The sequence below is a fragment of the Babylonia areolata genome, chromosome 5, assembly GCF_041734735.1.
Source record: "Babylonia areolata isolate BAREFJ2019XMU chromosome 5, ASM4173473v1, whole genome shotgun sequence".
Classification (NCBI taxonomy): Eukaryota; Metazoa; Mollusca; class Gastropoda; order Neogastropoda; family Buccinidae; genus Babylonia; species Babylonia areolata.
In genome coordinates this window covers 39356019-39428107 of record NC_134880.1, presented here as the reverse complement: position 1 = coordinate 39428107, position 72089 = coordinate 39356019, and the positions used below count along the sequence as shown (strand labels likewise).

General features: G+C 39.4%; 3 protein-coding genes across 3 annotated transcripts in view; all 3 read left to right on the top strand.

The window, feature by feature from the left end:
• The window catches only part of LOC143282462 (vacuolar protein sorting-associated protein 33B-like), a 33686-nt gene extending 27448 nt beyond the window's left edge, over nucleotides 1-6238 (top strand). The window contains exons 15-19 of the mRNA XM_076588107.1: nucleotides 1-84; nucleotides 1605-1706; nucleotides 2195-2297; nucleotides 4723-4839; nucleotides 5506-6238. The exon at nucleotides 1-84 is cut by the window's left edge and continues 57 nt beyond it. Of these exons, the coding sequence (XP_076444222.1) occupies nucleotides 1-84; nucleotides 1605-1706; nucleotides 2195-2297; nucleotides 4723-4839; nucleotides 5506-5588 (489 nt within the window). The 3' untranslated portion in view covers nucleotides 5589-6238. The remainder of the gene's footprint in view (nucleotides 85-1604; nucleotides 1707-2194; nucleotides 2298-4722; nucleotides 4840-5505) is intronic.
• Nucleotides 6239-19883: 13645 nt separating this feature from the next.
• LOC143282055 (proton-coupled zinc antiporter SLC30A5-like) lies at nucleotides 19884-43442 on the top strand. The gene is made up of 16 exons (XM_076587496.1): nucleotides 19884-20210; nucleotides 21384-21506; nucleotides 22334-22400; nucleotides 23178-23263; nucleotides 24052-24136; nucleotides 25326-25416; nucleotides 26651-26727; nucleotides 28557-28727; nucleotides 29873-30161; nucleotides 31310-31515; nucleotides 32833-32990; nucleotides 33619-33748; nucleotides 34816-35137; nucleotides 37543-37769; nucleotides 38346-38474; nucleotides 42064-43442. The coding sequence occupies exons 1-16, from the start codon at nucleotides 20155-20157 to the stop codon at nucleotides 42229-42231; spliced, it is 2385 nt and encodes a 794-aa protein (XP_076443611.1). The 5' UTR covers nucleotides 19884-20154; the 3' UTR covers nucleotides 42232-43442.
• Nucleotides 43443-57058: 13616 nt separating this feature from the next.
• LOC143282054 (translocon-associated protein subunit beta-like) lies at nucleotides 57059-65230 on the top strand. Its single transcript, XM_076587495.1, has 6 exons — nucleotides 57059-57117; nucleotides 59813-59982; nucleotides 60628-60726; nucleotides 62015-62126; nucleotides 62835-62912; nucleotides 63812-65230. The coding sequence occupies exons 2-6, from the start codon at nucleotides 59813-59815 to the stop codon at nucleotides 63923-63925; spliced, it is 573 nt and encodes a 190-aa protein (XP_076443610.1). The 5' UTR covers nucleotides 57059-57117; the 3' UTR covers nucleotides 63926-65230.
• The last annotated feature ends 6859 nt before the right edge of the window (nucleotides 65231-72089 follow it).

The following is a 72089-nucleotide window of genomic DNA, read 5'->3' as shown; positions in this document are numbered from 1 at the left end:
GTGGAGCAGGAGGCCAGTTCCAAAGTGGCGGCTGTCAAACTTCGCCGCTCCCAGTTCAAACAGCTCTCCACCAAGCTCAGCCTGGTAGGTGTGACAGTGGCCTAGCGGTAATTGTGCTCGACTAGGAAGTGAGCATCCGCAGGTTTGAGTCCAATATACGGACCATGATTTTTTTTTATTCCTACCTTCCCCCCTCCTCTCCTCTTACATCCCTGTTTTCTCAATCCGTACATTGCTTCAGGAGTTAATTTTCTTTACCAGTCTTCCATCCTTCATTTGATTTGTGTTTGGCAGTCTGCTCAAATTTTAGCATTGAAAATGTTGGTTGGCAGTCATTGATCAAATTTTAGCATTGAAAATGTAGATTGGCAGTCTTTGTCTAATTTTTAGCATTGAAGATGTTGGTTGGCAGTTTTTGTTTGAATTTTAGCATTGAAAATGTTGGTTGGCTTGTCTTTGTTCAAATTTTAGCATTGAAAATGTTGATTGGCAGTCTTTGTTTCATTTTTTGCACTGAAAATGTTGCTTGGCAGTCTTTGTTAAAATTTCAGCATTGAAAATGTTGCTTGGCAGTCTTTGTTTCGATTTTAGCATTGAAAATGTTGAAGAATCTGAGGTACATGGTGGAGGACGTTTTCATGGACAGCAACATTGACAAGGAAGTGTATGATTTGGATCATAGCCCAAATTACAGTAATTGTGATGCAAAGCATGACTAAACTTCTTCTTCTTCTTCCTCTGTGTTCGTGGGCTGCAATCCCCACGTTCACTTGTATGCACACGAGTGGGCTTTTACGTGTATGACCGTTTTTATCCCGCCATGTAGGCAGCCATACTCCGTTTTCGGGGTTGTGCATGCTGGGTATGTTCTTGTTTCCATAACCCACCGAACGCTGACGTAGATTACAGGATCTTTAACGTGCGTATTTGATCTTCTGCTTGCATATACACACGAAGGGGGTTCAGGCACTAGCAGGTCTGCACATATGTTGACCTGGGAGATCATAAAAATCTCCACCCTTCACCCACCAGACGCTGTCACCGTGATTCGAACCCGGGACCCTCAGATTGACAGTCCAACGCTTTAACCACTCGGCTATTGCGCCCGTCACATGACTAAACTAAACCTTAATCTGTCTCCTGTCACCTTGCCCAGTTTTAGGCCAGCCTGCTGACAAATAAAATCACAGTGCTGCTATTTGTCTCACAGCCCGTTTTCAAAACAGCCTAGAAAGTTATAGACAGCCTCAGGCCAGGAGTGCTCCTGACCTGAACAGGTTAACACTCAGTGATCTCAAAGTGTTGCACCATGGTCAACCTTCACAGGTGTGAATCTGGTGTGTTCTGTTTTCACTTTTGTGTTATTTATTTGGTTATGAGTCTTGGTTGGTGCATAGGCACCACACTCAAACAGGAAAGAGGGATAATGAAGACAGGTAAGTGAGAGAGGAAAAAGAGGTTGGAGAATTATCCAGCCAGTTAGCCGTCTCAGGTACTTCTAGTTTTTTCTTTTTTTAACCGATTTGTTTGATGATTAATATTATTCATTTATGATCGTTTTACTTCCTGCTTGGTTCAGGTGTGGCTTTTCTTTATGATGTCAGATCCCCAAGTCAGGAGAAGACGTCAACTTGAAAAATCCCACTGACATATCTTACGTGTTTGGCGGAGCCTACTCCCCTCTCACTGTCAAGATTGTGGAATATGTAAGTATCAGTTACCATCTTTTACATGGTCTGAGAATTGAGCAGTTGTTTCTTTTCTTTGTTTGTTTGTTGTTTTTTTCTGATACAAGCCTGAATCAGATTTCAGAAGCACTTACGTGGAGGACTTTTGTCTTTAACAAAACATAGATTGGGTTTTAGAGACAAAAATGTTGTGTGGGTTGGGGGTGAAATTTGAAAATAGATCAAATGCTTTTGATGGACACTATTTTGTCAATGATGGTGTTTTGTTAGTTTGTTTGGCGTTGTTTTCTTGGTTTTATTTTTGTTCTATTTCATGAAAACAGTTCATATATATGTGGTAGTTTTAAAACATCATCATTTGTTCTTGTTGTTGTTGTTTGGTGCATGCTGACAAGCACACACACATGTGTACATGTACATACACATGCATGCATTCATTAACTCGCGTCATGCAACATAAACATTTTCAGGAGAACATACATTTCATACATTGATTGTTGTTGCAGATTTTGCAGCATGACACACAGCAGTCCTTTGACGACATAGGCAAGATGATACCTGGCGGAATCGGGGCTGATGTCAAGTACAGGGCTGCCATCAAAGGAGCAGGTATACTGTCTGCCTGCAGTATGGAGTACAGACCATGTGTTCTGTACATGTTTTGGATGAGAAAAAGTCTTGGGAATTCTTTGTGTGACTGTCGCAGTGTAAAGTTTTGACTCGTGTTAGGAGTTTCTCCTGGAAGATTCCTGGAACATACGGATTCCGAACTAAAGTTATCAACATCCTGAAGGACATGTACTCCAACAACCACTGCTGTGTACATCACATTCCGCAGCAACATCAAAAAGGAGATCTCCACCAGAATCGGTCCCACAGCACAGACCTTCAGTGGACTGCAGAACATCTGGAAATCATCAGTCATGCAGCCAAATCAAATGTTCGCTCAGTCTTCCTATACACCTCAGAAACATGGAGGACAAACAAGAAAATTGAAAGCTGGCTTAGAGGCTTGAAGAACGGTTCTTCTTTGAATCATTAGAATTCACTGGGAACAACATGTGGCCAACAAATGAAGAGAGCAGATGCAGTCATCAGCAACATTGTGGATGAGGTGAAACAGAGGCCTTGGGGGTGGCTGGGCAAGGCCCTGGCAATGAATACAATCGTGCATCCTTACAGTGCCCTCAGATGGGCACTGCAAGGGAAAAGAACCAGAGGCAGACCATGAGGCACATGGAGAAGAAACACGAAAATGGAAATGAAAACAGCAAGGCAAGACTTGGAACAAAATCAGCCGGCTTGCTCAAGACAGAAATTACTGGAGAAGATTTGTCAGTGCATTTTTGCTCCAGCCAGAACAAAGTTTATGAATCCATTGACCACTGGGGAGTTTACACCCTTGGCAGGCTTCCGTGCCATCCTGATGTAGAAAAAATGCAGAAAGTAAACTGTTTTTCCTCCAGATAATGTGTGGACACATCCGGAAGTACTGTAGAAGCTGGTTCCCTTTCCTTGCAGTTTATGCATATGTAGGGCTGTGAAAACCATTTTAATGGGATGAATTTGCTTGGCACAGGTGTCAGTTAGCTGAGTAAGTAAGGGGTTGTCTTAATGTAAAGTTTAGACAAGTGTTAAGAGTTGTCTCGTAGTAAAGTTTTGACAGGCGTAGTATAATGTTCAGTCTAACTGGAGTGCTGCATAATCAGTAGAAATGTGTAATTATGTGTATATTGATATATGTGTACACACACACGCACACATGCACACACGCACATATATATATATAAATATATATATATATGTATATGTATAGTCATTCAGATAAGATGATAAACCGAGGTCCCGTGTGCAGCATGCACGCAAAATAACCCACGGCAACAAAAGGCTTGTCCCTGGCAAAATTCTGTAGAAAAATCCACTTCGATTGGAAAAACAAATAATACTGCACGCAGGAAAAAAAATTTAAAAAGGGTGGCGCTCTCAGTGTAGCGACGTGCACTCCCTAGGGAGAGCATCCCAAATTTCACACAGAGAAATCTGTTGTGACAAAAACAGAGAAATTCAATCAGCCGCCGTGGCGAAGTGGTTAGCGTCGCGGACTGACGGCTGGGAGGACGCGGGTTCAAATCCCAGCGGAGGTGGGCTTTTCAGCCTGTGGCCGGCTCCTACCCAGAGTTGAGTGTGCTGTGGGCTTAAATGGGGAGACTGGGACCACACAGTCGAGTGTCACCCACTTCAAGGATGCGTCTTTGGGTGTGTTGCTCTAATTACCTGACCAACACTGCAAGTGTCTGTATCTCTCGGGCCTGGTTAACGCCGGGATATCATTATGACAGGAAGCGTAGAGTACAGCCTTGTCACGCAGTCCCAAACCAAAATGGACCTCCATAGCAACATCATCATCATCATCGTCATCCTCCTCCATCATCATCAATATAAACAAGATAGTCTCAAAGTCTGTGGCCTTTCATGCCCTGCTCTCATGGTGACTTCAGTTTTGATACCCCTCCACTTCCGTGCTTGGGGTGAGTCCTGTCAATGTCGTCAGTGTCGGCAGATTTAGGGGGGCTGTTGTTTGAGGGACGTGGTGGTGGTCTCCACTCTGGGAGGGACGCTCACTCAGTCTGGCTCCGCGACTAAGCCATTATTGTCGTTATTAGGGGGCTTAGTAGGTGGTGTCCTAAGTACGTTAAATCAGAACAGGCACCACTGAACACCACCGAAGTGACTCAGCAGCAGTGCAGGGTCTCCTCTGGTGTGTGGCCTCCTCGCGACCTAACATCGAGTGTCCCCTGTGGACTGCCGACGCTGGAACTGCGACGGACGAACCCGGGTGTGGCTGTGTATGGGGGAATCTAAATGAGCGGCGTGGAAGTAATGCCACTGAAACGGTGCAAATGATGGGGCAGCAAAAAAACAAACAAACAAAAAAACAACAAAAAACAGAGAAATTTAAATGCAAATATGCATGATTATGTTTATATGGGAGGCCGGGTTTGTGTCTACAGAAATGTGACGGTTTTGTTTTCAGCGAAAACCTCATATTATCCGGCTACCAACAACTCCATGAAGACTGTGCTGGTGTGTTTTCTGGGTGGCTGCACATTTTCCGAGGTGGCTGCCTTACGCATGCTGGCACGGAGAGACAGTGAGATTTTTTTTTTTGTTGCTGATTGGTTTTCATAAGATAAAGTGAGGTATTGATTCCAGAATCAGTTTTTGGATATCAGTACTGCTAAACATGTTGAATTGATGAACTGAATTTCTTTACGGAAAACATTTATGTAAACGCTGTTGAGGAAAGCTTTAAACTTTCAATAAAATGATTAAAGATGTCTTTTAAGACATTTGTATCGCTAATACCATGGTGAAAACCATTATTCTGTACAGAGTTACAGCAGACAGATTGGTCATTTAAAACCGACAAGTTGGGTATTTACAATGTCAGCACACTAAAAAAAATCTGTGTGACAGTTTTCAGTTTCAGTAGCTCAAGGAGGCATTACTGCGTTCGGACAAATCCATATACGCTACACAACATCTGCCAAGCAGATGCCTGACCAGCAGCGTAACCCAACGTGCTTAGTCAAGCCTTGAGGACAGTGAGTGCACACTGGAGTTGTGACCCATGAATGCAGAAGGAAAAGTAGGCAATGTTGTTTTTATTCTTTCATGAATTTTTAAAGTAATTTTTTATGTATGAAATATTGATAGCAAAAAAAATATCAGCTAGAAAACCCAACCGATTTCATACAGATCATTACCAATCATTGCTGTGAACTGCTTTAAGAATGTGTCATTGTCCTTTCCCCAGACCTGCAGATCATCGTTGCCACGACAGCCTTGGTGACAGGCCACTCCCTTCTGGACCAGTTGTGTGAGAAGAAATCTGTGTGAAGGGCCCTTCACTGTGGTTTGCCGAGGTTCTTCCCAGCATCACCAGTACTTGTGACCAGACACTTAAACAGGATTCCTTCCTTCCTAACAATCCCTGAAGACCGCTGCTGCTCCAGCGTCAGAGTTCTTGCTGCATTCGGTTGTTGTGACTGTGACTGTGACTGCAGACAGTGGTGGCTTAATTAAACCAAGCTTTTCTGCTTCAGCCAAATTCACAACGTCATGAGTTCCATCTCAACATCTAGCTCACCACCCAGTTTAAGAAGAAAGGAATCCAAACAAACAAAACTAACCAAAATTGCAAACATATCGACATCCGCACTACACACCAAGCGATCGTTCAGTCTGAAAACTGAAGCAAGCTCTTCATCTGTGGTTGATGGTTTTTAGACTGGAGGAGATGAAAAAGATGACAGAGGATGCTATATACTGTGATAACATTTTGAATAGTGTCCAAGTCTGCGTGACTGAGCAACAAGTGGGATTCCTTGTTAGCTTGACATACGATTCATGTTTTTTTGGGGGTTTTTTGGAAAAAGCCCCAAACTTTCCAGATGCATTGTATTGGTGAAGACCATAAAGAGACTTGGGATGCTAATTGTTACTTTGTGTGTGCATGCTTGATTGTGTGTGTGTGTTAGGGAGGTGGTGCAGGGGGTGTGTGGGGGGGGGGGGCATGAATATGTGTCTGGTATGCATGTGTTATGAATGTGAAAATGCATGTTCGTTTACTCAAATATAATTCAAGCACTTTCGCTGGTTCATGACTTTCTTACACTTTGTTATTGAAATGTGAATTTGATTCATGATTTGTATGAATGACTGTACACACTGTGTAAAAAAAAAAAATTTTTAAAGTAAGGAAAAAAAGGCAATAGCTTCTTCCTGTCGCTTCTTCAGCCTGTGATGTGTGTGCAAACACATGCTCATATTCATTTATGTGTACTTGTGAAAGAGAGTGTGACTGACTTGCCATGTACATGAATAAAATCTTCATTATCATTATTTCTTTTCCATTCCAGTTTGGCAAATTGTGACTGATGTATTATTTACCAGTGTATAGTAAGTAACTGAATTATTAAATCATTCTACTACTTTAACCTTACTGTGGTTTGCAATCCTGAGAGATGAATATGCAATTATATATATATAGAGAGAGAGAGAGAGAGAGAGAGTCTGAAGTCTGAATGGTTTATTGTTTAGGCCTTCCTGCACGTGACAACAGGGGGGGGGGAGGGCTTCTGTGTTAACATCCATTATAAAGAACAGCGCCAATATATGTAAAGCAAACAAAGGGTAGAAAGAGAGAAAGGACAAACAGAGTAAGACAGACAGACAGAGAGAGAGAGAGGGACAGAAAGAAGAAGAAAAAGACAAAAGATAGATGGGCAGATTGGTATGTAATCATGCGTCATTAACCAAAGATAGACTTGTTAGAGAGAGAGAGAGCAAGAGAGATGCTGAAAAGACAACAGTTTTTATGTATGTATGTGTGTCAATAAGAAAAGAACATCTGTTTGGTTTGTGGTTACAGAGTGGACATGCTATAATGTTCTAATACAAATCAGTTTAAATAAATGTTCTAATATTGATCAGTTGAAACAAATGAATCTGCTGAATTTTGTTGCTTATGACTTATGGTATTATAGACTGTGATTATCCAGTCATCAGTGATGAGCGTAAAGAATCTAAAGTTACTTGTGTATGTAATAAGGTTGTGACTGGAGCATTCAACATTAACATATAGAGAAGAAAATTCCCCAAAGTGTAGGGCACACACACACACACACACACACACACACACACACACACAAGGAAAAAGCAGTGATTGTTCTTGGAAATCAACTCGCCCATTGTCGTTGATTCCACCTTTTATTTCATCGTATTGTTAGCTAAGCAATACTTGTACCAATGCATATTAAACAAACCTGTGCCTGTTCTGAAAGGTTTTGATAATAAACTGAAATACAAACATACAATCAAAGAATATGTAGCCCCCCAAAAAAAACTTGTTCATAATTATTTTATCACAAGATGGTTTCCATATAAAGTCCTGTTTATGAATACAAAGTAAAATGAGGAATGAATTAATTGCATGTTGTACAATTACAACATAGATTTACATTTTACATATCAGTAAAAGATTATATATTGTCCAACACTAACGTAAAAGGCAACCCCCAATTCATCAAGCATATCAAATTCTGGCATGTACGTACATGTTTATGGGAACTGATGCAAATTTGAGCATCTTAACTTGGAACTTGATATATTGGAAACTACAACACAGAAATGCATGAATAAGATTTCAGCAAGTGAAGGACCCCAAATACTTCAGGTGTGAAAGATTTATGTTTCAGGAACTTGCAAAACAGATAAAACAGAATATTTCAAATTAAAAAAAAAGAAAGAAAAGAGCTCAACTAACCACCATATACAGCTAACTTGAGCTGCATGAGATATCAGCAAGGGTGCTAAATATACCTTCATGACTGTCTTGCGCCCAAATTACCGTCATTGCAAAATAAATCAACGACAAAATGAAACAACATGTAACATTTTTCTGTATGCACGCACATAGATGCACCAAGACGTGAGCTGTTATATGGATAAACGAAGAGTAAAAAAAAACACCCAAAAACAAACAAAAAAAACACAAAAACCAAAGAGACAAACAGCAAGACTACTTGACTTGTTAATATCATCTGTCATGTAATACCTTGTACAAACAGTCAAAGACGCACAAACATGCTTACATGCAAACATGAACACCCTGCCCAATTTACCAACAACCAACGTGCCCAAGTTAGCATCAGTGATTCTTATTCTGTGTTTCGACACATCACAAAAACATGGCGTTAAACAACTGGAATTCCTAGATTGATAAAAGGCTGCTTGCTTTGTGGGTAACAAACATTCTTCATTAATTTCAGTAATGCAACAAAGGCTTCAACAATTCTGAGGACTCAATTTTATATAAGAGTTCCTGCAAGGTTCAGTCTTGGAAACTCGTAAATGTTTATTTTGTAACCAATGATAGCTCAAGAAACTAGATGAAGCCAACAGGAAAATGACCATGCCAACCAAGGAAAACAAAGAAAATGATGAATGATGACGAAGGTTACATCAACATCTCCAAAACAGGACACTTCTCTTGTGCTATGTGTATTAAACTTTTTACACCACCATGTTGGCAGCCACACTCCGTTTTCAGGGGTGTGCATGCTGGGTATATTTTTGTGTCCATGACCCACAGAATGGTGAGTGGATGACAGGATCTTTAGTGCAACATGCATATTTTTTGGGAAAAAAAAAGATCTTCAGCATGTATATAACATAATGATAATAATAATAATGGATACTTATATAGCACACTATCCAGAACTCTGCTCTAGGTGCTTTACAAAAAAACGCTTTGTTAACATAAAACATTACATCTATGTTACATACACACACCAAAATATGACTACACACACACACACACACACACACACACACTGCATACATACATTTTAACAATACACGTGTATCTAACAGCTACCCTAACACATACACACACATAGGCAGGCACAAACTTACATAAAGGCACGCACACACAATACACATTCATATACATGCATGTAGTTATGTACACATACATATGTATACATACATAGTCAGGCACAGCTAACACAAAGGAAGTGCATAATATATACACACTATACATTAATATATCATTATATAATATTAAAATAGTACATTATACACTCCAAGGGGATGAAGGCATATAATAACACTGTAACAGGTGAACACATAATCATATTGACCTGGAAGATATCAAATACTCATGCTAAAGATGCCATTATCAAAAATAAATTACTGTTAATATTTATAATTTGTATGAAAAAATCTCACAGATAATCCCATAATACCTGTATTCTGTCTGCACACTAGATAGTGATTTATGTTGCTGCCAATTAACATTTGTAAATAGTGCAATGAAAATAGCACCACATTTAGTAGATAATGGCTGCAGTCACCAGTATTTGTTTCACTTGGAGAAAATAAATTGAAAATCAGACTTAGCTGCAGTAAACTTAAAATGTGTACGTCTCACACTGGGGAGCGTGTCGATACTCCCCCGTGTCGATACTCCCCCGTGTCGATACTCCCCCGTGTCCATACTACTCCGTACACACACACGTGTGTGTGTGTGTGTGTGTGTGTGTGTTGTTGTTGTTGTTGTTGTTGTCTTCTTCTTCAGTTTAGCGTCTTTTAGCCATAAGTGTTATTTGACAAAGATAGGGGGGGAAAAGACGGCTACTGGTGAGGGAAAAGTAACTGTTCATGTGTGTGTGTGTGTGTGTGCGTGCGTGCGTGCGCGCGCGCGCGCGCGCGCGCGCGTGTGTGTGTGTGTGTGTGTGTTGGATAATTATAATTGGTGAAATTTTGATTAAAAAATGAGATTACAATAAAACATCCTTAGAACGAAATGCTAATGATAACAGTAAGCGAACTTGACTAATCAACAAAGATTTGAATCGGTATGATTAAGCATTAATAACCAATATAATATAATGCGATTAGCAACATATAAACAGGTAAAAAAAAAAAAGAAGATATTAATCAATTGTATGATTTATTTAAGGCATATGGTTTTGAGGGGCTGGGTTATGCGTCAGTGTTTGCATGGATTGCTCATGTTTTCGATTCTTTTTATTGATTGTTTTCACACATACACACACACACACACACACACACACACGCAGGACAGGAGGAGAAGGGAGAGTAGTCCAGGTGGGAGCTGATTAGATGGGGGAGCAGGGTGGGTTCGTGTGTGTGTGTGTGGGGGGGGGGGGCTGGGGGGGGGGGGGTAACAACCAATAATTCTATTCCTCTAGAAGAAAAATAGGTCATCTTTTTTCTGTTGTGAAGCGTCTGCAGCTGATTGTGTCAGAACGACCTCATACCATCTTCAGTAAAAATCACATGCAGAGGCTTCACCAAAAACAAAAAGAAAAAAAGAGCACACATTTTCCTCCGAAGAATGGAGGAGCAACCTTAATGGGTGTCATCCCCTCCCACCTAATTCTCCTCCCATCCCCCCGTCCTACTCTCCCTTGCCCATCCCATCTCCCATCTCCCCACCTGTCCTACTCTCCCTTTCCCCTACCACCCCAACTATCCTAGTCTCCCACCTACCCACCCCTATCTTTCACCCATCCTACTCCCCATATTTCCCCCTCTCCTACTCTCTCTTCCCCCTACCACCCTACCTGTCCTAGTCTCCCATTCTCTCCTTCCCCCCCCCCATCTTTCACCCATCCTACTCCCCCTATTTCCCCCTCTCCTACTCTCTCTTCCCCCTACCACCCTACCTGTCCTAGTCTCCCATTCTTCTCTATCTCTCGCCTGTCCTACTCCCCCTATTTCCCTCTCCCCTACTCTCCCATCACCCCCCATCTCTTCCCCCTGTCCTATTCTCAATTTCCCCCCATCTCCCACCTGTTCTACCTCCCCTGTCCTACTCTCCCTTTTCCTATCTCACCACCTGTCCTACTCTCCCTTACCCCATCTCTCACCTGCCCTACCTCCCCTGTCCAACTCTCCCTTTTCCTATCTCACCACCTGTCCTACTCCCCCCTTGCCCCATCTCCTCCCTCCCTACTATCCCCCTCTTACATGCTCCAACTCCCGTTACCCTCAGTCTGGCTACCCCCCCTCCACTGCTGGACCTCCTACCTCCTGCAGTAACCCTCTATTTGACATAATCACCTGCAGCGCAGATGCTTTACACAAAAGAAAGACAAAAGAGCACGTATTTTCCCCCCCTTGTCATACTGTCCCTCCCCCCCCCCCCATTTCCCCCACCTACTCATCCTCCCCCCGTCTCTCACGCCCATCCCCTGTCCTACTCTTCCTTACACCCCTCCCCCCCTGTCCTACTCTAACCCCACCCATCCTAGTCTCCACCCACCCCCCACCCCCACCCCTCCTACTCCCCCTTACCCCTACCACCCCTCCTAGTCTCCACCCGTCCTACCACCAATCTCTCGCCTGTTCTAATATATCCTATTTCCCCCTTATGCTACTCTCCCTTCCCCCCCCCCCCTGTCCTACTCTCCCTTCCCCCTACCACCCCACCTGTCATAATCTCCCACCCCCCTATCTCTCGCCTGTCCTACTCCCCCCATCTCCACCCTGTCCTCCTCCCACGTCCAACGTTCCCTCAATGCCCCCCTGTCTACTTTCCCACTCCCTGGCCCCCCATCCCCCACCCCCTCATCCTACTCTCCCTCCCACCTTTCTACTCCCCATGTCCTACTCTCCACCCATCCCACTTTCTTTCCCCTGTCCTACTAACTGCTCCATCTCCTCCTCTCCCTCAATCCATCTCCCATATCTTCCCCCCTCTCCTTCCCTACCATCTCTTTCCTCATCCTATTCCCCACTCTCCATCCCCCATCACTTTCCCTGTCCAATTTTCCCCATCCTACTCCCCCTATCAAAATCTCCCTTCCCATCTCTCCCTTCCCCTGAGTCCCTCCTGTTCTACTCACCACCTGTTCTCCTCCCCCACCACCTCTGTCCCTCTCCCTAACCCCCACCCCCTGATATCCCCCCAATCCTTCACCCCTATATCCTCCCTGTCCTACTCTCCCTCCCATGATTTACCTTCCATCTGACCTATTTGTCTGCACACACACAAAAAAAACAAAAAGAAGAAAGACCACACATTTTCCTCCAAAGAATGGAGGAATAGAATTATAAGGTGTGATCCCCGCAGAGATCGTCCTAACTCAGAACTAAATTTTGTCATTATTTTCCTGCTACAAATGCCACCCAACCAAACTAAAATACTTATAATGTCCTGGTGTATACACTTAAAGCAAATTTTAGCATATTTCCTTCTTGGATTTCTTTTAACTTCCCCACCTTTACTGCTTTATCAATGATATTAAAGCTATATTTAATCCATATAATGTTCTTGCATAATTTTATTTGGCATGATTACCATATTTTGTCGGATTTTCGCCCCTTTTATCAGAAAAAAAAGAAAGAAATCTTGCATAATTACCTTATTTTAAAAATTATATGAGACGTTACATGACAAAAAGATAAGGCGTGATGCATCAGTAAAGTTACTCATTTGCTCTCAGCGTGTATACTGGTTAGCAAACAATGCTTTTGAATTGTGTTAAACTGCATGTAAAGCGGAGAAATCAAAGGATTATGTCGTTATGGGAAAAAAAAACCCAACTAATTATTTGGTCGGAAATTACTGCCCTTTGCCTAACAGAGGGAACATCCACCTTCACTCCCCTTACTGCCAATATTCGACAACTGACTGAATTATTTCTGTCCCTCTCCACACCACCCTCATGTCTCTGTCTAATTCTTCATCATGATCAAAGTGTAATCTGTTCAGTCTTAAGGATAAAGTCCTGTCATGCACTGGACTGAATAATAAGTGACTTCAACACACACACACACACACACACACACACACACACGTGCGCGCACCCGCGTGCACCAAATAAATACATAGATATCTCCCTCCATTCCTCCCTCTCTCTCGGCGCACACACACACACACACACACACACACACACACACCAAGAGAGGGGTGAGGGAGGCATGGAGATAGATTCATATTTGTTTATTAAATATTTTATGTGTCTACGTCTTTTTTAAGCTACTGATGATTAGATGTGTTCAATTCCGTGCAGGATAAGACGCTATCCTAAAGACTGAGCTGATTATATTTTGATCTTGATGATTAATAAGGCAGAGAAAGACAGGAAGGTGGGGTGGTGAGGGACGGATATGACTCAGTCGATTGTTGAATAGTGAAGGTTGGATGTTCCCTCTGTTAATCAAAGGGCAGTAATTTCCAACTAAGCCATTGGCTTTTTTACCCAAACGACATAATCATTTGATTTCTCCGCTTCACATGCAGTTTGACACGATGGTAAAGCATTGTTTGCTAATGAGTATACACGCTGAGAGCAGCTGAGTAACTTTTGTGATGTATCACACCTTATCTTTTTGTCATGTAACGTCTTGTGTTTGTAAGATAATTATGTAAGATTTGCTTTTGTAAAAGGGTGAAAAACCAAGAAAATATAGTAATCATGCCATATCAAATTATGCAAGAACATTGTATGAAATGAATATAGGGCTTTAGTATCATTGATAAAGCAGTAAAATCTCGGGAAATGAAAAGAATTGAAATATGAAATACGCTAAAATTTGCTAAAGTGGATACACCAGGACATTATGGGTATTTTAGTTTGGTTGGGTGGCATTGTAGCAGGAAAAAGTTTGCAAAAACTAGCTTTGAGTTTGGTGATCTCTGCGGGGATCACACCCAATAACTCTACTCCTCTGTTCTTTGGAAGGAAAATGTGTGGTCTTTCTTCCCTTTTTAATTTTTGGTTGTTGTGTCTGCGAGGTTAGAGGGGGGTAGGGCCTAGGGGAACATAGGGGCGGGGTTGTGGGGACAAGGGTGGGGGAAGGACAAGGCTAAGAGGAGGACAAAAGGGAGATGGTGGGAGGGAGAGTAGGACAAGGGGGAGATAGTTTAATGAGAGTAGGACATACACATCTAGTGAGGAAGTGATGCAGATAGATTTAGGTGTATTTGCTCATGTGTGTGTGTCTTTTTGACCCACTGTTTATTGGAGGTAGTCATATTCCGTGCATGATAAGACGATATACTAAAGACTATATAATCAGTGACTTCAACACACACACACATATATATATATCTACAGAGAGAGAGACATTCTTCCCTCATCCACTCTCTCTCTCTGTACACACACACACACACACGCTCCCTCTCCCCCCCCCTCTTATTCACCCCTTTCTTACTCTTCGTACCCCTATATCCCCCTGTCGTACTCTCCCTCCCCCATCTTCCCGTCCTACTCTCCAATCCCTATCTCCCCCTATACTAGTCTCCCTTCCCCCCATTGCCCCCCTTTCCTACTCTCCCTCCCTATCTCCACCCTGTCCTACTCTCCCATTTCCCCTCCCCTCTTCAGACCCCTCCCTTCCCCCTTATCAGTTTCCTGACATTTTGATACAAATTTGATAGATGCAGAATTAGATTTTTACAGATCACTCCGTGACCTTTTTTGTTTTTGTTTGTTTGTTACTGAGGTAAAAACATGCACTCGCTGTCAAAAACCTCTTACGCACACGCAAGTGTACACACACCCTCACACGTATACACACACATACCATCGCACGCGCACGTGCACACACACACACACACACACACACACACACACACACACTTAGAGAGAGAGAGGAGTGACAGAGAGAAAGCAGGACTGGAGAGATGCACTGACGACAGGCAGCACGTGCTTCCCATCCCAAACAGCTGGCCATTTGGTGGATCAGGCCTTACGTCCAACAGTCTGGCACCTGTGTAGTGCATCGTATCGATCACAGGTGTTGCTAATGTTTGGAGTCACTAAAACCAGGTGTGTGTGTGTGTGTGTGTGTGTGTGTGTGTGTGTGTGTGTGTGTGTGGTTGTGGCCTCGTGTATGAGTTCGTGTGTGTTTGAGAGTAGGTGGGTGTACGCTTGTGTGTGCGTGTGTGAGATAGATAGATAGGTAGATAGATAGATAGAGAAAAAGAGAGAGAGTTAGTGAGTGAGTGTGTGCATATCTGTCTGTGTGTGTGCTCGTGCACGTGCATTGAAAAGAAAGAAAGAGAGAGAGAGTGAGAGAGAGAGAGAAAGAGAGAGAGAGAGACTATGTGTGTGCGTATCTGTGTGTCTGCGTATGTATGCACGGAATCAATAAATATATGGACCAATCGAACACAAACACACACACTCAGAAAGACAGAGAAAGAGACACAGAGAGATGATCTGTTGAATATTGTATTAAGAGAGACTCGAAAGGAGTGGAAGAGAGATAGACTGAACGGATGAAATAATGAAAATAATTTGAATAATGGTATCTATTTTTTTCAGGAAGGGAAAAAAATCTTTTGTTCACTGATTCAGCGGCATTGAAAACACTCAGAGTGGTAGGTGGACATCAACACAGGCATCACAAGAAAACCAAGGTGAACAGCAAGACTCGAAGCGAAGTCCGAGCTAATAACGCTAATAACAGAATAACACCCAGCTGTCCAACAGCCGGTTCCTGTCCCTGGCCACACACACTAACACACACACACACTAATATACGAGACAGACAGACAGACAGACAGACAGAGAGAGGTGAATACTGATATATCTAATGTCGTTGGCTGTACTAGATTACATGGGGGTACAAATCAGAACAATAATGGTGAAAACAATGGAACATAAAATTGGACAGGGGAAAAAATAAAACAAAAGAAAACGAGAGAGACTGAGAGAGAGAGAGAGGAGAGAGAGACAGAGATACCGAAATGAGAGAGAGAGAGAGAGAGAGAGAGAGAGGGGAGGGACAGAGAGAGAATCTGAGGGACAGAGAGAGAGAATCTGAGAGAGAAAGACAGACACAGAGAGAGAGAGAGAGAGAGAGAGAGAGAGAGAGAGAGAGAGAGAGAGAGAGAGAGAGAGAGAGAGAACAAACGAACGAACGAACGAACGAACGAACGAACGAATCTTTTTAATGAGGGAAGTGGAATAAGCATGCATATGCTTTTTTACATCCAGCCCCCAGGGCAAAGAGAAATGAAATCAAATTGTTCACAAGATAACAAAAGGTTATAGAAAAACATACGTGATATTCAAATACACTCAACTGCACAGTAAGCATTTACAAGTACATAATAATGATACCTGCATTCATGACAATAGTGTATGTGAATAGAGTAATGAGAGAGAGAGAGAGAGAGAGAGAGAGAGAGTGAGTGAGTGAGAGAGAGAGAGAATGAAGGAAGGAAGGAAGGAAGGAATGAATGAAGGAATAAATGAATGAATGAAGAAAGGAAGGAATTTTATTTCCGATAGCATTAGAGTAAGCAAACAATTGCTTTCTCCGGCCATCGAAAGGGAAACATGTCTAAAGAAAAGGTATGAAGAAGACCCCAAGAAATGAGTAAATGTGTGTGTGTGTGTGTGTGTGTGTGTGTGTGTGTGTGTGTGTGTGTGTGTGTGTGTGTGTGTGTGTGTGTGTGTGTGTGTGTGTGTGTGTGTGTGAGAGAGAGAGAGAGCATTGAACACTGAACACTGAACTCTGAACACTGAAGTGTATAATGTCATTAGCTGAAAAGCTCTGGTGACATAATAGGTACGAATAAGAACAAAATAGTGCAGATTAAATGGAACAGACCCCCCCCCCAAAAAAAAAACAAAAAAAACAAAAAAACAAAAACAAAAAAAAAAAAAAACAACAACAACAACAAAACAAAGCAAAACAAAACAAAACAACAACAACAAAAAACAACAACAACAACAACAACAAAACAAAAAACAAACAGAATTGAAACAACATAAACTAATAAGAGATTTGCGACACTTTGGCACATTGTCATTAGCTTAAAAGTAAATGTGACAGGAGGTAATTTGCCTTTTTTCAGTAGTTCGTCTCCACGGTTTGGACAGTACACATAAAACAAAGTAGAGTTAAATCATATAAAAAATATTTACGCATGTAACATCGATACACATCATATCAATACGAACACATCCAATAATTACAATGTCGACATTGACCATCCAAATGTAGCCCTTCCTTTTTTTGCCTATGCTTTTTTTCTCATAGAAGCCATACTAATTTTTAATTGACTAATGAGTATTTGGACCGATGATGGACGTTTTCTGTATATTTATTGCCTCAGATACATATTTTGCTAGTGAAAGTATCATATCTTCATTTTCTGTCATTAGTATGCCGAACATATCTTTTCTCTGCGCTGGAGCTGTATTAAAAATGGCCGTGCAGTTGTTTTTTTTTTGTTGTTTGTTTTTGTTTTTTTTCGTAATTCATCGTATATTTTGCAGTTAGATATGAAATGATTTTCATCTTCTGGGCTTTCGCCATACATTGGGCAAGGAGATGTTGCTACGTCTGAATCGAACCATCTTCTGTTGGCATTCAGTCCAAGTGTTCTCAATCTGAGCTTCGCAAAGCAGATTTTATGCCATTTATTTGTTATAATCTTAATATACTTCTCTGTTTGAAATATTGGTTTAAATGAATAAAACCATTTATACCTATCATTGCTCTCTATTTCTCCGTGCCAATTTTGTTTGTAACATGCTATGTCTATCTTTAAATTCCGATACAAAGCCGCTCTCGTGCCCTACTCTTTGGCACATCCAAACAAGACCGAATCAATGTTCCGTTCATGTTTTCTTGACTCGGATGTGGAATTCCCAGTTCTGTTTGCCCTTCTCCTCTTGCAGTAGCAGCATCTCGTATGCTTGTCTACACAATCGTGATGTTGGCAGTCTTGTTATTTTGAGCCAATATTTTATGCATTTTACAATTGATCTAATATGCAATGGGTACCTGCCGGCTTAGCCATACATTATAGTGTTTGATGAGTGTAATGGGACACCAAAAAAGCGCTTCGTTGCAAATGTATGTACCTTTTCTATTTGATTATTTGGCATGAGTCCCCATATTTCCGCTCCATAGTTCAAGGCTGGTTCAGTTAATTTTGTGTGTCGAAAAGTTTCCAAAAAAGCTGTGCGTCAGTCGAAGGCAGTCTCTTGAGTGATTTTATAGTTTGGATTACACCTTTTTCCCCTTTTCTATTTGCTTCATCCCACGCAGACGTCAAACTCAATTTTGTTGTGAATAACATTCCCAAATATTTATGTGTTTTGGTTACTTTTATTTCCCTATCACCATACCACCATTTTTCACGAGTCGAAAGATGACCTCCATTGCGGAAAACTATAATACTGGTCTTATCGAGATTTACTTTTAGTTGTAGTCTGTCTGTTTCTTGCTTAAGGGCATTTAATTGATTTTGTAACCCTATGAGTGTGTCAGACAAGAGAACATCATCAGCAAATAGCATTAAGAACAATTCTGTTGCGCCAGGTATCATTTGTATTCCACTGATGTCTACCCTTCCCACGGCTTTGCCGGATAACTCCTGACTGCCAATTCATTGATGAAAAAGGCCTGACTAAGCGCGTTGGGTTACGCTGCTGGTCAGGCAGTCTGCTTGGCAGATGTGGTGTAGCGTATATGGTTTTGTCCGAACGCAGTGACGCCTCCTTGAGCTACTGAAACTGAAACTGACTGATGAAAAAGGAAAACAGCTGTGGGCTTAACCCCTCTTGGACACTGAAAAAAAGTCTGAATAAATACCTTTGTCACGAACACATACAAGTACAGAATCATAGATACTTTTCACAGCCATGTGAAACTTCCCATGCACCCCGCTCTTTCTTATAGTTTCTGTTCAGAGAGAGAGAGAGAGAGACGAGAGAGCGTTCCCCCATAATATATGCACTGAGTCATGACGACGGCAATAGCGAGCCCACACAATAGCGGGCCCCATCACACGTCGCACACTGGTGCTCAACTCTGAAGGCGGACGGTTGTAAGAAGAGAACACATAACACATTGATCATTCCACAACACATCTTTGATCAAGCAGAAAGCATAATATCAGTCACAACTGTATAATTTTCTTTGCTTGTTTTTTGGATCTTTTCGAGAGGGATTAACTAGCCGGGGGAGAATCGACTCGGGGGAGTATCGAGCTGACCCCCTCACACTGTACTCAGCTTAATATGCATGCCTGCTTTCAAGCACATTTTGATTACCGTCTACATTTAAACTAGTATGGGAGAAATCGCACCACACTTTGCTGCAATCGGTTCACACGCACACACACACACATAAAGATCATATACGTTTTATCAAGGGCGGTGTGGGGTGACTCTTCAAAGTGTCGAGGAAGCCGAGTTGAAGGATAGTGGGGACGGGAGGATTAAAACCAGAAAGTCATGGGAAAATTCATATAGGGCATCCTATATTTTCTCTTCCCAACATGATGTACCGCGCTGGTACACCTTTCGTGTATAAAAAAAAAAAAAAAATCACCCTCATACGATCCCCCCGGTACCCCCCCCCCCCCCCCCCCAACAGACTTTCTTCTGAGTGACGTTGCTCATGTAAAATTCAATGTTATGAAACTGGTTTTATGTGGAACTGCGATGAAGCCACCACCAGAATATTGTCATATTACTACGAATTGGTAATGATCTGAAATGGTCACGAATGATGAAGGCTTATAACATCAGCTCCACTACAAATATTCTACACATAAACCTCCCCAGTGGCCGAGAGAACGTCATAACTAAAGAGCAAATAACTCTCTCGCCAAGAGCGTGTATCGCTTCCGTTTCTTCACAATCGGTCTGCCACGGCATCACAATCTGCATGTCAATAATTTCATGGGGCTTGTGACCAGAGTAACAGGACTGGTGTTGTGACTGAAATGAATCTACAACTTTTGCTGATCAATATTCGAACAATTCAGTCGGGCGACTATCTTTTATAAATTTTGAGAATGGAAAGGAAATACGACTAACCAAGTTATTAAATTAAGTCGACGACTGCCAACACTTTTGTGTTGAGTTGATCAAACAAAACATTGTAAGTCTATAAGATGGCCTCATATGTAGGAGATAGTTTACCAGGACGTGCAATATACCCATCATCAAAGTGAGTATTCTCAGTGCTACGTTGGTATTTCGTTTGATTACATATGTTGCATTGGTATGCAAGCACAAATAACAGAGATTCACTTATTTGCTTTTTTTTTTAATGTATTTTTTATTATTATTTTTTTTATCGTTCGATTTAGAACTTCTGAGTTGCTTTGACAACCAGAACCACATTTCTTTTTTTTTTCTCTGTGCAGGTGATCACACAATAATATTGGTTAAACTGAAGTACTTTGTTTAAAATATTCTGAGCATCATTGCAGATGTTCTATTCAGACTAAAAGTATTATAACTATAAGGCTCCACTTGTTACATTTAGCACAAAAAAACAACAACAAAAAAAAAAAATCTTGTTTCAAATGTCAATCTTACTTTCTATTTTTCTTCTTCTGAGAATGGGTGTATGTCCCTCTCTCCCACACTCACACGATGTGTATTACAGTCTACACAGACAATGCTAGCACATATGTTATACTCAGTATAACTTATAGGGTCATGTGCCTATAGCTGAAATGTAGCATCAAGTCAGACACTGCCTTTTGTGTACCTCCCACCCCTCTACTCCCTCCATCCCCACTTCTCCCTCACTTTCAACAAACCATTCTTTTCCTTTTTGATTTGGTGCCAGTGACAATTACCTTAGTTTTTGCCTCATTCATCTTCAGCTTGTTCTCACTTATCCACTCGGCTACATCATTAGTGCAGTTATTCAAACTGTAGGTAAGAGTTTGTAAAATCTGGGGGAACAGTGGTCCAAATGATTTGTCAGTAAGGAAGATCAGTTAACTTCAAGATGTCACACAATCACTAAAAAAACAACAGCTTTAATGTGAACAATATTACTTCATTAAATTTATTATAAACATGATTAAAGGCTCTACATAAGATAATAAAATTAAAAAAATCATCTGCTTTCAGTTTAAACTTTAAGCTGTTAAACTTCGAATATTTATCAGTCTGCATCAGTGCATGTCAACCGTTTCACTCAATTATGGGTAATTTATTACTGTTTAACTGGAACCTTTTATTATCATTGTAATTCTTCTTATTCTTCTGCTTCTTCTTTTAATAAAGTTTTATTGGGAAGTATGTCACATTGGTCATTACAGTTTCCATCCCAGACAAATCCTGCTTTACTGGTTTACAGTTTACAATCTGTTTCATGTTTCAGAATGGCATTGTACACTGGACTGCTGATCGGATCTAAAGTGCTGAGAGCATTTGGACTCTTTATAGCCTATGATCTCCTTAAACTCATCCCAATTGTCCTCTTTCTCTTTCTTCTAAAAACTGGGTAAGAGCCAAGATTATATATATATAATATATAGTATTGGATGAACTTGTCTACATTTATTAAACCAATATGACTGTAGGAATTTGGCTTTTTGTGTTAGTCTGCATATGCTATACTTTGTACAGGCACATACTAATGTTTGGGATGCACAAGAATAACATCTATTCATCAGGAATATATGAATAATAGATATATAATAGAGATGATAGAGAGTATGTTTACAGAAAATACATTATACGGAATACATTCTTTACACTGTAATCTTTGTGCATTAGAAAGAGGAACTGGCGAGGGAGAAAGAAAAAGGGACAAGTTGTGCTGAATGAAGAAAGAATGACATTGAATTGAAATTCATACATACAAAGAATATTTAGTATTCTCCCTCCTCCATCACACATGTTGTGCTTTATGGTCTGATATAAAATGAAGAGGCTTGTCAAGGCATAACGATAACCAGTACATCAGATGTTGTATTTGCGATTTAAGAACAGTATATCAATAATGATACTTGAAAAATCAGTTTGAATAACTTTGATGTTGGTCAACTTTAGCTCTTGCTTTTAATTTTTAAGTACAGTCATATCTTTAATAATTGGTTTTCAGAAAGTCCTAAATCAGTTTGTAAATGGACATGTACATGTATGTTTATTTTTAAAAAATATGTGCAAATTAGTTTCTTTAAAAAAAAAAGAAAAAAAAGAAGATTATTTTCTTTTTATCATTTGTGTTTTTCTTATATTTTCTTTTGATACATGTATTGTGTATTGTATGTGTTGTACTTACTATTTATATTTTATGGTTATGTTTCTGTTGTTGTATTTTTACAGAGCAGCAGTGGTGTTAGTGTTTCTTCAAAAACCATTCAGCTCAGGCAGAAGACTGACTAAAAATCAGGTACTTATTTGAGTTTTGAATGTGGCACAGACTTGCACATACCTGTAAACCAAAAGGGAACATGATAACAGTTTTAGAAATAATAATAGCAGTGACATTTTCAGAATCAGCAATGGCAAAGACCTCATGTGTGATTTGAAATATAATTTAAAGGGGGTTCCTTAACTCAATTTACTCTAAGGGTATGTTTTTGTGAAGGGTTATTATTTTCTTTTAATGGAACAGCCACCTTATTGGAAGGGAACAACTCTCAGAAGTTGCAGTTCTGCTAGTACTGTAGTAGTTGTGTTGTCATCAGCAAAGTGAAACTTTATGTTTGATAAGGGAAAAAATAATAATTGCTTAGAATACCTCAGTTAAAGAGATGTGATTGTAAATGATACAGTTATAATTTCTGTAATTACACATTCTTATCATTTGACTGAAGTTTTGCACATGGAACTTTATAACTAAAAATTGCAGATTTAGCACAGGGACTAGTGGGGAAGCAGCCCAGATTTTATGTGCTTTGTTGTGATGGAAAAGTTAAATACATTGTAAAAAAAGTTCATGAACTGTATTCTGTTTCGTGCTACTGGCTGTATAGCAATTACTGTATTGTTTGAGTTATATGATTATCATGTGCATAACACTGTTACAGTATGTGTATATAAGTGTGTATGCACATGCTTAAACACAGTGTGTATATATATATATATATATATATATGTATGTGTGTGTGTGTGTGTGTGTGTGTGTGTGTACATATAATATGTATATGCTTTTTTTTTCCCACAGTGGTTCCGGGTTTGCAGGCATGCATTGTTTGGCAGTCTGATCAGTTTTCTTTGGATGTTTGGTTTAACACTCTGTGGACCATTAAGGTTGGTAAAGGTTCTATGCTTTCCCTCTTTGTGTGTCTATCTTATTTCTGTTCATAGATCCTCTCTGCACACTTTTAGTTTCCTCTCCTTCTAGATCTTTATGAACATCTGGCTTTGCAAACTGCAGTATTTCATTAGTTCTTTGAATTGACTGTGTGACGTGTTTGTCGTGTTATATTGCTGATGCCAGAAGTTAAGGTGAGTATATAAGTTAATGGATTCCAGGTGAAACACTCGCAGCTGGTGAAAAGGTTTGCATGTGTATGTTTTCTTGCACGACTGCAAATCAGTACAGTTTGCGAATGAGTGTGTGTGTGTGTGTGTGTGTGTTTGTCCACATCTTTGTGTCCGTGTATAAATTGTTTCTGTGAATGAAAGGAAACACTGTAAACGATCGTTTTCTTCTTGTCATTGATGAGTGATTCATTTATACGTATTGTTAAACTGAAAGTAAACTAGATTTGAAGAGTGAAAGAGGAAACTTAAAACCAGGTAAATCAGCATTTATTGTTATGTTTAAGGAACGTGTGAACGACATTTTTTCTCCAATGGACTGTCACTGAAAAAAATGTATCACATACATGAGATTTTCTGCATGTGTACACATTTTGGCAGTTATTGACCACACGCACACACATACCACACACAACACCACCACACCACACCATACCCTACCCACCCAACCCCACTAAAAAATCCAGATGGTATGCTCCTTTTTAGTGACCCCTCTCCAAATTGAAAAAAAAAGAAGAGAAAGAAACTGAACAGTTTGTGATGACATGTTTCAGAACCATTTTGCTGTTTGAGCACAGTGATTTGGTCATTATAGCAGGGGCATCAGCTCTCTTCTACAGCACTGGAGGGCCAGCAAAGGTGAAAAGTGTTTATTGTTAACTCTTCACATGTGTCTTTTTTTATGTATTCTTCAGAGTTCAATTTTTTTCAGTTAATTTTATTGAAAATAAGTGGTGGTTGTAGCATTAGTAATATCTTTGCTGTGGTCATCTTTTCTATCATCATGGTTGTAACTTTCACACTGATAGTGATAGCATTCTGATTGTAAATACTAGTTTCACACTGATAAGTTAAAGCTCTATATAAAAGGAAAATTGAAATTTTCATTGGATTGATCTGAAAGAATTGTTAGTCTTACTCATTGAAAGGTTATTAACCAGACTTAATAGTGAGGCATACATATATGCATTAATGATCTCAACTCATTTATGTTGTTTTTTATTCATTGTAATTGGGTTCCATATTGTCAAAACTATACCTGTTTGTGCTCCAGTTTACCTTTATCAGATGGCTTGCTTTATAATCAATGAATTTTTTAAACCAAAACCCATCCCTTGATCCTCTCATAGTTACTGTAACCTGTCGTGGTAGTGAAAAGAGCAGTTTTGATGCTGGTTTAATGAAATGACAGTGATGCAGCATGCCAATCAGAAGAACTTACAGAGGAAGTAGGCACCAAGTTGGAGGTGCCAAAAATGCACAAGAGCTTGGGCAGTACATATGCAAATGTATGCATGCACTACACATACTCACACACACACACACACACACACACACACACACACACAAATTGACAGATTGAAAAGACGGGCGCAATAGCCGAGTGGGTAAAGCGTTGGACTGTCAATCTGAGGGTCCCGGGTTCGAATCACGGTGACGGCGCCTGGTGGGTAAAGAGTGGAGATTTTTACAATCTCCCAGGTCAACATATGTGCAGACCTGCTAGTGCCTGAACCCCCTTCGTGTGTATATGCAAGCAGAAGATCAAATACGCACGTTAAAGATCCTGTAATCCATGTCAGCGTTTGGTGGGTTATGGAAACAAGAACATACCCAGCATGCACACCCCCGAAAACGGAGTATGGCTGCCAACATGGCAGGGTAAAAACGGTCATACACGTAAAAGCCCACTCGTGTGCATACGAGTGAACGCAGAAGAAGAAGAAGACAGATTGAAAGATAGGTTTTTTTTAATCATTGTTTGAACAGATATGTCAGCAGAACAGGCAGAACTGATGTTTGTGCTGTATTGTCTGTCGGTTTTCAGTCTCGTGGCGCTGTTTTCTTTCTGATTGCTGTGGTCACCCTCTTGCTCTTTGACCACGATGAGAAAGTGGAGCACATGACAGACCATGAAGGTGAGTGGTGCTGCCTTTCTTTGATGATACAAAATCATTATATGAAAAAAAAAGAATAAACAAAAAAAAAAAAAAAAGAAAAAAAAAGAAAAAAAAAAAGAAAAAGAAAAAACAACGACACAAAGCACAAATGAATACAAAGGAAATGAACATGAATAACTACTTTCACATACAAAGGCAGATGACCTGATATCAGTGTTACACCTAGAACAGTATTCACTGCTTTTTTTAAATTAAAAAAAAAAAAAATTATTTATTTATTTTTTTTTTAAATTTAATTTTTATTTTATTTATTTATTTATTTTTTTTTTATTAAAGCTCACTGACACATCAGCTTACTGGCAGTTTAATTGTATAGTTTCAGTTTTCAATTACAAGGGCATAGTTTCAGTTTTCAATTTCAAGGATGTATCAAACTTCAAAGCAGGGTATAGTTTCTTTATGAAATGATAACTGTTCTAGTGTGTGTATATTTAACACATCTTTTTTTTTTTCTGTCTCGTAAATGTAAATGGATATGTTTGTGCTTTTTGATCCCACTGTGCAAACAAATCAGTCTGTTAAGTATCCCTAATTGAGTTAGCTCTGAGTTTGTGTGTATTATTGGTGAACTTAAATACTGGTGTTTTCTCAGTATATGCAACATATGCACATGTGTGCACGCACACACACACACAGAGGCACAAAGCACACAGAAGCACCAAGACACACTCAAGCACACACACCACTCTCTTAAATTCTTTGGCTTTTCACATCCCAATTTTGTTTGATGTGTTTACTGTTTCGGAAGATCAAGCATCAAATAAATATTCATCTGATTAATGATTTTGATGATTAGATTTTGAATGCAGACATGTTAACAACTGTAGAATATAATGATAATGAAAGGACATTTGGTGCGCCTGATCTAATGATACAAAAGCCCTGGGCATATACAATGAAAAATACAATGACATGCATACTGAAAACACATGAATACACCTGCACACATAAATCCTTCCGCTCCAACTCCAACCCACAAACCCACACGTGTACAAGCATATCTTGGCCATGTGTATGTTTATAGATAGTAAAGAAAATAATTGAAGTAAAAAAAAAATTACTTGACTAAAACATAAAAGGGAAGACAAGGAGTTATTTGCTGATTTTGATGGCTGGAAATGAATAAGTTTTTAAAGAGGTTTTGAAAGAAGGGCAAACATACAAAAAACTCAGTGATGGTAATGTGTTGCAGGCGAACACATCCACCACACCTTTGTGTCTCACATCTTTAACCATGCAGTGGGCTTTGTCGGCTGGTCTGACCACAAGGTGAGAGACAGTTCCTTCCGTTTGCCCTCATGTTTCTTCCATTATAAAACTGGCAATTCAGATTGGTCTTCATGTTGGCTTTGTCATCAATGATGGAGATAGCCCCAGAAAGATGACCATGGCCGGAAAGTGATTGTGAGCAATGTATTTTGTATTTGTATTTGTATTTTGTATTTCTTTTTATCACAACAGATTTCTCTGTGTGAAATTCGGGCTGCTCTCCCCAGAGAGAGCACGTCGCTATACTACAGCGCCACCCATTTTTTTTGTATTTTTCCTGCGTGCAGTTTTATTTGTTTTTCCTGTTGACATGGATTTTTCTACAGAATTTTGCCAGGAATAACCCTTTTGTTGCCATGGGTTCTTTTACGTGCACTAAGTACTTGCTGCACACAGGACCTCGGTTTATTGTCTCGTCCGAATGACTAGCGTCCAGACCACCACTCAAGGTCTAGTGGAGGGGGAGAAAACATCGGCGACTGAGCCGTGATTCGAACTAGCACACTCAGATTCTCTCGCTTCCTAGGTGGACGCATTACCTCTAGACCATCACTCCACTATGTGTTTAGTCCTACCAAACTTGTAGCATTGTTGTTTGAATAATTTATATTTTATGTGAATAATAGATGTTTATAACTGGTGTACAGGCTTTTGTCAACATATTTAATCAGTCAGGCTTAGAAGATAAAATGGTTGCCCTGCTTAACGGACAGAGGTACTGAGAGTGATAATAGATCAGAAAAAGAATGAAAATGGGAAGTGAAAAGAAAAGGGCGAGACTGAGAGGAAGTGTGGGAGGGGGGGATCAGAGAGGAAGACAAAGAATAAAATGAAATAACACAAGTTTTTTTTTTGTTTTGTTATGTGTGTGTGTGTATTTGATATATTTTTTGCTGCTTTTTAAGTGGTGATAAAAAATCGAAACAACAGCCTTTTCATGTCTTTGACTGATTGAGATACGTGGATACAATAATACAAATTTTCACTAAAGTTCAGCTTCCTGATGTCTCTCTCTCTCTCTCCCTCTCTCTTCCCCCCCCCCTCTCTCTCCCTCTCTCTTCCCCCCCCTTCTCTCTCTCTCTCTCTCTCTCTCTCTCTATATATATATATATATATATAAATATATCTTAATACATGAAAATTCAGGAACCATTAATGCTTAATTCTAAATGAATGTCGTCATTTTTTCCCAGGGTGGCGTGGTGTTACTTTTCATCACCCTCTGTCTCCACATCTCTCTCTCTCTCTCTCTCTCCCTCTCCCTCTCTCTTTCCCTCTTTCTTCCCCCCCCCCCTCTCTTTCCCCTCTCTCTCTCTCTTTATATGTATATATATATATCTTAATACATGAAAATTCAGGAACCATTAATGCTTAATTCTAAATGAATGTCGTCGTTTTTTCCCAGGATGGCGTGGTGTTACTTTTCATCACCCTCTGTCTCCACATCTCTCTCTCTCTCTCTCTCTCTTTCCCTCTCTCTTTCCCCCTCTGTCTGTCTCTGTCTGTCTGTCTGTCTCTCTCTCTCTCTCTCTCTCTCTATATATATATATATATATATATCTTAATACATGAAAATTCAGGAACCATTAATGCTTAATTCTAAATGAATGTTGTCGTTTTTTCCCAGGGTGGCGTGGTGTTACTTTTCATCACCCTCTGTCTCCACATCTCTCTCTCTCTCTCCCTCTCCCTCTCTCTTTCCCTCTCTCTTCCCCCCCTCTCTTTCCCCTCTCTCTCTATATATATGTATATATATATATATCTTAATACATGAACATTCAGGAACCATTAATGCTTAATTCTAAATGAATGTTGTCGTTTTTTCCCAGGGTGGCGTGGTGTTACTTTTCATCACCCTCTGTCTCCACATCGGCTACTCCAGTGCCTCCAAGAAGCTGTCGGTGGAGGTTGGGGGAGCCAAGCGCCTGCACGCCTTCTCAACGCTGGTGTCGGCTCTGATGCTGTGGCCCTGGGCCAGCTTCACCTACCTCACCACTGAGGTAGGCTCTGATCTGAGGACAGATCATTTTGTGCTGTTGTGGTGTTTTTTGTTGTTGTTTTGGCTGGCCCATCATCTGCACAGTTTCAGTGGCATTACTCCTATGCCACTCATTATGAGTATCCCATGCATGTGGCCACACCTGAGTTCATCTGCCACTTGTGCTGTTGTGTTATTTTAACCCATTCACAACCCTAGGGAGTTTACAGCCTCGTGGGAAAAATGGAAGAAAATGTACTGATGAAATGGACCATTTTTTTCCCTCCAAACTGACAGTTAGTGTGGGACACTGCTGGAAATAGTGTAGAAGTTACTTCCCTTTGTTTGCAGTTTGTTCATATGTAGGAAAATGTCTATGTATATGTAAGAAAATGAAGTGCAAGAATTACATATGTTGTTGTTTTTGTGAAATGAACATCATGAAGTGATAGATTTACACAATATGATGTTGTTTTGTGAAAGTGACATAACGAAGTGCTAGAATTACATATGTGTTGTTTTTGTGAAATTAACATCATGAAGTGATAGATTTACATATTATGTTGTTGTTTTGTGAAACTGACATAATGAAGTACTAGAATTACATGCAATGTTTTTGTGAAATTAACATTGATTGCTAGAATTATGTATGATATAGTTTTTTATTTTTTTTTTTATAATAACATCATTATCAAGGTGCTAGAATTACATGTAACATCATTAAGTGCTAGAATTACGCGACATGTTGGTATTGATTTATGATATTATCATCAACAAGTGCTGGAAATACATATAAAATTGTTATTATGTTGTTTTTGTGACATGAGCATCATTAAGCGGAAGAATTACCTTTAACAATGTGTCTGTGATACTGACATAATAAAGTGCAAGAGTTACATATAACAATGTTATGTCTGTGGTACTGACATTGTAAAGTGCAAGAATTACATATAACTATGTTGTGTCTGTGATACTGACATCATAAAGTGCAAGAATAACATAGCTCTTCTTCTTCTTCTTCATTCATGGGCTGCAACTCCCACGTTCACTTGTATGCACGCAAGTGGGCTTTTACGTGTATGACCGTTTTTACCCTGCCATTTAGGCAGCCATACTCTGTTTTCAGGGGTGAATTACGTATAAATGTTGTTTTTTTTGTGTCTGCAGCTGGAGGTCCAGTCTTGGATAAACGTCATCATCCCTTTTGTCACAGTCATCATGAGTGTGTGTATCATCGATTACTACATCGAGAGCGTGGCCGTCAATCACCTGCAGGGCCCCCGGGTGGCTCTCTACTCGGCGGCGGCCATGTTTGGAGGGGCGGTGCTGCTCAGTTACACCTGGAACCATCCCTACATGGCTCGGGTCAGCACTCTGCACAAACTGAAAGACGTCATCACGGAGGACCACGTGTTGTCCTGGGGCGTGATCTTCAGTGTGCTGGTCTTCATCTTGGGTCAGTGTGGTTTCTGTGTCCCCGTGTGTGTGGTGTGTGGGAGGGCACTTCTGTGTGTGTCTTGTGTAGTGGCTGTGTATGGATGCTGTGTGTGTGTGTGTGTGTGTGTGTGTGTGTGTGTGTGTGTATCTACTTGTGTTGACTTGTGTATGTTGTGTTTGTGTATGTGTGTGTGTGTGTGTGACTAAGTTTATGGCTTTTTGTATATGGTTTTAGATTTTGTGTGTATGGGTGCTGTGTGTGTGTGGTGTGTGTGTGTGTGTGTGTGTGTGTGTGTGTGTGTGTGTGTGTGTGTGCACCTACTTGTGTTGACTTGTATATGTTGGGTTTGTGTGTGTGTATGACTTAAAGTTTATGGCTTTATATATATGGTTTTAGGTTTTTGTGTATAAACAAAATTGATGTCATAATCAGGGGAGTAAGATTGTTCCTTGTTGTCATTCGCATGAAATACCTGCCACATTAAGAAAAGAAAAAAGTTAGAAGGTAGTTATGGCATGTATTGTGTTGGTTGTTAAGAGGTCTATGTTTAAGAAAAAAAAAGATATTGTAGATGGTTCCCCATTACCTTTATCTGCTTGTGTGTAAGGTGATAGAAGGTTCAAAGCAGCATTATGTTGTGCAGGTTTGGGTTCTTCTGGAGTGAAAACCACTGTGCTTTGATATCGTTGAATGACAGCTAATCATGTATTGGTACTTCACAAAAGTGTCAGCGAATCGATTGCGATTGCGCCTTAATTTTAGCGCGATCGCCCAGTCGAGCTACATAATTATGTAACCCGGTTGGAGACATAAATTGACAAAAAACAAGAACGCCAGAGAATCGACAGACAGACAGAAAATATGAAAAAAAACTTAGCCGTATGAAGAGCACAGGAACAGGAGTCATGATGGCTGCCAGAAAAAGAGGGCGCTAGTCAGGGGGGCAAAGGAGAGGTTACCTACTTCCGGGAGGTTATCGGCCGTAGCTATTTTCGTTTTCTCCGCATAGGCGGATAGTAGTTTGCACAGGACAGGAATGTCAGACCCCTGCCGGAGTCTGCACTTGTGGGTCACGGTAAGTATGTTACTTAAACGTAATTTTAGATATAGAAAATTTCCTATTACTAGATAAGTTTATCGACATTTTTCTGTGCATCTTTCTTCAGCGACTCGCATGCTAGTGTCGACTGGGCGACCGTCCAAGGGCAGCTTCATCGGATACTCCCCCACCGGCATCCCGCTGTACAGTTTTCCAGGGGATGCTTTGATGCAGACCTCTCACTCTATCATGGCTGTGCTGAAGGGGGGGTTGAAGCAGATCTTGGAAGAGTCAGATTCCAGAAAGATCTTTTACTTTCTGTGCATCAACTTGGTAAGTTACTGGACTTGCGTGATTGGGATGGAAATGAAAAATGTTTGAATCATGCTGACAGTGGTGAACTGACAACAGTTTGTGCAGGTTGTGGACCATTGAGCATTTTTCATGGTGTATTTTCTCTTCTTTTTTTTTTTTTTTTCCAGCTTCCTTTCTTTCTTTTATAACAGCTCTTTTCAGTGATTGAAAAACAGTTTCAGTTTGAAGGCGGCATCAAAGCATGCAAATTGATCTATATATATATATGCCACACCACATCTGCTTTGTTTATTTATTTTATTCAAAAGAGGGGTATGAAGCAGATGCCTAACCTACACACTGACTGAGCGCACTGGTCAGTCCTTTTGAGCATACCAAATGCTGCATGGAAAAAAAATGTCCATCAAACTAAGTGTACAATTCTCACAACCCTCTGGAGCAAACAAGTAAATTAAGAACAAAAAGAAAAAAATCCAGACAGTCATAACCATGTCTGCATCTCTTTTTCTGCCTTCTAATCATTTATAAGACACTATGAATAAGCCTTGAAAATCTCTGCTTGATATATTATTGTATTGTTGATTTTTTGATAGTATCTTCTTCTTCTGTGTTTGTGGGCTGCAACTCCCACGTTCACTCGTATATGCGCAAGTGGGCTTTTACGTGTATGACCGTTTTTACCCCGCCATGTAGGCAGCCATACTCCGCTTTCAGGGGTGGCAACGCTGACATGGATTACAGGATCTTGAACGTGCGTATTTGATCTTCTGCTTGCGTATACACACGAAGGGGGTTCAGGCACTAGCAGGTCTGCACATATGTTGACCTGGGAGATCATAAAAATCTCCACCCTTTACCCACCAGGCGCCGTCACCGTGATTCGAATCCGGGACCCTCAGATTGAAAGTCCAATGCTTTAACCACTCAGCTATTGCGCCCGTCTTTTGATAGTATCAGTCTCAATTCTTATTCATTGCTGTTTCATTTGTTTGTATATCTCTGCTTGATATATTATTGTTTGTTTTGTTTGTTTTTTAGTTTCAGTCTCAGTTCATGCTCATTGCTGTTTCATTTGTTTGTATATCTCTGCTTGATATATTATTGTTTTGTTTTGTTTTTTAGTTTCAGTCTTAGTTCTTACTCATTGCTGTTTCATTTGTTTGCATATCTCTGCTTGACATATTATTATTTGTTTGTTTTTATTTGTTTCATTCTCAATTCTTATTCATTGCTGTTTTGTTTCTTTGCATATCTTTGCTTGATATATTATTGTTTTGTTTGTATTATAGTTTCAGTCTCAGTTCTTACTCATTGCTGTTCTGTTTCCTTGCCCAGAGTTTCACCTTTGTGGAGCTGATCTATGGCGCCTGGACCAACAGTCTAGGTCTGATCTCCGATGGATTTCACATGCTGTTTGACTGCTCTGCCCTTGTCATGGGGCTCTATGCTGCTGTTATGTCACGCTGGAAAGCCACCCGCCTTTTCTCTTTTGGGTAATGCTTTGTTTTTTGTTGTTGTTAATATAATAATAACAACAGCAACAATAATGATGATGATAATAATATTAATAATAATGATAATAATAATAGTAATAATAATAATGATAATAATAATAGTAATAATAATAATAATATATAGTACTTATATGGTGCATACTTCCCATTTAGCAGGCTCTACGTGCCTCACATTAGATAATACATATACAGTTGTGCATTATACCTCACAACAGCACATGAGGACATAGAAGTGAAAAACAAAATTATATTCATCAAGACAGTACTAAAAATTGCAGATATGGATAATCACAATAAAATAGGCACAAAATGTATCCTGCACTTACGCACGTACACACGCACACACACACACATATCTTGGAATCTTTGAAGATTGTTCAGATGTCTTCATGTTTTGCTTTCCAATAAAATGCTGTTGAAAGTGGTTGTTGTCATGGAACATGCATATGATGTTAACAGTGTGTAGATAGATATAATAGATACTGAAAAAAAAAAAAAAATTGTGTGCAAAATGTGGATAAGATTTTTTTTTTTTTTAATAAATTTATATATTCATTTATTTTATTATCAAACTGTCATTTTCATGTTACAAGCTTTCCTATTGCAGGTATGACAGGGTGGAGGTGCTATCAGGGTTTATCAATGGTCTCTTTCTGATCATCATTGCTGTCTTTGTCTTCACTGAGGCCTTGGCAAGATTGTTTCACCCACCTGAAGTTAAAACAGAGAAATTGCTGGTACGGAGATTTTTTTTATATTCTTTTTAATTTAAGAGAAAAAAGAAGCGATGAAAGGAAGAAAGAGTGAACTGCGTGTGTCTGTGTCTCTCTTTATGTCTGTGTGTGCCTATGTCTGTGTATGTATGTTGTGAGGATATCTGTGGTGTTCATGATTATTACTAAAAGTGATGAAAAGAGTTTGCTGAAGCAGGGAAAGAGTGAGTGACAATTTTATGTTTTATGATTATTTTTCTTACCATCAACCCTTCTGTCAGACTCGTTGAATGCTGCTTTTTTAATATTTGTACCAAGTGATTTAAACACCTTGAGATGAAATAATTCCATTAAGATGGCTTTCACATCCATCGTTGATTAAATTATTACAGAAATCTGCTTGTTGATGTCATCGTTATTGTTTTAATTCTTTGAGCCTTGTACCTGAGCATCGCTCTGGCATCAAAATTTGCCTCATTATAACCGTTTTCATACTCATATATTTGCATATTTATAAGCCAGAAGGAAAGAGGAAATGATTTCTATGCATTTTGGAATGTGTCCACACATAATTTGGAGGAAAAACAGTAGATTTTTCTGTGTTTTTTCAACGTAAGTATTGCATGGAAGGGTTTAATTGGTTAATGACATTTAGCATATCAAATTAAAAGTTTTTTATGCTTGGTCAAACATGACCATACTGATGGGGGAATGCTGCATTATGTGATATATGCAGAAAATGTTGACAAAATATTCTTTGCCTGGCCAGTGAAAGGGGTGATCATAAACAGAAGGACATGATTTATCACCATGGGCAGTATGTTATTTTTGGATGTTTCCTGAATTAAACCATGTAATGAGGGTCAGTGATTGATCGTTGTTCTGTGTGTGTGTGTGTGTGTGTGTGTGTGTGTGTGTGTTTGTGTGTGTGAGAGAGACACACATTATTGTTACGTCTCTTTCTTTTTATTGTCTGTCTCTTTTCATGATTAACCCCCCCCCTTTGTCCCTTCAGTTGTTGTTTTACATTTACGTTACAGTTACTTTCTTTGTATTCTGAACACCTTTTGCTTTTTTTTTTATTTGTCCAGACTGTCTCAGTATTGGGGCTGCTGGTCAACCTCGTGGGAATCCTGGCCTTCCAAAGCTCGCTGTCCCACGGCCACTCCCACGGGGGGCTTTCTCATGGACACTCGCACGGAGGACTTTCACACGGACACTCCCATGGAGGAGGGCACTCCCACTCCTCGCAGTCACATGGACACTCCCATGGGGGAGGAGGCTCATCCCACGGCCACTCCCATGGGGGAGGGGCATCTCACGGCCACTCCCACGGGCAGGGTGACAGCTGTCAGTCCCACGGGGGTCACGGGTCCCCTCAGGGTCACTCCCACCACAACACCAACATGGAAGGTGGGGAGCCTGGTTCAGTCGCTTCAGTGAGGAGGGTGGTGTGATGGGGTGGGAATGGAGCGAAGCTGTTGGTGTGCTTTCAGGGAGTGTTGTAGATTTATGTGTGTGGGAAGTGAATGAAGCTGTTACGGTTTCAGGTAGTGCTGTAGATTTACAAGATATGTGTGTGTGTGTGTGTGTGTAAGGTGGCAGAATGGTTACGAGGCTCAGCTGCCAATATTGAGAGTCTGAGGGTGTGTGTTTTAATTCCGCTCTCCCCCTTTCTCCCAAGTTTGACTGGAAAATCAAACTGAGCATCTAGTCTTTCGGATGAGACGATAAACCGAGGTCCCATGTGCAGCACGCACTTTGTGCACTGAAAAAGAACCCATGGCAACAAATGTGTTGTCCTCTGGCAAAATCATGGAAAAAGAAATCCACTCTGACAGGTACACAAACATATAAGCATGCACTCAAGGCCTGGCAAGTGCATTGTTATGCTGCTGTCAGGCATCTGCCCAGCAGATGTGGTGTAGCGTATATGGATTTGTCCGAACGCAGTGACACCTCCTTGAGAAAGTGAAAGTGAAACTGAAACTATGTGCATGGGAAGAGAACGAAGCTATGGTTGTTTTTCCAGAGAGTGCTGCAAATTGATGTGTGTGGGGAGTGAATGAAACAAGAGTGCTGTACATTGATGTGTGTGGAGAATGAAAGAAGCGGTTGTTACGCTATCATGGGGTGCTGTGAATGGAATGTAAGTGGGATTGAAAGTAATCTAAGAAGAATAGCATATTTATGTAAGTGTGCAGTTGTTTGATCTGATTGGTCTTGTTGTTAATTATTCGTTTTTTGATATTATATTTAAAGTTTGTTTTGTGAGGCATTTTCACTAGTTTTAATCAGATTGGAGATATTTTAAGTATACAGCTGAATAAGTTTATTTGTTTTTCTTGTCCTCTGCTGTTACAAATATATGATAATGAACCAGATTTTCACATTACCTATACATTTAAAAAAAAAAAAAAGTCCTGGCAAGATCACAAAAAGTCCTGTAATAGAACAAAATATTTTGGAGAGAGGAATTCCTTTGAATAACTTGTTCTTACACCAAGACTTGTGTCACTTAAATAAGGCAATGTTTTTCATGACAACAAGCCATGTGGTAAAGAAATCATTCTGAAGAAATCTCTGTGGGATGAAATGCCAGAACCTTGACACCACAATTACCTCATTACCTTTCAGAATTTTTATTTTTAAAATTTTTATTATTATTATTTTTTTTTTTTGGAAAGCAACTTTTATACCCGCAAAGTTTTTAGCTAAGTTGTGCTACAATGTTATACTGTACTCTTCTTGTACAAAACAGTATGAGGTGAGAAGTCCCGTTTCGTACAATAAGTTAATGTATACCATAACACTAAGGCCCAACACTCGGCTTATATCACAGATTGACATAAGTTTACATTTGGACCAACAGCAAAGTGAGAGCTGTATTATCAATGGTTTCTCCAGTCAATGGGAAATCATTTACAGCTTAGTCTTTTGTGAAGGACTGTGACTCTCAAACTAGGAGGCAAAATTGCACTGGCTCTTAGTGCTGCAGCCTTGTGGGCTAGTTGGCCTTTGGGAACCATCCCAACGCCGACTGTCCTAAAACCCTCTTGGCCGAGAGAGTGGGGATGTAACTTGGGCAAGACACTCTCCACTATAATCAAATTCTAGCCCAAATAGTCGGAACAGCAGTTGCCTCCTCTGCTGTTCTGATGGTCATAGTCGGACACGACTGACTATCACACACACACACACACACCATAACACTACAATGTGATCCTACACAGTAAAAAACAACAACAGATTTGTAGATAATACAGTACTTGACAATATAATGCAGGGTGCACAGTACAAATTAATTTGCATTCATGCTGCTGAATAGTTTTAATGTTGGTATTTTCTGTAATTCCAGACTCCTTGCTTAGAACAGTGCAAAACTGATTCATCGTACAAACATATCTGTATGAGCAGGTTGCTTTCACCTGCAAACTGTAAGACTAACTGCATTACAGTAAGTGACAAGCCCTTTGATACGTGCATAATTTCCGTTTGGATCAATACTGTTGTATTGTGTTGTGTATTGCATTGCATCGTATTGCATTGTATTTATCAGTACGTTAGTAATGAGTATCGCACCAGCTTCCACAGTTTTTTTTTTTTTTGTGGCCTCAGTTACATGCATTTCATGGAGCACCAGGACTTTTTATTTTATTTATTTATTTTTTATTTAGTGCTTCATGTGCCTTCTTCATTGGCTAAAAAAAACAAAACAAAAGGCAACTTTTTTTTTTTACTTAAAGTTTTTGTTGTTGTTAATACTTTTTTTGTTGTTGTTGTTGTTGTCAACTTCCACACCTGTTGCTGTCCCACAGGTGTGTTCCTGCATGTGGTGGCCGACACTCTGGGCAGCGTGGGCGTCATTGTTTCCTCCCTTCTCATCGAGCACTTTGGCTGGAACATCGCTGACCCCATCTGCTCCCTCTTCATCGCCACGCTCATCCTGCTCAGCGTCGTGCCTTTGCTGCGAGAGACTGCGGTCATTCTGCTGTTGAGGACACCGACAGACCGGGAGAATGAGTTGGAGGAGGCTTTTCAAAAGGTTTGTGTGTGTGTGTGTGTGTGTGTATGTGTGTGTGTTCATGTGTGTGTGAGAGAGAGAGTTTGTGTGCGTGTTCATGTGTGTATGTGTGCGTGTTCATGTGAATGTGTGGGTCCGTGTGTGTGTGTGTGTTCATGTGTCTGTGTCTGTGTGTGTGCTTGCTGAGTGTTCACCTTGTTTCCATCTCTTCTTAGAAATATGTAATGATTGCTGTAAGACGACCAGTATCTGGATGTTTGTGAACTGCCTATGTTTCTTTCAAGTAATCTTATATAAGGTACTTTAAAATAATGGATTTTCATCCATCTGTTGCTCTGTTCATGCTCATTGTGTTTCGCAGACCAAGATTGGAAGGTGTCTGGAGAATGTTAGTATAGAAATCACTTAACAATGGATGCTTTTTAAATAGTAAATCAAATAGTGCTTCGCTTATTACAGTGATTGTTCAAATTTTCCTTGTGTTTAGGTTTTGTTTGTCAGAAAATCACAGCATATTTAGATGTTTTGTGTACAGTTCTTGAATCTTCCCATGTGTGCATTTAAGATTTTACGTTGGATGTTGCTGTGCATTTGCAGATTCTGTCTATAGAGGGGGTGGTTGGGTATCGTGACCCTCACATATGGGCTCACACCTCCACCAAGGTCATGGCCACTGTCCACGTGCAGATTTCAGCCACTGCCATTGAACAAAGAGTTATTTCACAGGTCAGTTTACTTTATCATCTTTGAAAGTAACATTTTAAAAGTATCTTTAGCAACAACAACAACAAAAACAACAACAACAGATAAAAAAGTTTGGCAATTTTTTTTTAAACTAACAAGATTTCCATGGTGTATACATAATTTGCTTCCTGTACATTATTTCTCAGGTTTGCAAGGACAGTGTTTATGCACAAAACTGTAAGGAAGACTCCGTAACAAGCAGAGTATATTGTTTCATCAAAGAAAATGCAGTGGAGGATGTTTACAATAGTCTCAAATTAAAACAAAATCCCCTTGAAGAGAGAGAGAGAAAAAACAACAGTTTTCCAGAGAATGAATTTTTATAACCAGCAATGTCTTACCTCATAAACAAGGAAGCAAAATCAGCTGGTATGAAAACCATGAATAATAGTGCACATGCTGAGACAAGAGAGAGCATGTTTTGTTATCATAAGCGAAAAGAGCACCGATCTGGACATTGCACCAAGTATACATTTTGGGGGCAAACGTCCTTGATCTGAAATGACTTAATAATTTATCAACTGTCGATAGTCTGAAAACAGATCACTCATGCCAAGATACTACTAAATCTCAAACCCATTGACTGTTAACAGTTGAAAACCAGATTTCAGGATCAGAATAACTTTACTATTTCAGTAAGAGAAAAAGATGGTGAAGTTTGATTCTTGTCAATTACTGTATGATGTAAAACTTATATCACGGCTGTGCCGCTTAACTTCCAGCAGAGCTATTTAGTTCCAGAGTTCAGTGAGCGGTCAGGAGCACGGCTGCTGACCTAGATTCCACTGGGATGGGAGGGGGGGGGGAGGGGGAAGGGGAGCGCGCGCCGCGCTCTTTGTGCCTATGTTTCCAGCAGAGAAAGGTGTATTGTTTAAGTGATTTTCATTTCATCATATTCGTGCACACTGGTTTTTGTTTGCTGTCATTTTTGTGTACATGATTCCAGTGAATGTGAACTTTAAGTGTGTTGTGTGATTTACCAGATACTGTCCGAGTGTTTGTGTTACATCCAGTTATTTGACCTAAGTGTGTGTGTGTGAGTGCCGACAAAAATGGAATCTGGTGCGGTAGTGGCAGCATTGCTGACTGGGCAACACACCTTCAGTTCACACTTGAGATGTTTGGATAATATGTGTCGTGTGTGTGGTGAGCGGGTTCTCAGAAGAGATAAAGACAAGGGGTTGAATGCAAGACTTTGTGCCAAGTATTCTTCTGAACTGTTTCATTTTTTCGGTCTAGATGTTTCGAATGATGAAGAGGGCAAACATCCCACATGCATTTGTATCAAGTGCTACAAAAAAATGATAAAAATGAAACATACTCATGGAAATTCTCAGTTCAAAACTGCAAATGAAAATGTTGCACTTGACATTGACAGAATGTCAGAAATCTGGACAACTTTCGATCCAGATCTATCTTTGGATCAGTGCAAAACATGCTCTTTTCATCACTCAAAAAGTCAGCCTGGTTGTCTGAAAAAAAGACGATCAGCTCCCGTAAAAAAATGCACGGATGACAGTTTTGATCCGTCTGACCTCTGCTTAGATACTGATGACAGTGTGTCAACGTCATTTTGTCAGTCCACATCAACACCAGTCAAAAAAACAAGAACGCTGTGCACAAACACATCTCCAATAACACGGCTTATAGACAGGCATACCACGGAGCATCATTCATTGGAAACCACTGTCACAAATATCTCAAGCCAGAAACAATAGAACACATCAGTGACAGTGTAGTCAAGAAAACAGGTGAACTGACTCAAGACGCGGACATAAACCTCAGAGCTAGGAACATTTCCCAGAAGTTTAAAACACTAAACACGCTGTTCTCACGCATTCACGTAAACATCTCACATCAAAGACCCTTGACAGACAGTGACGTTGACACACTGGATAGTGACATCAAACAGTACATGTCTTTCTTCCGCCAACAATTCCCACAAACACGCATCATTCCCAAGCAACACATCCTAGAAAATCACTGCATTCCATTCATTCATTCTCACGGTTTTGGCCTGGCACTACACGGGGAACAAGGGGGGGAGGCAACACACGCAGTCGTCAATTCACTCAAAAAGAAAGTATTAGGGATGCAGTCACAAGATGACAAACTACGTGTCATCATGCAAGAGCACATGACTATTGTCTCCCCCATGCTTCAGCAAGTCGTACCCCAAGCAGGAGAATCACGGCACAAATCAAAAAGTAAAGAATAAAGGAATTTTCAGCCCTGTTCTTTTCTCCACCCTGAATCCCTCCCTCCCGCACACACACATTGTAAGGAAAAAAACAAGAAAAGAAAAAAAAAATGTTTGAGTTTAGTCAGTGTCACACTTCAACTGAGTGGATTACCAACTACAAACAAGGAGTTCATACGGATTTATAAGTTCAGGTAGGAATGGATTTTATTATTTAGAACTTACAAATGCGTGTCAGTACGTTACATTGTGATCGTTTACTAAAAGCATGATATCGTCAAGGTGTATCTTTTAGACTGACCAAATGCATGTCGCAAGCAAAGGCACAGATACTGACACGCAAAACATCTAGTCGGCGAAAATCTCTCTCCCCCTCTCTGTGTGCGTCTCTCTCTCTCTTTCTCTCTCTCTGTGCGTCTGTCTCTCTCCCTCCCTCTCTGTGCCTCTCCCCTTTCTCTCTCCGTACACGTTCCTCTGTTTCTCAGTATGTCTGTCCCTGCATGTATGTCTGTCTGTCCGTCTCTCTTCCCGTGATGTTGAGAGAAGTGTGAAACTTAAGTGGCTGGCAGCAGTTCTCAGTGGAGCTGACCGTTAAATACTGACACTAATTCCGGGGCGGTCTGCCACCTCTAGGTAATGTATCGGCTATATTTTCCTTCCAGTTGTATCGTGGAGACATGCATGTATATCATGATATAAGTTTTATCTCCAAGTAAAAAACTACGTTTCGTGTGTGTTCCTCAGTTCGAACAGAATGTTCGTGTGCTCGCTAAGTTTTGGACCGCTTGTACACTGCCTGTAGGAAATTAAACCTGCTCATGTTTGGTATCGTTAAATTTGTCAGAGAATCACACATCCATTCACACCCATAGCGCCCTTCTTGTTGCATTCTGACATAGAGTATTATTTTTTAAAAGCACATAACCCTGTTTCTGACAGTTTATCAGCAGCAGCGAAGCTGTTCACAGCTGTACACACTGCCCGTGTAACATGCGCTCCGCTGAGAATAGCGCGAAGTTAGTGGTGCGCCAGAGCGCTGCCCCATATACTGCCTGCCTGTCTGTCCAGGCTATCACCTTTCCAACGTTTCGCGCTCGCTCGCTGTTCATCCCTCTCCCCTCCGCTTCGCGCCAAAACTAAAAGGGCTGCCTTGTGCCGCCGTGATATGTAAATTTATAGAAATTAACAAGGATAAACATGATTTGTGTGTTTTATGAATGCAGATAAGTGACTTTGTATGTACATGTATTATTTGACACTGAGTATACAACCTAAATGCTTTTCTTTTAGATGAACATCATGCTATTCACAAAAAGAAAGAGCATTGCTTGTTGAACTTTAAACTGTGATTTTTTTTTTCTGTGTGTGCAGGTTTCTAGCATTCTGAAAGAAGCGGAGATACAGAATGTGATTGTCCAAGTGGAGAAGGAGTCATACTTCTTCCACATGTCAGGACTGGGCTCCTCCTTGGAGCAGTCGGTGCCCATCTCCTTCAGCCCCAGTCAGATGCGCTTCACTGCTCCTGCCAGTGTTATATAGCACTGTCAGGGGACGCAAACCATCACTGCCCCTGCCAGTGTTATTTTCCAATGTCATAGGAACAGTTCTCACTTCTAGTGCTGTGCGTTTCTAAAGGTTTGCAGACTTGGAGCAAACCTAACAAATGTACCAGATTGTGAACTTGACATTCTTGATTTTTACACTTGCGAAATCAGACTGAGGATGAGAAGTCTGGGCAAATGTGTTACTTTTTCTGGTAAGCTAGATTGAAATTCTCACATTAAATTTTTGTTTTTGTTTTCTGCATTTATAAGAAAAGGGGGGGAAAAAATCTGAAAGCTTGAATATGGGGATGTTGTAAATCATCGGTTGTGTGAAAGTGAGGATGTGCTCTTCATCAACCACTGGTTATATAAAACCAGAACATTCTCTTCACGATTGAGTGGAAACCTGAAAGTGAACATTTCATCTTCCTACCTCCACCAGTCCTCCTCAGTTCTGCAGAGTTGTATTTGGGACCAGCAGTTATTTCATTGGCATCACCATTCTTAGTTAAGTGTCTTTTTCTCTTGCTCTGTCTACACACCAGAAATATATTTGGCTTTACTTAAATATGTGTAGCAGAGACACAAATATTCAGTCTCCTAATGTGTTAAAGAACAAAAGCTGCTGAATAATTAAGCATTAATGTCAGCTGATGTAAATGAAAGAGAGTGTCTTTTGGTGTAAATGCATGTTGAAATGATGGCTGCTTGAGTACCTCTGGTTAGCTCACTTATGTGTGGTGTGCCATGTTGGATGACAAGTATTAAAATAACAGTTACTAATGTTGACATTGGGGAAATTTTGCTTTTGTTGACTATGGAAATTTCATCAGAGAGAGACGGGATGAATGAATATATTTAGTTTTGTGAAAGGAAAAACACCTGTATATAAGTTGTGTTGACTTGAGAACTGAAACAAAATAATATGATGGTTATGCCACCCAGCCTTTTATTTATTCCATTACAAACTCAGTGCCAATGTTTTATTTTAATCTTAATGTCAACATTAGTAACTGTCGACCTTATACATGTGTGTCTGTATGTAGTTCCTATGATCTTTTTCTGTATCAAGTATGCATATTAAAACGGGACTGAACAGTTTCAGGGTCTTGTAAATTTAAGAATGTGAGTGATCATTACTAGTGATTTCAAAGAAACATTGTATATTCTACCATACATTGAATAAACTGGATTTCTTGCATTTAACCTTCGCTGGCTGTCGCTTTTGACTACACACGGAAGCTCATGTAGGTCGTCCACGACCCATACCGCTGTCGCTTTTGACTACACACGAAAGCTCCATGACCCATACCTTTTAGAGACAAAAACCTGTATATTCCTCCAAAGCTTGTGTGGGTCGTGCACGACCCATACTTTGTAAAGAGACAAAAACCTGTATATTCCTCCAAAGCTTATAACAAAATACAGAAAGGAAAACATATCGTAACAACTGATTACACACACATACGCTCACACACGCACACACAGACTCACACAAACACATACACTCAGAAGAAACACATGCTCAGGCATTCACACACACGCACATACACTCACACGCACACACAACTGATCACACACACAAACGCATAACACCACATGCATATACATACAAACCCTACTTATGCACACACATAGAGAGAGACTGAGACAGAGAGAGAGAGAGACAGACAGCGAGACAGAGAGAGAGAGATGACTCAAAGCATCCTATACACGCACAATCAAAGATATTCAGTCACACAGGTACATGCTGTTAGAGAAAGGGATGGAAGGGGGTTATAGCTGAAGACAGGCGAAAGGGACGGGGTGGGCTGGTGGGGAGGGGGCGGGGTAGTGGGAGAGAGTGGGGTAGTGAGGCTATTGAAAGTAAAACTTAAAAAAATTGAACTTTCTGAAATCACTATTAAAAAGGTATGGGTCGTGCATGACCCACACGAGCTTTTGAGGGGTGACCACGTTTTTTCCTCTTTAAAAAGCATGGGTCATACACGATCCACACAAGCATCCGTGTGTAGTTAAAACGCCACCTTTAATTACTCATTAACTAATTAATGATTTTTTTTTTCATTTTTTGGCAAAAGTTGGCCTTTTAGGTGTAGGAAGCATTTCTGAAATTTTGTAGAAAAATATTAAGAATTGGCTGAGATACTGGCGTTTTTGTACTCTTCTGGGTTGTGTACGACCCACGATAGCCAGCGAAGGCTAAAATACGCCTTGGTATGTTGTGTATATATGGTAGATACGAATTTAAGAAACAAGAATGATCATGTCATGTGGTCATTGAAACTTTTAGTATTATTATTAATTTTTTTTTTTAGTATAATCATGTGTGTGCATGGTGGGGCTTGTATGATTCAGTATCATGGGCATTAGTCACTCTTAGTTTGAGCAGATGGTGTCAAGTGTCAGTCATTGATATTTGTGCCTTTGGAAACACTGAGGTTCTGGCAAAAATGATCATACAAGTGATAGGACTATTTTGTTTGTATGCATTTCTATGACTGCATTTGAAGATTATGTTTGTCATTTTTACAGGAAAACGTTGTATTTGTCAGTGCAAATATGTTTTGTGGATGACTGAGAATGGATTTGTTTGTACGATCTCAAAAGACACCACTGAGAAAAAGTTGATGTAAAATGTGAATGACCTCAGAGAATTTTGTATTGCTTACAGGCGCAGTGATCTCCAAAAACAAAATTGAACAAAGACCATCAGTAATTTGAATGAAAGCTAGAGTACTTGATTATATGTTACACGTTTCTTGGTGTCACACACACACACACACACAAAATTCAGAATGATAATGTACTATGCAGGTTTTTTACACTTTTGAGTTTGATGTTATATTTCTAGGTTGCTGTTGCTTTTTTTTTAATGATTTTTGTTTATATCATCACGCTATGTTTTACAACATGCAGTGAAATTTCCTACAGTTTATGAAAATGCTTCAGTGTAAAATTAGACTTCTGTTGACTGATTTTTTTCTTCTGTTTTCTGTTTTTCTTTTATAAAATACAGTTTCAGGAGAAGGTGTAAGACAAGCAACAAATACAACAGTTGACACACCAGAGTTGACATTTGTCCCTTGAATGGGTGTGAACTAGAGTAATCAGCACTCTACATGTGGTGGAATTATCAACATTGCTTTGACTGTGGTCCAGTTTTGATTAAAAAGCAGACAAAAACCAAAAATTCAAACCACCCTTTTAACAGGGAAAACTTGCTACCATTTGTGTCAGGCACACTTCTGTCTGCCAGTGTGCTTTACAGAAAGAACAGTTGCACTTACATGTTTTAAATTTCTTATTCTACTCAAAACACTCGCAATATCCAAAGATGTGCATATGGGGAATGCATTGCCATTATGACCTTATATCATCAGGTGACAAATGCATACAATTGCTAAAGTTGTACACATGAAGAGATCAGTTTGTCATCAATACTCAGCCAGTGTTTGCCAAAGATGTATATGTCTGCATTTATTGAGAAGCTTTCCATTACCATTACTGAAAATACTTGATCAAACTGCCACACATTCATGTGCTCAAAATACATTGCACTTGTTCTCAGCAGCCATCTTCTTTACACTATATAAACTCCAGTTTCAGGCTACATTATTTTGAGGTCAAAGAGTAAACTGACACATCAAATATGCGATACAAGATTATATATGAGCATTTGTCCAGTTTTAGTCTTGCCTGCCTTTGTTTTTTTCACCCCCTCTGTTCAGGTGGAAGAAGTGTTTGGGTGCAAGAAGAACGCTAAAGAAACTGGTAATAACTGTTAATAGTGTTATTATTTTTTTTTTTTTAAAGCAGATGTGGTGTAGTGTATATGAATCAGTTCTCAGGCTTTGACACCTCCTTGAAACTGACTCGTACAAGTGTAGCTTACCATTGATACTTTGTTTTATGCCTGTTCTTCCAGTTTATTTCATGACTAGGGTGATTAATTTGCAATAAAGGACATTCAGTCAAACACTTGTATCTCTGGTTTTCAAGAGCAGTAAGAAGACTGCTTCCATGAACCTGTCTGTCCATTTTAAGTGCAACTATATTCCTCCTTTTGACCTTTGTAAATGGTCTGTGATGATAATAGGCTGTCAGGAAAAGACAAGTTTACTTTCCATTGTTAATTATTTACTGGCTTAGACACATCACTTTTTTCATCTGTGCTTTGAAAGCAAGTGGTCAGACAAGTATATTTAACTGTATATGCTTAATTTTCTGAGAGTAAAGCAAATCGATTCACAGGCTAGGAGCAGAAATGGTATCTGATCTGTACCCTTTGTCATTGGCCTGTGCAATTGTGAGCAAAAATTGAAATGTCTTATGGTGTGTTTGTATAAATTTCATGATTTTGTGAAAGAATCCATATTGTTTCACTTTATCATTTCATAGCATTTAACTTTTACTAGTCACCAAATTTTCAGTTGATGGTGATGTAGAACTGTCAATTATTTCTGAAAAAAAAAGAAGGTACGAATGGGAAAGCATAGGGCTGAATGGATCGTTACATGATATTGCATAAATTTACTAACATTTGTACAAATGTACCCGTTTGTCACCAAGTCTGAAAAATGAAAATGTTCGTATAATCTTTCACTCCTCTCTTGTGAAGACATATCTTTTAAATGCCTTACTTTGATATGTGCACTGTGTAATGTATAGATGAGTGCAGATTAAGATTGCTTATATCAGTATATTTAATCAACATATTTGTTTCTCAGATGTACATACAGCTATGCTTGGCCATGTCAGTGTAAATTTCTGTCATCTCTCTCATCATTAGTCAAGGTCTGTGTGGGAGGGAGGGGAGGTTATTGCTAGGATGAGGTTCTGTCTTAGTCATTCATGCATCTTGTAAGAGCATTGTTCATTCATTTCTGTAAATAAACTGAAATGAAACAAAGACTGGTGTGTTTCTGTATGCATTAACCTTTCCCGTACGTCGCCTAAAATTTTGCGCGCCGTACATCGTGGGTGTGCAGAAACCCATGGTTTCTAAGAAGGAATGACCCCTCGCTGTACGTCGTGGGTGTGCAGGCACCCATGGTTTCTGTGTACGAACTAACCCTTCGCTGTACGTCGTGGGTGTGCAGGCACCAATGGTTTCTGTGTACGAACTAACCCTTCGCTGTACGTCGTGGGTGTGTAGGCACCCATGGTTTCACTGAAGAAATAAGACCTTGCCGTACGTCGTGGGTGCACAGTAACCCACACCTGTCCATAAAGCAAATTTGACTTTTCTTCAGCAGACTTGCATGCGCAGTTTCCACTTGTGCGTGTAGGCTATTTACTCCAGTGCTTGACCAGGCGCATAGTGAATAAGTTTTGCCCGTGAGAAGAGAGTGTTGTTTTCTCTACTTTGAACAGATTAGGATAAGAATAAAATTTCTATATCAACTATCCTTCTTTTTTTAGCCATAGTCAGGTTTTCTCTACTTTGAACAGATTAGGATAAGAATAAAATTTCTACATCAACTAGATTTTAGATCAATTGATTTCAGACTTACAAAAATATCCAGTTCTTTAATTCCAACTAGATAAAAAGCTATCAATCAGTTGCTCCCGATCATTCTCTACAAGAAAAACAGTTCATTCAATATTGTTGAAGATATCTAGTGCAATAAATATTGTTTTCTGAAATTAGTTACAACTTTAGAGTAAAACTTGCCGCAGACTTGAACCGGGATACGATCAACAAAAGACAAGGTCACTCTGATCTCTCTCTGTAGCGAGCCCAAGTGACGTCACGTCGACAACGCGTGGCGCGCAAGATTTGCATGGGTGGCTCCACACCCACGACGTACGGCGTGCAAGGTTTATTCTTTGGGAGTATGGATGTTGTCACACCCACGACGTACTGGGACATTAATTGATTAATAACTTCTTTGTTTATGTATAAAAGAAAATAATGTTCAGTGGATATGTAGTAAACTATATTATGGACAAAGTCATGAAATTATGTGGAAGTGGCTTCAATATTACTTGAGCTACAGAGCAAAAACACTTGTCTGGGTGATTTCACACCCACGACGTACGGGAAAGGTTAACCTGTTGACCATTTGTGAAATAGAATAAATGTTGCACATTTTAAATATTAAAAAAAAAAAAACTTATTTTTTTTAGTAATATAATTAGTATAATGAAAAAGAAGTTCTAAGTAGATCATTATGAAGAAATATGCAGGACAATCTTATCTCAGTGCTGTAGCACAGAGATAACAGATCTTCACTGATGAGCACATGGGTCTGTATCAGTCAGGAAGATAAGTCTTAGTTTCAGTCATGTGAGGTCTTTTTCTTCACAAAGTGTGGCTCAGTAGAATCTCTACCAACCCTTCTGACTTCCTTACATTTAATTTCTGAAGAAAGGAGTCCCCCATATTTCAATCAGCAGCCACACCAAACTTTTGTTGTCGTTTTTTTGGCTGCTCCATCATCTACAACAGTTTCAGTGGCATTACTCCCATGCCGCTCATTGTAAGTCCCCCTTACTCAGCCATACCTGGGTTCAGCTGTTGCAGTTCTGGTGTTGGCAGCAGTCCACAGAGAACTGTCAATGTTAGGCCACCAGGAGGCCCTACACCAAACTACTGTCATTCACTTCATCATTTTGTGTTTTGTTTCACTAACACATTTTGCTTTCAACTTGCAGAAAACCTAACAAGACTGTCCAAAACAAAATGTTTGTCATTTGTTTGGTAGGTAATACTACTGGTACTCTTGTAGGCATTTTGCTCAAGATTTAAACACTTGTCATAGATTACAGTTGGTAAATTGTCTCGTGTTTGGTGACTCAGGTCTGTGATGGGTATTAATCAAATGATTTTGATAAAATACAAGCATAACATTTCCAACTTCACTCTGAAAAAAGTAAATTTGTGTTGCAGTACAAGTTTATGTGTGTAAGTGTATTCATTTCCCATCAAAATGGATTTTTCTAATTGTGTATTTTGCCTGGGACAACCCTTTTGTTGCCATGGGTTCTTTTACATGCACTAAGTGCATGCTACACATGGAACCTAAGTTTATCATCTCATCCAAATAACTAGTGACCAGACTACCACTCATGGTCTAGTGGAGGGAGAGAAAATACTGGCAAATGTGGGATTCAAAACTGTGCATTCAGATTCTCTCGCTTCCTAAGTGGATGTATTACTGTGATGCCACCACTCCTGGGCCACTGTGCTGCATGTTGTTACTCAATGGTTGCACAAGGAGTTTATCAGTTCTTACATTACACCCTTTTCAAGGAAATGTTCCAATTTTTCATATCATGAATATATTAATACACATAATAACAACTGACATTCTCTAGGCCATACGCTATTGTACAGAGGTTCGTTTTACTCCTTTTTACATCAAACTATTGTTGTGCCATAATTTTGATAGTCATGTACTCTTGTTTTTCCTCCTCCAATAAAAAAGAAGCATTTTGTAAAACTGAAAGGCATATGGATAAATTTAGATCTATGTTGAGGTTTTGTTTGCTGCCAAGATGTTTGATGATTCAGGGGTTTCTGTTTAACTTCATAGAACAAGTAATGCATATATAATATATATACATAAGGCAGTCACACACATATCTCTGTACATCCTTTTTTTGAAGTGCTGAACACAAAATACCAATAACATTTTATTAACATATTTTTTTGTTTTTTTAATCATAAGAGGTAAAAATTAACCGAATTGCATGGCAAAATTTAACAATTATCTAGATGATACTGTGATTGTCATTTGTAATAAACATTTGCATCTAATGATTTTTAGGTCTTATATTGAAAAAAGGCAACAAAAACCCCCAAAACATGAGGAAATGAAAAACAAAATTCTGAAAGTGGCGAGAAAAAAAGCATTTGTTTCTTCTTCTGCACCGATGGACTGCAACTATAATGTTTGTTTATCTCAATCATCAGAGCCATTCAGCCAGCCATACTCTATTCTGGGCTGTGATGCATGTTGGGTTTGTTAATCTTCCACAAGCCACTTGGCATCAATAATGGTTAATCTTCTACATGCTTGTACACTGAAAATGTCATTTTACACATTGCAAAAACAGGGACTGGAAGCATATCCACTTACATCCCACCTTGTGGTGGAGTGATTTGAACCATACAATATATATACAATTCAAGGACCACAGTGATGGAGATCTTAAGCGCTAACCACTCAGCAACTCCCATTTTACTGGTAGTATTTGCTTCATGATGGCTAGAAAAAAAAAAAAAAAAAAAAAAAGGAATCAGACAAGCAGTTTACTTCTTTAGAAGTAATGAAATGGACAGGTACATCAGAAATTAATTGTAACTGTGGGGAAGCCTTTCAAAGGCATGGGATGAAGAATGCTCACTGGTTTTCCTCCAAAGTCCAGAAGTAAATCTCTGTGTGTGTGTGTGTGTGTGTGTGTGTGTGTGTGTGTGTAAAACACTCCTTTTTATCACAAATTACATGAAGCAAAAACAAAACTATAGCAACATGGGGAAAAACATGGGGCAGCAGGTGCTGGGAGAGGGTGGGAAGAGAAGATTTTGAGACAAAAATTGTGGTATAGAGATGGACTTTTCTTGAAGTGCTAAATTGGCTGAGTGACTATCCATCTGTCCTAACAATCATTCAGTTAAAAACTTATTATTCAGTTGTCAGCATCCAATAAATTTAAAATAAACAAAAACTGACTGTATGCCCTTCCTCAAAGATTCAGCTTTTGTGTCTTGACAATAATGTTTCTTCTGGAAGAAGGAGAACGCTTCCTTTTCCCCTGACTGCTTCCAGTTGAGCTTGCATCAGGCAACAGATTAGTTGCATCAGATAAGACATTCTTTTCAACTGAGGTTTTGCAGAAGCTATCCTGATCATTCACTGTTGTCACTTTTGAGCAAGTTTGTGCAGTTTCTGTTGTTGAAGACATTTTACTGAGACTGGGTAGATTATGTGGATGGCACACACTATTCTTATGTCTCTTTCGAGAGGAACTGCTGCTGTTTACAGCAGATGTTTGAATGGAGACAGACAGTTTGAGCTGACTCCTGGGGAGAACTATCTGAGTGGATGGTTTTGAGGATGGCTCCTTCCTCTCTTGCACTGTCTGACAGATTCCTGTTGCTGTGGATGGCTTGGTAGAGATGGAGACATCAGTCCCCTCATCTGGCAATGGTCCTACTTGCTGGCCTGATGCCATTGTTGTGTAGGAGTTGTGTGCAATAGTGGACACCTGTCCGTCTGGAAGGATCATCTGTTGGATGTAGGGGAAGGCGGACAGGCTGGAGCTGCTGCCCATGGACATCGCTACCACCTGAACCTTCTGTCTTTTGCTGGCTGCCGGTTTGAGACCTGTGACATGTTCGCTCTGTTGCCCATGTTTATCTGATGATACTGCTTGGGATGTTTGTGCCCAGGCATCATCTTCCTGTTCCCAGGCTGTTTGAGTGTCCTGGTTTTCTGGCAACAGATGGTCTTGTTGATCCATCAACTTTTCAGTTACTTGCTTTTGTTCACTGGCAGCTGGCTTCCCCCTCGAAGTTTGTCCTTCTTGAGATGAACTGTTCTGAGGTTTCTGCTTGTTTGCTCTTAGTTTTTTAGTCATTTGGCATTTTTGTGGACCAACAAACAATGACTGGGTTTCCTTTTGATTTTGAAAGTTTTCCCTATCTGTATCATTTTCTGTTGAACAGGAGGGCTGATGTACTGAACTTCCCTGTTGCCAGTCCACCGCCTGTTGTCTACCTTGTGAATTCTGCTGACTGCTGGGATTGCTTGCAAGCTGGTTGGTGTCCTCATACACATGGCAGGCTTGTTCCTTTCTGTCTGTTGTCTTTGATTTTTTGCAGATCTGTCTCTGGCCAACCTGAATCTGCTTGTCATATGATACAGTGTTGGGTTTGGTATCTTGCCCTGTCAGAGTGTCTAGTTTCAAGACAGGCACAATCTTTGAAAGTGTTATCGTCTTTCTGCATCCAGGCTTTGAAGTCACCTTCACTGTGGTTTTCATTGTACTCTCTTTCTGAATCAACGTGACTGGCGTGGATAGTGATCCTGCGCTTGACATCACAGATGTTGCCTTTCCATATCCTGCCTGGAACGACCCTGACTTCTCATTGCCAGCTTGTGTGGACAGAAGATGCAGCTTTGCAGCAGCACTGTTCATTTTACCGCTCAGGATTGAAGAAGTGTACGGGAGCTTTTCTACCCCTGTGGGCCTGCAAACTGTAGTGCCAACAACGGAGTTGTTGTTGTCGATGAAATGTCCAGCTGGGAGATAGGCCACACTGGGCTGACCCAGCAGCTTGGATACACCGATGTGTGGGGTGAGGGCATGCTGCTGACTGGCTGAAGTTGCTGTGGTCATCAGCGTCTCTGTGGATGAGGTGCTGGGAGTGACTCTGGACAGCTGGAAAGGAAGTGGGGTTTGAACTGATGGAGAACTGTCATGGAAGAGGTTTGTTCTGTCTGTGCTGGCTGACAAGGTCTGTGTCTGGACCAGGCTGCACTGCTTGCCATTCTGGAACACACACACACACATACACTCTCATGACCACTCTAAAAGAAAGTGCACTGACATGAAATGTTTGTTTTCATGGACTCAATTCCTTCTCAGATTAACTCTAAATCTGATGACTTTCTAAAACTGTAAAAAGGCCTTTTTTCAGTAACTGGTATATTCTCTGATTAATAAACAGCAACCCAGTTTGCTATGTCTAGGGTATCTCAGAATAGGACCAACCTTTCTAAATAACCAAACATTTTCAATCTGCATTCACTGCTTTCATTTTTCAAACAGAGCGGATGTATAAAACAAAAAAACTGGACATGAAAAGATTTTCTTTCCCTAATTCCATTCACTTCTTTCACACCCTGAAGATTTTCCAATCCTCAAAAATCTGACTGTATCTTGCTGGTCTGTTTGATAGGAAGGACTGAATACAGGAAGGGATGCAGTGTTGAGATTCTTCCACAGAGTAAAGGTGTGGCAGAATGTATGATTAGAAGGACAACAAAGAATGTGGAGGCAGAGATGACATTTTTATAAACATGTGGCATACAAGGCTGATATTCATGCAACTGAAGTGATTTTTACATACAAACTTCCTAATTCACCAAGAAACTAATGTTTTGCTTTTAAATAAACAAACAAAAAAGCGACAATGAATATAATATTGATTTCATATTGGAACTTGACATTAGTTTACTTTGATAAGAGAACTCAGCAGCAAAACTCGCCTCTGTCTGTGGCTGATTGCTAGAAGAGGTCAGATCTGATGTGAAGGCAACCTGGTCCTTGTGCTCACTGACCGCTGATGATTTAGTGCTGTGATCCTGGCCAAGGGGGTCAATAGGATTCAGATGAGGTGTCAGAAAGCCAGGCAGAAACAGAGGTGCTGTCTGCGTCTGATCGGTTCTTGTCACCACCAAGGCTGACTTCTCTGAAGAAAAGACATCTTTGTGATAGATATTGACAAGAGGGACAGACCTTTGCACATGGTGACAGTAGCCTGCTTGTGAATCAGTGGCCCGAGGTTGCAAGTTCATGGGAGCTTCAGTAAGGACAGCACTCTGCTGATTTTCAGTTTGTCCACGGGTTGCCACTGTCGTCGAAGCACTCATGAAGCATTTGTTCTTGTGGTCAAAAGTAAGAACCTCTCTTTTTTCTGAGCTTTGGGAACCAGCAATTTGTTCAGGGAAGTGCTGTTTCGTGGTTGGAACCCTTTCGTTTTGCATGCACATGGCTGGTGTCTTATCCGTGAGCAGCTCCTGTGGAATGTGCTGCTGACAGTGCTTGTTTTCATCTGTGTCTGTCACTGAGCCACCTGAAGCACTGAAGAAAGAAAAAAAAAACAGATGGAAGAGGAAACAGTTAAATGAATGAAATGGAAAAAAAATATTGGAAGACATTCATGCCTACAAACAATTGTTGTATCTAACTGAAAAATTGCCCGTTATAAACCATATTTGTAAGTTCTCATTCATTTAACAAAGAATGTTAAAATATATCTTGAGAAAAATGTCATTAACTTATAAGAATACGCACAAATATAAAGTAAAACATTCTAGACTGATAATGTTGCTTCATTCTTTTTTTTTTTAATCAGTTCAGTTCGGTTGCTCAAGGAGGCACCACTGCGTTCAGACAAATCCATGTACGCTACAACACATCTGCCAAGCAGATGCCTGACCAGCAGCATAACTCAACATGCTAAGTCAGGCCTTGAGGAAAAAAAAAGAAAATAAATGGATACACCATTAAATTTATGAATGAATAATTAAACAAATATTAATAAAAGTAAGGATATCTATAATGAAATAAAATAAAATGCGGAGGGAAAAAACCAAAATAAATAAAACGGATAAATAATTTTTTTTAAAAAGGACAATAATGATTGATAATTACAATAAATAAATATGCAAATATATGTAAATAAAACATACACTGATGCACACACACACACAAAGACACACACGCACAACAGATATGCAACAAACAAGCAGTTTCACAGATTGAGAGTTTATACAAATGCGCATACCCGAGGCTGAATCTGAAATCACACATAAAAAGATCATCTGTTCATAGTTTGCACATCAAACTCACCTGTCCCACTTGCCTGTCTTCAGGACCACATGCATGTATACTCACATACATGCTTATGCATGCATGCATACCCACATTCACCCACAAGCAAGAACATAGAGACAACACTGGATTACTCAGCATGTACTGTGGCAGGTGCTGGCTCCTCAGGCGTGTCAAGGAAGTTAAGAAGGCACTGGGCAAGTTCTGGTTCTCTGGCAAGCAGCACACTTAAATAACGTCTGGTCTGCACAACACATGAAATAAATCTGAAACAATGTAGAGTACACTGAAACTGTAGCTACTTATAAGCCTTCACCAGAATGTGTGTACAAAGCCTTCCACCTGACCTTTTCAATCATGATACTGAAACCACTTTCTCTGAATTAATCTGATCTACTGAACAATGCACATTACATGTTTAACTTCTAAAACTTATAAGTAAAAAAAAAAAAAAAAAAAAAAGAAAAGAAGAAGAACAAAAAAGTCATAAAATGATGTTTTCCTTTTTGGAGGCTTTTCTTTCATTTTCTGAAATATATAATCAACCTATAACCATTCAACTTCAAGTCTTAATTTACACACAATGAAAACATAACCACAACATGGTACATGATATCACAAATGTTTATTGTAAGTATATGCTTATGGTGATGCATCTTTTACTTACCAAAACCATATGTGCAGATACATCTATGTGAGTGTGTGTGTGTGTGTGTGTGTGTGTGTGTTTGTCATGCGTGCACATGTGTACATGAATGTAAGCGTATGGGTTGGCACAAGCCTGTTCATTTTAAAACAAGATCAGTATAGGAGGTACAGTGTGTCTTTTGTCATTTCTTTTTCAACAGTCTACCCAACTGAAAAGAAAAACAATAATCATAAAACAACAACAACCCCCCCCCCCCCCCACATCTTTACCTTGATATACATTAAAAAAAAAAAAAAAATCTCACTACCAGACCTAGCAATGAGCTGCTCTTTTGTGTCAAGTTTGAGGATATATTACCCTGATAATGTTTTCCTGACTGAGGGGGTCATAGTCACACAGAATGGCCAGCATGGTGCGGTATACTTCGGGCATGTGGAGGTACTTGACCTCTACCAGGTTCATTAGGCCCAAGAATGGAACAATGTTGAGGGCTGCCAAGTTGTCCATGGTTGGGTGACTGTACAAAAGTGAATCAATTCAGACAACAAAATTTAAGATGATGGGTTTTTACCATATATGTACAAATCTCCATTGTTTCCCTGTGTTTTTCCAAAGCGAAACAGTCTGCTTGGATCCAAAGATGGAGAGGACAGGTGAATGGTAATATAACTTGCCCAATTCCCAGTGCTTCCCCATCTCCCTTTATCCACCCTAATCCTCATTCACTCCAACTCATGTCTTGTTGTTAACATCTGTGCTTCAAATCATTTACTCTTGAAATCTAACTTTTTTTCTATTTAATATTCTGTACCTTTAAACCTTCAGCAATATTATGCTTCCCCACTTTGTTATGTAAATCCATGTCTGATTTTCAGCCTTATTGTAATGATTTTCAAACTGGTTACAAAATGAACTGTCCTGAAGTTCAACACAATTTTCAAGTTGACTGCCATTTAAGTTAACTGCATGGTAAATTATGTTCACACACATCCCCAAAGGTGATAAGTTTAACTCATCTAGCAATGCAAATTGACGGTAACAATTGACCAAACATTATCGATCTATTTACCATGGATTCAGCTGCCATATTTTGATACAGGTCTTATGTTAAGATCTAGAAATATAGATCTGGTGACTGGTCAGCCAGGTATGTACTGATATAGATCTGAAATATGGTAATTGCTAAGCTTGAAATAGTTGTATTTATAATCAAGACAAATACATCGTCGAAACCAGCTTTGATTAAGAACCAACAATGACTGATGAAGGTAATGCATAAACCGTTTACGATGCTTACTTTCTTTTGATTCCGTAAACTCATTTCTTTTGCCTCATAATCGAAGCACCTGTCAAAAATAACCGCCGTTCTAAGGGGAATAACTCTTGCAAAAGCGTGTCGGTCTAAAAAAAGATTGTATAAATCAATGTTGATTAATCTTAAAACAATGTTTTATTAAGGAACGCAGAATATTTTGTTCTTTTCGTACCGTTAAATGGTTAACACGAACTACAATAGGTTTGAAATTTTCCGCAAGTTGTAACATAGATGCTGGGAAGAACAGTCGATCCACACTTTCTGTGCCAGTCCAGTTTTTTTTGTTGTCAGGACCATAATACCTTGCAGGCATCTTTCCGGTTGACGAGCTGAGACGGCGTGACAAGGTAATGCCGTCTGCTACGTGAAAATATAACTTCATCCCATGTTTATTAATTTTTAGTGCAGTTGAATTGTGCAACATCTGTTGGAAGGTTCGCTGCTGACTATCGTTTCAGTGTGGAAAGCTGGGAATGAGTATTGTTTTGTATATGTGGACAAAAGAATTCTGAGCAGAGAGTGGCCTTGTCACATATGTTGACGTGGCTACCGTTTATGTTGCAGCAATATTTTTTAAGACCAGTGCGATGTAAACGATAATTCTTTCGTGCTAGTATTGGATTAGTTCAGATTTCTTATCGTTAGAAAACGTCTTGATAACGAATTAATAGGTTTGTCTGCAACTCACCGAACTGTCCGCGGTTGCGCTGCCAACAGGGCAGTTTTATTTCCTCCTCTTTCCTTGTAGTTGTAGTCTCGTAGGGTAGTCAGGTTCAAACATTGTTGAACTTCAAATATTGTAGAAAAGTCTGCTGCACTTTGGAGGATTGGATAGCACAAGAGTTGAAAATAAGATGCAGATAGAAGAGTGGGGAAGATGTGGAAGGAATGTAATTATACAAAATATTAGAATAATCACTGGGTTCTGCCGAGTGTGGGGAGGCTGAGAATTGACTCTTTCAGAACCATTCAGCATATTTTGCATTATTTAGTAAATAGTTTAAAATTGCCATCAGAGGGTCAGAGTACCGGTATATCATTTGACACTTTCATCTTGGAATGCAAGAAAAAGACAGATTTTAACTTAAGATATTATGAAATAAATAGTATGTAGAGGTCCAGTCAAAGTATTTCCATATTCATTGAGGTTGAGGGATGAACACCCAAAAAACTGGAATGTCAAAGTGAAAGTAATTTTGTTACATTTGATTTCTGTTGTGGATATGCTTCTGTGCTCTTGTAATTTTTTTAAAATTTTTTATGTAGATTAATTCTATGAGAATTGAGATCATTTCCTTTTTAGAATAAAAAGTGGAAGGTAGAATCTAGAGTAGAACAAGCATGAATTTGAGACACAAGCTGAAATGAGAGCATTGGCCTTAACTGGGTTTAAAAAAAAAAAAAAAAAAAAAAAAAAAAAAAGCAAAAGCCATTGGGGCACATGCAGGTCTGCACAGATGTTAATCAGGGAGATAAAAACTTGATTTTCACCCATAACTTTAGCTTAAGTTTAACCAACCAGATGGTGATATTGAGACTGAGCACAAGACCCTCAGGTTGAAAATAAACTTTTTTCTCGTCTAACCATTCAGCTGTTGTGCATGTTGCCTGTTTGGTATAGGGTTTAAGAAGATGACGTCACACGCGGTGCATTGTGGGATGGGATGCCATTTTGCTGGTCAGGTGCAACTAACGAAAAGGAAACTGTGACGCGGTGCTAAACTAAGATCATCTCCACAAAGATACTGAGCAATGCCACTCACTTGCTGCATTATCGGCTGTACAAGCTGAGGATGCAATACTGAATCGGGACTCACTGGGTATCGATTTTTTAACGATTTCTCACAGCAGGAAAGCAGGTTGAAGTCACAGAACAAGGAGGCAGGCATGTATTGCAGCTATCCGGTGCACACAGTGACGTTTGCAAATACCAGTGAACATTTGCGTGTTTGTTCAAAACATTTCTGTGGAGATAACACAATGTTGTTAGCTACGAAATAAAGTGAATTATGAAGTGTTCTCTCCAAATAGGCTAGTTTTCATGACACATGTTGAAGTTTTGGCTAACACAAGGTTTTCAAGTGAATTCTGACCTGTGTTCAGATGAAGGCCCACAATCTGTTGGCTTATCATATGGCTTCAGTCTTCACTACAGGACTTTGCCTAAAAAATAAGATGTTATCCAACAATAACTGATTTTATTTATCTGTATCTTTTAGTTTCATCAGTCTCGACCTGTGTCTGTTACTATTAGTTTCATCAGTCTCAGCCTGTGTCAGTTATTAATTGTTAGTTTGGTGTCATAAAAAAAAAACTCATATGATATACTGTACAACATAGAGTATAATACAAACTTGTCCTTTTCATCAGTCTCGACCCGTGTTCCCTTCTGATAAACAAAGTAGAGAGAATTAGTGTGGGCCTAGGTTGTCAGTTGCTTTTCAGTGTCACTGAAGATCTTGCTCAGTTAGGAAATTTGGAACACAATGAAGGGAAATAACTCTGACAATCCTTGTTTCGTGACGTCATTGCTCGTTCCCTATTGATACTTGCATTTGACCAAAATGGAAGGAGTTCCTAGCCTCAGCCGATTAATATCATGTGGCTGTCAGTGATGCCTGTCAGCATTGACTGCTGAGAGAGATGGAGAGCGCTTTGGCATTGTCAGCATGTACCACTTGTATCATGGCACAGTGAGAAAAGAAACTATAGTGTAATAAAACTGGTGTGTCTGCCCAACTGATCTTCATCATTATGTTTCTTCTCCACAGCCCTTTCTTTCTGGATCTATCCTATCTGAGGTGATCATATGAAATCTCTTTCTGATCCCCTCTTTCTCTGTCTATCACTCCCTCTCACTCTCGGTCCCTCTCCTTCCATTTCTTTTGTGTTTAAAACAACAAATAGACATGATAATGGTAATGGAATATGTGCATTTGATTGTGAAAAGTTTGGAGCGAGAAATTTGTATGAACCCATATGGGTGCACACGTTTGAACTATTTCCTGGGGCTCAAGGTGAAATACCTATTCTCTGTTACAGATGAAGTTGTGGATTGCAGCACTGATTTTGGCCTTTGCCTGCTACATTCCGTCTGGAGCAGAAGAGGAGAGCGAGGCTCGTCTTCTTGTTTCCAAAAACATCCTGAACCTTTATCTAGTGGAGGAGAAAGACCTCACTGTCGAATACCGAATTTATAATGTTGGTGGCAGGTTTGTAATGATTCAAGATTCTTTATTTGATCTTCAAGTTAGTTAAATGATTAAAAGATGTACTGATTTTGCTTTGTGAATTTTGTTTAGCAGATTTCAAGTGTTTTCTTAGACTTAGGAGTTTGTTCAAGTTGTAAACAGAAATAAAATCTTGCCAGACAGCATGGGAAAGAATAGAGCTCTGTGCAAGTCCACCTGCAAAAATTGCACTGTGTATTGTATACTCAATGAGGAGCATTGGTGATTGGGTTCATGATTTGGACAGGAATTATATCACTTTCTGCAGAAGTTACATTGTTCAAATATTTTTTACTTAGATTTTGAAAGCTTGATAACTATTCTGTGGTCAGCAGACATATAATATAAACATTTGTGTTGAATATGTGCTTTTGTGGTAAGTATATGTGTATTTCCCCGTGGATTGAATTTCAGAAAATTAAAGATGAAATACTCTCTGAATAATTTCTGAACTTTGTTTGCAGCTTTCTGCAACATTATGATGATTGCACTTGCAACATTATGATGATTGCACTTACTCATCTTTGCAAATTCAATCATTCAGACTTTATATTTTGGTTGATGCCACTTCCCATCATATATGTTTTAATTTATTCAGCCCTGTTTTGTTTTGTTTTTTGTCCACAGCTCGGCTTTAGATGTACAACTGAAAGATGACAGCTTCCCTGAAGCCGATTTTGTTGTGGTGAGAGGAAATCTCCAGGCAGCATGGGAAAGAATAGCTCCGTATCCTTTTTATAATTTACCAACACAAATTTGACCAGAGACTGATTATTTCAATGATTATTTCAATATTTTTGTCACCAGATGGTGTTAGAACATCATGCTGGTCTGCTTTTGTACAGTGTTTGTGCTCTTTATTCACATTTTTTAGTCAGTAGAAACGAAATTATGTACCTTTTGAAATCTTTAAAGTTATTTTTTTTCTCCGTCAAATTCCAAGTCAGTTGACCTGTGTCCATGTTGAAGTTCTGTTCAGTTTTGATAATGTGACTAATACTAAATATTAACTTAAAATGTGGGAGTGGGGGTGAATACATACAAGTAACTTTGTATCAGTCATAGAAACTGGTATTAAAGTTAAGTACAATGATGTGAAAGAGACTGCTATCCCAGATATGCTTGTCAAGCCACAACCAACGCTCCTAGCAACATCACCTGGAGCATAGTCTCCAGAGACTGAAAAATGCCAACTTCTGATGTCAAAGATGAAGTACCTAATTTGTGACCTAATTTTTGACACAGTTTGCTGGTTATATTGTTCAAGATACGACTCATTGAGATGACATCACAACAAAATCTCTGTCAGTGAGATACCCAGCTATTTTCTTCAATTCTATGACTGGATTTTTTTTGCCAACATGCTGAATATCATAACATTATTAACTTCCAGAGAATACTGAGGTTGATTTGAAAAACACTGTTGTGAATGTCTCAATTTGTTTCCAGTATGAGTGCTTTCCTGATAACTTTGGCTTTGCATATATATTATATATATATGTGTGTGTGTGTGTGTGTGTGTGTGTGTGTGTGTGTGTGTGTGTGATGTGACAAAGCAAATTCGTACAAAATGTGTCTTTTAACACCTAGAGTGTCTGTAATCCTGTGGAGGGAAGTGCAGTTTGTAGGAGAAACAGACATAAGGCATAAAATGAACAGGTAAGAGTTAGTAAGATTGTAGCAGTCATAGAAAATATTGGCTGAACGAGAAATGGGTTTGGAGACTCACTAGTATTGTGTCAGCCCCCCAAACTGGGCCAGCCTGCTGGCTGTAACTTGCACCAGTTTGACACCATATATGATATTGAAAATATTTAAGTAGCAAAGAAATAACCAAGCTCTCCTCAGCTGTGTCGTACTCTAGCACAAATAATATAGCATTTGATCATGTTATGACTGAACCATCAGAATTTTGTTGCTTCTTGCTCTTTATACTGTAGCTTCTTTGTGCATTTCACACCCTCTCATCTCCCTGCCAAAAGAGAAACAAAGAAAGGCCTTGACATATGTCTAGCAATTCCAATGTGACGCATGCTGTCATCTTGAGACCACTGAAATCAGGTTACTTCAACTTCACTTCAGCTGAAGTCAGCTACCAGGCCACAGAGGGTGATACAGACAAACAGGTGGGTACATGCTAACACAGAAGTTGAGGTGGTTTTATTTATTTATTTATTTTTTTTTAAAATATTTTTTTAGGTTTCAAAAGGGGTACAGATTTATAAGCAGAGACCAGTATTTTCAGTCATATATTAAAATGGATGACTTTATAAAGGAATGGGGAAGGGTTTTTTGTGTATCTTTTATTGAATGTTAACTGTTTTATTATTTGATGTTAATCTTTATTTGCATCTAAGGAAAGATTTACGAGGATGGAATGAAGAGGTTAATGTTAGCAATTGATACACACGCATGTATATATTCATTTGTGAGAGTAATGATCAACAGAAATATTCAGGTTATCTTAACATTGAAATTTTGGTTTAACAAGAAAATTGTAATGAATAGGTTTTCAGTATTACTTGAGACATGATTTTATAAAGATTGTATGTATTTGGGGCACAGTCTGAGTCATAAAAAAAGCATTTAAAACATAGTAGCAACTACGCTTCTGGATATTTATCACTGTAAGCAGTTTTGGCATGTGTTTATAACATTGTTCTTTGAATTATATATAATTAACATTAACTGTGCACACAGTCCAATGCATTATGTAATTTGTTCCTTGAAGTGGGCAGTTTATAATCATATTGTACATAATCAGTTGTGTTTTTGTTTTTTTGTTTTTTATGTTTGATGGTGATTATCAGATATTTTGAATGTAAATGTTACAGTTTGGCTACAGCAGTGCTCCAGGGGAGGGCGGCATTGTTCCACTGAAAGAGTTTGACCGACGATTTTCTCCTCATGTGGTATGACACTTAACATTGCAGTCAAATACTAACTTCTGATCATTTGCATATCATGGGTAGCTTTAAGTTTTGATGGTGAAGAGAATTTTAAAATAATTTTCTTTGCTGGGGACAGTATATTTTTCAGTTAGGCTTTTAATATACAGTCTTTGATGTAATTGTGTTAAGTAACTGTTTGGAATACTTTTAATTTACTACTTACAATTGGTACAAAACATGGAGATGGGAGGGGAATCATTGACATAACCCAAATTTTGTTTATTGTGTACACATCAGATATTCATATCAGTGCAGTATATTCAGAATATGTATTCAGAGCTTTTGGTACTAGTTGACCCTGACACTGTGCTTCATACTGACTGAATGGATTGAAATATGCTCTTGCTTGTCTATCTTAAAACATGTCTGATTCTCTCTTACACAAGTCGTCTTTTTCACTCTTTTTTTTTCTTTTTTTTTTCCCCCTGTCTGGGTACTTATAATGGCTGTGATCCTTTGGCAAAGAACATGCATATGTTTGTTTTCACTGTGTATGACTCGGGCTTGGATTGCCATCACTGAAACTGAAAGGAGATTGTGTAGGTTCTGTGACTGATGCACAACCAAAATATGTTTTTGGAATGATAAAAAAAAATAAACAGTTTGTGTGTGACAGAGGGAGATAGATATTGCCTAAATCCCATTTGAATGTTTCTTTTATGAATTGATAGAATGCTCAGTTTGTTTCAGTGTTTATTTTTCACACTGGAATGTGTTTGATTGTGTAATGAAAAAAACAAAGATTGCTCAAAAATTGTTCGAAGGTTTGTGTCATGGTTGGATGTCAGAAAGTCCTGCTAATCTGCTGTTTTTACTTCACAAAGTGACCTTTTGTCTTCATGTCTGCATCCTTTGTGCAGCTGGACTGGTTGGTGTTTGCCATCATGACGCTGCCGTCCCTGGGCATTCCCTTCCTGCTGTGGTACGGGTCCAAGAGCAAATATGACACTGTCAAGGCCAAGAAGGGAAATTAGATTAGTGCTCATCTCTGTTTTTGTATGTTGTCAGGTCTTTGTGTATGCATCAGTGTGAATGTTGCTGAAGTCAGGGTTTTGTTTCTTTGCTTTTTTAAATGTTACTGTATTTATTTATTTTTTTTATTTTTTTTTATTATTATTTTTTTTTTAGAATTATGAATAAACATTTTTTGTTTTATAAACAGTTGCCTTTGGTATTGCTTGAAAGAGAAGTACATGAATTCAGATTTTTCTTTCTTTCTTTCTTTCTTTTTTTTTTTTTGATACCTGAATGATAAAAGCTATGCAAATTGCTTCTGGAAAATTATTCTTAACAACATGAGAAACAGTATAAAACTTTAAACTTTCTTCCTCCCACCTTTTTAGATTGCTTTTTTGTGTTGACGTCATTCAAAAACAAAATAGAGGGAAATTTTTTTCAAAGGGAAAAAAGTGTGGGTGGGATTTAGAGAACTGGTACTGAATATATAAATTGAAGATACATGCGTTGGGTATGTATGGTTACATAAATAAGTGACACTATTTATAGTAACATTGTAATGTACGAAAATTACGGTGTGTGTTTGCACGAAAGAAAGAAGAAAAGACATGTTTCAGCATGTTTTATTTTTAAAATGTGTGTGTGTGTGCGTGTGTGTGTGAAAGTTAAATGGTTCATGTCTTTGATATCACTTTGAACATCGTCAGTAAATCAATTCTAGATAAACATTATGAGTGTAGGTATAATTCATTTTATTTGAACTGTTTCTCTGCACGCTTGGACATGACAAGGTATTTATCAAAAGTCACATCTCAACATTTCATTTATTTCTATTCTGTTGAAAACGGTTTTTGTTGAGGCATTTGAGATTTAGTACATAATGACTTATGCCTGTGTGTATGATTATGTGTGAGTTATATATACATTACAGCATGGTGACATAGATACTGCTTATTTGGATGAAATTAGGTTGAGTGAAGGTCACAATAAAAGTTTTCATTGCATCAAGAATCCAAGACAGTTTAAATCACAGAATAAAAACGACTCTTGTCATTGAAAAGAGTAACATTTTACTGCAATGGAAAACAGGACTGAATCTCACAACAATACAAAAGTGGCAAAAAAAACCCCAACCTTGTCTGAGGTAATTCAAATGATCCAGGTGTCTTGATTTATCAAAGTAAGAGTAACATTTTCATTGTCATTTGAAACTTTTTGCCTTATTGAAAGCAATTCAAAGACGATGCTGAAACTGAGTGAAAGTGCTTGTATGACAGTGTTATAGGTTTGTTTTTTTGAAAATAAATTTATTTACAAAATCATTTGCAAAGTTCTTTTGATTTCATGTTCGGCGAGGAGTTAAGTTATTGTATCATCACTGGCATTCCATTTCTATAACACTGACATTTCCTCAGTTGTATGTGGAGCTGATACTTGGTAAAAATTGCATTATGAGATGTACCTTTCCAGTCACTCCCTCCACAGTGGTGTTCTGATGCCTCTGCAGCATAATGTGCAGTCATATATCTCCCACTGAAGACACTGATCTAAACAGTTTGGTTCAGTTCTTCTTCTTCTGCGTTCGTGGGCTGCAACTCCCACGTTCACTCGTATGCACACGAGCGGGCTTTTACGTGTATGACGGTTTTTACCCCACCATGTAGGCAGCCATACTCCGTTTTCGGGGGTGTGCATGCTGGGTATGTTCTTGTTTCCATAACCCACCGAACGCTGACATGGATTACAGGATCTTTAACGTGCGTATTTGATCTTCTGCTTGCATATACACACGAAGGGGGTTCAGGCACTAGCAGGTCTGCACATATGTTGACCTGGGAGATCGTAAAAATCTCCACCCTTTACCCACCAGGCGCCGTCACCGTGATTCAAACTCGGGACCCTCAGATTGACAGTCCAACGCTTTAACCACTCGGCTATTGCGCCCATTGGTTCAATTCATTTTGGGCTCAAAGCCCAGCCAATGGTGCAGGGTCGTATCAGTCCTGGAAGACATCATCCAACAAAACATCAAACCAAAATAATGATGATTACGATAATAATGGATACTTCTCAAGCGCTTTCTTCCCAAAGAGGAAGCTCAAAGCATTTTACAATAAACACATACACACGCAATAACTTAAAAAGAAGGAAAATGATTTAACACAAGCATAAAATATATCTGAACGCTTCATATTATGTTATTTATACACACACGCACACACACACACCAATGTCGAGAGGGTGGGGGATTGGAAGAGGACACTGGGCAAAATTACATCTTGTATATTACAGCTATTAAATAAGAATATGCCTTTGATCCCTGAAATGAAAATCTCTGCTGTTAAAGACCCCATGAAATGGCCCAGTATCAGTATCAGTAGCTCAAGGAGGCATCACTGCGTTCGGTCAAATCCATATACACTACACCACATCTGCCAAGCAGATGCCTGACCAGCAGCGTAACCCAACGTGCTTAGGCCTTGAGGAAAAAAAAAATTTAATTAAAAAAAAAAGAAGTAAAAAATAACGAAAAAAAAGAAAAGAAGAATAGAATGAATAAATGATAATGGCCCAGCAAGAGTTAACATGATCATACCCAACTTGACAATTAGGAGGAATCAAAACTTACACCATGTAAGAGTCGTGAACAGGTTGAAAATCCATGTATATGATGCTATTCATACAATGCAGTTCATTTGCTAAAGGAAGCATCATTGCGTTCAGACAAATCCAATTATGCTACACAGCTGTTGAGCAGATGCCTGACTAGCAGTGTTACTCAAAATGCATAGGCCTTGAGGGAATATAACATGAAATGAATAAGAATGATGAATAAAATAAAAGATAATGAATAAAAGAAAAGTATGAATAATGATGATAAACACACACACACACACACACACACACACACACACGCAAGCTCTGTTTACAACTGATTTTTTAAAGTTTGATAATGATAGTTACAGCTGTATACCCTGGAAAAGCTTGTGAATTTGATAGTAATCTGGAAGGAAAGCATCAGACAGATGGTGCCCAAAATTTCCAGAGTAGCATATTAACAACTGGAACCTATAACCCTACATTTAAAAACCTGCTCCCAGGAATTCTAAGTATAAATAATTGAAACAAAATCTTGGGGGACCCAAGAACTATTTTACCATGAATCTATAGAGTCCCAGACAACCTTCAGAGGGTCACTCTAATGCTGTACATTATGATAGAGTGTGCAACGCGACACACATACAAAGACAGGCATGCCTTCTAAATTGGGCACGACGCTCCCCAGTATAATCAAATTCTCGCCCAGAAAGTCAGGGACATGAGTTACCTCCTCTTCTGCCCTGATAGTCGGACGTAACTGTTGTAGATCTGTATACCTTCCAGTTACAGTTGTCTATGTTCCAGATTCTGGCCTAAGCAACGACGATGAAAAGTAGTTTCTTCGTAGCACACAATCCTATCATCAGACTGAAGCCCTGATGTCTGATTTTCACGCTTTTTGTTCTGGAATTGTTTACAGCATCTCGGAGAGTCGCAGTGCGCCTTTTCCATTTTCAGTGTCAAGGACTCGTATTTAAAACACACACACACACACACACACACACACACACACACACACACACACAGGGTCATCGATTAAGTGTACGTGATCTCTTTTCGTGATTAGGGGGAAATGACATGAAATGATAAAAATGTTGAAGGATTGATGGTCGTTTCACAAGAGCGAAAAAGGTTGGATAAATGGTATGCAGCGGTTGATTTCTATGCAACCATCATTCTACCCCGTTCTCTTGCTTGTGCATAGCTGAATAATTATCTACGAAGCTAATATCTTCAGACCCGGGCATTATTTTGGTCTGTGCTTTCTTGTTTACTAAACGGCTTTCGGTTGCGAACGGTAATAATTAACAACAAAACCTTCCAGTGTACATGCCCCATTTCTGGAAGGAAAATGAACCGACTGTCAATTTCTGATAGTTATAAGCTTATTTAACACACTGGTTAGCAATGAGAGAACCACAAATGTGAGATGAACAAATTTCACATAGGTATACTTCCTGAATATACGTTATTGACTGTTATAAAATCAGTTGAAATGAAGATAGAAATATATGAAATCTAAAAACTAAATGTGTCTCCGTACCTAATGTACACATAGTCATGACATATAATCCAAAGTTATGATGATCTACACATTTTCTGCCCATCATTCGTTGTAGAAATGTAGACGGCAAACTGTTTCTTTTGGATTAGTTGTTTTGTTTTTTTTTATCTGGAGAAACAGAAGTAAAACACACACACACACACACACTCACACACACATACGCGCGCGCGCACACACACACATACACACACGGTCTTCACATACCACGCCTGCATGTGCCACGCCTACTCACCTCATGCTCACTTTCAAGTTTCATGCAACATCAAAGAGGTTAACTGTGAACCAGGTCGCACAGTGACACAGTGCATGGGGAGGGGTGGGGATGAGTGCTGTTAAGATTTTCGTCTGAAAGTGATAGCAATGCCAGGGTGGTTTTGCAAATTCATGCTGTTCCAGTAATTCGTGCAACGCACAAGATGTTCCACTCCTTCATAAGTCTCTCCCTTTTTCCCTTTCTCGACTTAGGGTACGTGTTTATTTGTTTGTTAGTGGTTGTTTTTTGTTTGTTTGTTTGTTTGACTTAGGGGACGTGTTTATTTGTTTGTTAGTGGTTGTTTTTTGTTTGTTTGTTTGTTTGACTTAGGGGACGTGTTTATTTGTTTGTTAGTGGTTGTTTTTTCGTTTGTTTGTTTGACTTAGGGGACGTGTTTATTTGTTTGTTAGTGGTTGTTTTTTGTTTGTTTGTTTGACTTAGGGGACGTGTTTATTTGTTTGTTAGTGGTTGTTTTTTGTTTGTTTGTTTGTTTGACTTAGGGGACGTGTTTATTTGTTTGTTAGTGGTTGTTTTTTTGTTTGTTTGTTTGACTTAGGGGACGTGTTTATTTGTTTGTTAGTGGTTGTTTTTTGTTTGTTTGTTTGACTTAGGGGACGTGTTTATTTGTTTGTTAGTGGTTGTTTTTTGTTTGTTTGTTTGACTTAGGGGACGTGTTTATTTGTTTGTTAGTGGTTGTTTTTTCGTTTGTTTGTTTGACTTAGGGGACGTGTTTATTTGTTTGTTAGTGGTTGTTTTTTGTTTGTTTGTTTGACTTAGGGGACGTGTTTATTTGTTTGTTAGTGGTTGTTTTTTTGTTTGTTTGTTTGTTTGACTTAGGGGACGTGTTTATTTGTTTGTTAGTGGTTGGTTTTTTTGTTTGTTTGTTTGCTTTGTGTGTGTGTGTGTGTGTGTGTGTGTGTGTGTGTGTGTGTGTGTGTGTGTGTGTGTGTGTTCAACTCTGAGTCACTACAGAGCTATTCTTGACCTCTCTTTTTCTTTCAACATCAAGCTCAACAATTACCTCCACCCTCTCTGCAAAGTATCACTCTCATTTTCGTCAAGCGAACCATCTTACAAGATTTTGTCACCACAACTGAGCACATACTTCATCGTCTTGCATGATTTGTAAAGCTTCTGCAACACCTTTGGTGCAAAAACACATTTAAATAATATATCCTCGCGGGCAATGAAAGTAGGCATATCAAGCTTCCTGATTAGTGGCTATTGGAACACATTAACTTGGGGGGAAAAAACAAAAGTTAATAGAATCCTGAAAATAATGATTCTGACGTAAATGTACACCCTGGGGGAAATAGCGAAGCAATTTTGCTGAAATGTGTAGCCCTATACGTCATAGGACGAGCAGATTTCTGGATAGTGTGCTATATAAGTATCCATTATTATTATTATTATGGGTCACTGAAGAGCTTTTAGAATTATCAGATATTTGTTTGTTAATTCTGAGTGAAGTCCGCAGCCATCTTCACTCCAAACATCCCCTGTGCACTATATGCTATGCTTTAAAGTGATAGGTAAACTAAAATATTGATTTCTGACTGTTGCTCAAAAACAGAAAGGATGTAAACTGAAATGGTCGTACCCGCGGCTACAGTCCGATAGCCCGGTGCAGCAGTTGTCCGACGTAGCACTTGTCCGACGTTCATTGTCCAATGTGTCGATAGTCCGACGTAGCAATGGTCCAACGTAGCAATGGTCCGATGTAGTAAGTATATTAGTCCGAAAAGCCGCTGAACTGAAAGATTTAGTCCGACATTGCTACAATGGCAATAATCCGAATGTTCATTGTTTAATTGGAGAAACGAAAATTTTGTACCATACGTTTATTTTTCGCATGAAAATCTATTTCCTTGGTATGTCATTTGTTCGTTTTTATTTTTATTTCATTGTGTTCAAGTTACTGACAAATAGACACGCATCTCTCTCTCTCTCTCTCTCTATATATATATATAATCATAAACCCAATGTACATCATACAAGTGGTTGTATTCTCGTGCGCGCATAATATACGTATACAGAAACACATGCATACACTCGCACGCCCCCCCCCCCCCCGCCCCCCTTCCCCCACTCCCCCCCGCCCCCCGCACCTCCCTCCCTCCCCCTTCCTCCCCCCCGCCACCTTCTCATGTTGCCGTGGGTTCTTATAAACGTGCTGGTTGCATGCTTCACACAGGACTTAGTTTTATCATCTCCTCCGACTGACTGTAGTGCCCGGACCGACCACCACTCATGGTAAAGGGTGAGAAAACACTGACTAGTGAGTATGAGATTCGAACGTGTGCAGTCAGATTCCCTCCGGCGCTTCACAATAAACGTGACCGTGACGGAGCATAATCACTAATGACACATCAGTATATTATGCCGTAAGCTCTTCAAGAAAACGAAAAGAAAAAAAAAGAAAAAGACAAACTTGAAACAAGACAAAATCGACGCAGGAAGACTCAAAAACAAGAAATCAAACTGGGGGGAAAAAAAAAGAAGAAAAAAAAGAAGTATAAATTCCTCTCATCTAATGTCATCGGGATCGTACTGTTCACTCTTTATTCATGTATCGACTTCTTTTTTTCTTTTTCTTTTTTTTTTCTTTCACTTAGTCCTATCTATATTGAAGGTTGCCGTAATACATTCGCCTCCTTGTTTGAAAACCTGAGGTAACGTTCGATGTGTTTCAGTAAAGCTGACTTTGGAAACGTCTTTTAACTCTCTCCATACGAACGGCGAAAGAGACGACGTTAACAGCGTTTCACCCCAATTACCATCATCAAAATATTGCAAGCGGAAGGCTCTTATACTGAAGAGGTGAATGTTGACAAAGAATACCACAATTCTGACGAAGGAAGCTAAAGGTTGGGTCGTTCAGACACCCACTGGACATCCGAGGGGTCTGTGTAGAGGAGAAGAGAGGACTGGCCGTACTGAGTGAGTTAATCATATTTTAGGTGAGTTTTTCTTCCTTCATTAGTACTGATTTTGCTCTTTTTTGCGTTTGTCTCGATTTTCATTTAAACTGAAGACAGAATAGTATACGAACTTAAATCACTGAGTAAATCTCCAACACAGAGCAGCGGGTCTGAGATCAGCACTAAGCAGACGCGTTACCACTTGGCCAACACTCCACCGACGGTGTTTGTGTTTGTTTTATCCCCAGCACACAGATATTTCACAGAGCCATAATACCAACAATTTCCATCCACAATATTCTCCACCCTCCTCCATCGTCTCCCTGAATTCAACTGCGGTTTTGCAAAACGAAAAGTTTCCCAGCTCAGTGCACCCAGCACACATACATACACACACACACACACACCGTGGTACACATACCTGCACACACACACACACACACACACGCACACACGTGCACGCGCGCGTGCAAGCACTCAAGCACATACATACATACAGACAGACAGCTATAGATACACATCACTATCTATGTCTCTCTGTCTTTGTCTCTGCCTCTCTGTGTGTGTGTGTGTGTGTGTGTGTGTGTGTGTGTGTGTGTGTGAGTCTGTCTGTGTGTGTGTGTGTGATGAAGATAAACAACACACATGAAAACAAACAGTGTTGAAACAAAATGGCTCTTCGTCAAAAGAAAACAAACAAGCAAACAAACACACAGACAAAATGAGAACAAAAACAAACAAGCATACAAACAAACATAACAACCGAAAACAAAAAAAAAAAAAAAAAAATAAAAAGAACACGGAGAATCTTTCGTCTTGAATTGCCGCGACCTAAAATCGAA

Coding starts and splice junctions, on each gene's coding strand:
- LOC143282055 (XM_076587496.1), top strand. CDS start 20,155: ATGGCCTCATATGTAGGAGATAGTTTACCAGGACGTGCAATATACCCA. Junction 32,991..33,618: donor ACCCGCCTTTTCTCTTTTGG/GTAATGCTTTGT, acceptor TTCCTATTGCAG/GTATGACAGGGTGGAGGTGC. Junction 35,138..37,542: donor CCACAACACCAACATGGAAG/GTGGGGAGCCTG, acceptor GCTGTCCCACAG/GTGTGTTCCTGCATGTGGTG.
- LOC143282054 (XM_076587495.1), top strand. CDS start 59,813: ATGAAGTTGTGGATTGCAGCACTGATTTTGGCCTTTGCCTGCTACATT. Junction 59,983..60,627: donor ATTTATAATGTTGGTGGCAG/GTTTGTAATGAT, acceptor TTTTGTCCACAG/CTCGGCTTTAGATGTACAAC. Junction 62,127..62,834: donor AGGGTGATACAGACAAACAG/GTGGGTACATGC, acceptor TAAATGTTACAG/TTTGGCTACAGCAGTGCTCC.